The sequence below is a fragment of the Liolophura sinensis genome, chromosome 9 (assembly GCF_032854445.1).
Source record: "Liolophura sinensis isolate JHLJ2023 chromosome 9, CUHK_Ljap_v2, whole genome shotgun sequence".
Lineage (NCBI taxonomy): Eukaryota > Metazoa > Mollusca > Polyplacophora > Chitonida > Chitonidae > Liolophura > Liolophura sinensis.
The window spans coordinates 32,453,192-32,525,280 of NC_088303.1; the positions used below are offsets into that span (position 1 = coordinate 32,453,192).

General features: G+C 38.8%; 2 protein-coding genes across 2 annotated transcripts; both read left to right on the forward strand.

Annotated features, from left to right (window-relative positions):
- The first annotated feature begins 4,544 nt into the window (after nucleotides 1–4,544).
- LOC135475852 (L-methionine gamma-lyase-like) lies at nucleotides 4,545–18,393 on the forward strand. The gene is made up of 10 exons (XM_064755796.1): nucleotides 4,545–4,660; nucleotides 9,362–9,572; nucleotides 10,114–10,272; nucleotides 11,168–11,305; nucleotides 12,022–12,191; nucleotides 12,491–12,602; nucleotides 12,966–13,079; nucleotides 14,378–14,515; nucleotides 17,496–17,641; nucleotides 18,009–18,393. Exons 1-10 carry the CDS (start codon nucleotides 4,656–4,658, stop codon nucleotides 18,076–18,078), a joined length of 1,263 nt encoding a protein of 420 aa, XP_064611866.1. The 5' UTR covers nucleotides 4,545–4,655; the 3' UTR covers nucleotides 18,079–18,393.
- Nucleotides 18,394–30,830: 12,437 nt separating this feature from the next.
- On the forward strand, nucleotides 30,831–37,947 carry LOC135475792 (L-methionine gamma-lyase-like). The gene is made up of 9 exons (XM_064755732.1): nucleotides 30,831–31,061; nucleotides 31,672–31,830; nucleotides 32,583–32,720; nucleotides 33,113–33,282; nucleotides 33,842–33,953; nucleotides 34,502–34,615; nucleotides 35,359–35,496; nucleotides 36,338–36,483; nucleotides 37,878–37,947. Exons 1-9 carry the CDS (start codon nucleotides 30,831–30,833, stop codon nucleotides 37,945–37,947), a joined length of 1,278 nt encoding a protein of 425 aa, XP_064611802.1.
- Nucleotides 37,948–72,089: the final 34,142 nt, after the last annotated feature.

The window sequence follows — 72,089 nt, forward strand, 5'->3', positions numbered from 1 at the left end:
TATATCTCGAACAATAAACTTTACCAAAATCTTGCTTACACGATACGTATGAAAACGTTATCAGTTTGTAACAGAAATCTTCCAGACTTTTCAACGCCGAATAAGGTTTCAATTGTTCAAACCTTATAAAAAATCGGCTTGGGAAGTTTTTTGTGTGTGTTTGCATATTGACGGCGAAAACGTATTAGTTATTTCCAGCATGAAACAACCGACGCTATATTCTTGGACATTCGCTCGTATTATAAATATAATCTTTTCCGGCTGCACTATGAGCAAGAAATCCCAGTCTGGTCGATTATTACTGCGCAGTACATGACTAATCTGCTGGATAATTACAATCAATTCTCGAGGGATCTGGCACATGGCCAAGCAGACGTAAGTATAGGCTGAGTTCAGTTGCACTATTACCAGGCGGAATGCTTGGGGCGCAGACCCACCCATGTATTTACGATTATATATGTCCTATCATACTTGATACAGATCACGGACGTGATGAACAGCAGCTGTGTTACTGATATGTAACTCTCCTTCAGTCTTTTATACCATAACTATCAATCACCTATTCAAACAAACATTTGCGATTAACTTTCGATGTGGAATTAACGTGTGCGTAGTAATGGATACCAATGAATTCTTGCTTTACTCTTCACGTTTAAATCTTCTAGATGATTCTTAAATTCCAAGATGGTAGAATCAGTTCAAATGATGAAAAGTTTTCCGATTGTTGCTGTACTAAACTTTAAAAGATTTTAACTTAACAGATCAAAGATCTTACCCTCTAAATATGGAATTTGTCTTCACCAACGCGGTGTTAAACAAGCAGACGACAAATCCTTATGACCTCAGGTTCCCACAATTCCTTCCAATCGTCTATGGGACACCGGCCCAATAAGGGAAGATCCGGAATAGGTTTGTTTCCAACAAGTCCTTGCGATCGTTAATATGTACCATCAATGGCACGATGATGGGCCAACAAATACAAGTCAGAACCGGCTCATCAGCATAAGCCAGTACGGGACCAACTTTGGCCCAGTGCTAAGGTGCCCTTTCTGATTTTCAAATGCCGGGCCAGCATCAAAACTATACTGGTAAAGTTGTAGAAGCGCGTACTGTATTCCTGTCAGCATTGCCGTCATTGGCCATAAGAAGGCCACTGTCGGCCCAGTTCACCATTGATTGGTGAGTAGAAAGTGTTTCAAACCGCCTTAAAACAGTAATAAGAGTAATTGTTTAAGGTCACAGTAAACAAAACAAATGTTGGTACAGGTAGATTTCCAGGAGAAGGTGCGTGCGTAGTTCGAGTTGGGAAGTGGTGTTGTGTGCTTCGAAAAGGGACAAGTTGCCTTTTCCACTATTAGCCTGAAATACATCAAATGTGGTGTGCAAATGTGTCATTTGAATGCAATTACCCACCATTTGGAAGTAAAATACTTCATCTTTTTCAACAGTTAACGATTACAAAAGTTCTCTCAAATGTATGGACCATAATCTGTGCTTAGGCGATCTACTATCTTCATCTCGAATTAGGGCATTACAGTTTGTGTGTAAAGTTTGTTGTTCAGGATTTGTTGAGAGAGTAATTGGTGGACCTCGCCGCTACAAAGAGACATCGTGTGTGAGTGAGTTCTGTAGAGCAGGTGTGACGAAAATACAGGCCCATGTTATCTTTAGTTAAATTGGCAGAACAAAGATTTACATAATCTATATAGGTTCCTCTGGCTGATAACAGCTGGCGGTATAGAAGGCACGTGTCTTTTTTGTCTTTAAGCAAATATTACATAGCTGTAGATAATAGTGCTACGTAATATAAAAAAACATTCCTTTGATCGAATTTTTGTCGCAAAAGGAACAAACCGATTGAAGCTATGCTCTATCTGTTTTTTTATGATTTATCATTAATTCTATGAATACAACTATATTGATACAATCTAAACCCGTGAACTAAATCCATCTGTGTTATCTGAGCAAGTTTTATTTCAAATATCCTGGCAAATGGATCGTATAATGGTAAGTGATATTTATTGATTTGATTGTTGTTTAAAAACCATACTCAACATTTTTTCATTGATACGAAGGAGATCAAGTAGATTAATCTTTCCCAATTTTCTCAACTTATCGACGAGGTCACAGAGTGGTATTTTTGTGTTAGTGGCAGGAACTATAAAAATGTATCATTTTTGTACGAGATCAATGTATTACGTTTCTTTGCTGTCGAATTTTAATATGTATAGCCACGATATGGCTGCAAAGTCGCCGATATGGCGTTAAGCCATTTATTCTCAAATGGTAACTGAAGATCACGATGGATAAAAACAAATAAGGAGTAGATAAGAGGAACTTCAATATGCTAGATAAGTTAATGTTATTTTGTAGATGAGAAATTTTTAATGAAATCCATTGAGACATGTGGGCGGACCACACAGTGTGCCTTTTAAGAAGAAATTCAAAATTAACGGTTTACTATCGATCAGTTATGTCATTCTGGAGACCGTCAGTAAACACAGCAAAGAAGTCATATTGTTTCTGTGCAGTTTCGGAAGATGTAAGTAGATAGGGAAAGATAATGGAACTTGATGTTTTATATGAAGGACGATTTAAAAATTGCATATCAAGCTGCAGTTTAAAACTTGCAATTGTCTAATAGTCAATATTCACTGTTAAAGTGCCTCACAGAGCGCTTCTGCGTTTTCAATGATCATCACATGGTATTCTTCCAAACCTATTATGTAACGACAACCGGTTCAGGCAAAGTAACGACTTGATCACGATTCAGTAGCCAACGGTCTTGTGTATTTATTCTAACACGGTTACCTCCCTCTTCTGCTATCTGTTTTCTGCTTGTCTGCAAAGTAAACAATGGAGGGGAAATTCACATGCAGACGTCTCCAAACAATACGAGCCGATGTCGATAACAAATGTAAGACGCGCAAACTTTCTTTTTATTTCCCATTACTTTACTCAGTGTGTCATAGTGCAGGGCGTGGGGTGAGACATCAGGCATTGCCAGCTCTCGACAACAACGCATATCTTTGAGATCACAATTTCTCTTATTTTATCCCATACACGACATGTCCTGTCTGTTGACGGTGACATAAGCCTGTTATTTCTCTGTGCCTGTTTTGACTCGATATTTTATGCACTTGGTACATATATATAAATCATTGCAGTAAGTGGCTAACTGAGTCTTACATGTTTTAGGAGATTTACTTCTATTATCCATAACAAACTGATGAAGTGGACTCCTTGTATCCTACCAGATACTCGCAATTGTCCTTGTTTTCAGTAGCCTCCATCTTTGGGGGTGTGATCTGAGTTAATAGAGATGGTCGTCAACGGGGAACATTGAACAAACGCACCTACATGTACATTCGTGACATTATTGATACGGAATATCAGGCAGTGGTGCTACATACCATATTCATGAACAAATGTATGATTTCAATAAATCACTCAAATATGACAGTAGTCACATAGGAATCGAATCTTACAAGTGATTCCTCTCGGACCGTACGTGGAAAGGTCTGTCGGCAACCTGCGGATGGTCGTGGGTTTCCCCCAGGCTCTACCTGGGGGAATGAAATATATGAAATATACTTAAGTAAGGCCTAAAACACCAATCAATTAAATAAATACATAAATCTTTCAAGTCATAGCTCTGCTGCCATATTAGTTCGTTTATTTTATTTATTTGATTGGTGTTTTACGCCGTACTCAAGAATATTTCACTTATACGACGGCGGCCAGCATTATGGTGGGCGGAAACCGGGCACAGCCCGGGGGAAACCCACGACCATCCGCAGGTTGCTGGCAGACCTTCCCACATACGCCCGGAGAGGAAGCTAGCATGAGCTGGACTTGAACTCACAGCGACATATTAGTTCATAATTTCATTTAAGGTTATCGATCTCTCATTTTGGGTTCTGCCAATCATTATCAAAGATTACCACACTTAATGAAGCGCACGTGAACTTCATTTAAACCCTAGTATTGTTTTGTTTTTCAAGTATAACATAGTGTAATAGTGTAATTTAACCGGACCGAATTATAAACTTATGTAGCTTAATTAACAATAGTGCTATGTAGTCCAGACAAAATGACATGCGCCGTGATATATCATGCTGATAATCTCTCACACGGTTGAACAAACGCTGTCTTATCATGGCGCAACTATTACATAAACGGGGACAAACCTATGTGGTATTTATCTTTAGATACCCTTGGATAGATATAATCTGTAAGCGGTAAATTACTTTTTCAGAGGGACTGTTTACTAAACCCCATATCCTGGTAGTTCACATAAATGGTAACCTTTGATGGAATTGTCTTTGTCTATTTTTTAGCATCTCTTCTGCAGTGGTGTTCTTACATATGTGTTAGCAACGTTGAAGTTAACCTATACGTGTGCTACTTAGCTGTAATACTTAGCACACATGCAGGGCCAATGAATATTCCGTGACACAGAAACAAAGCAACATCTAGGTTACTGTCACCTCCGCGCTGAACTCCTATGCCAGCAGTAGATTCTTATCACTAGCCTTCGCTATCACACTACATGTGGTGTCATATGGTGACCTATACTCACTTACTTATCTATCTCAAGCTGATCCTAGACATCCCCGTTTAGATCCAGCTATACAGTAAATCTGCTTTCAACCATGGGGTAAGTAGCTTGGATTTCCCAAGATATGATTCTGTATTTATTTGTATAATTACTTACACGATTGTGGTAAGGATTATTGGTGGAAAAGCTGGAATGGTTAAGATAAACCATAGTTATCCGCAAGAAGCCTGACAAACCTCATGGCAAAATACACAGCCTTTATATTTTATAGTGTAAACGTCAACCATCCAAAAGGAGTGTCATATGAGGCCTATACCATTCCCACCCTACACTGTAAAGTACCGTAGACATCAAGTAGTATAGACCTCTACACGAAAAAGTAGCGTAAAGCTAGTGTAGACTGAAAAGTAGTGCAGGCCTTTATTCTGTAAAGTGATGTAGACCTTTCCACTGAACAGTAGTGTAGACCTTTCCTATGAACAGTAGTGTAGATTTCTACAGGAAAAAGTAGTGTAGATCTCTACACTAAACAGTTGAGTATACCTTTATAATGAAAAGTAGTGTAAAGCCAGTGTAGACTGAAAAGTAGTGTGGACTTTTATACTGAAAAGTAGTGCAGACCTTCACACTGAGCAGTAATGTAGACCTTTACATTGAACAATAGTGTAGACCTTTACACTCAACTGTAGTGTAGATCTCCACACTGAACAGTAGTGTAGACCACTACATGGGAAAGCAGTATTTACCTCTATACCATTAAGTAGTGTAGACATTTACACTGAACAGTAGCCTAGACCTTTATACTAAAAACTAGTGTAGACATTTATTCTGAGCAGCAGTGTAGACCTTTACCTTGAACAGTAGTATAGATTTCTACACAAAAAGTAGTGTAGATCTCTACACTAAACAGTTGACTAGACCTTTACACCGAACAGTAGTGTAGACCTCTATACTGAAAAGTAGTGTAGACCTCGACACGGAAAAGCAGTGCATAACTCTACTCCGTTAAGTAGTGCAGACATGTACACTGAACAGTAGTGTAGACCTTTATATTGAAAAGTAGTGTAGGCATTTATATTGAAAAGTAGTGAAGACCTTTATACTGAACAGTAGTGTAGGCCTTTATACTGAACAGTAGTGTAGGCCTTTATACTGAACAGTAGTGTAGGCCTTTATACTGGACAGTAGTGTAGACCTTTACACTGAACATTAGTGTAGACCTTTACACTGAACAGTAGTGTAGACCTTTACACTGAACATTAGTGTAGACCTTTACACTGAACAGTAGTGTAGACCTTTACACTGAAAATTAGTGTAGCCCTTTACACTGAACAGTAGTGTAGGCCTTTATACTGAACAGTAGTGTAGACCTTTATACTGAAAAGTAGTGTAGACCTCGACACGGAAAAGCAGTGCATAACTCTACTCCGTTAAGTAGTGCAGACATGTACACTGAACAGTAGTGTAGACCTTTATACTGAAAAGTAGTGTAGGCATTTATATTGAAAAGTAGTGAAGACCTTTATACTGAACAGTAGTGTAGGCCTTTATACTGAACAGTAGTGTAGGCCTTTATACTGAACAGTAGTGTAGGCCTTTATACTGAACAGTAGTGTAGGCCTTTACACTGAACATTAGTGTAGACCTTTACACTGAACAGTAGTGTAGACCTTTACACTGAACAGTAGTGTAGACCTCTATACTGAAAAGTAGTGTAGACCTCGACACGGAAAAGCAGTGCATAACTCTACTCCGTTAAGTAGTGCAGACATGTACACTGAACAGTAGTGTAGACCTTTATACTGAAAAGTAGTGTAGGCATTTATATAGAAAAGTAGTGAAGACCTTTATACTGATAGGTAGTGTAGGCCTTTATACTGAACAGTAGTGTAGGCCTTTATACTGAACAGTAGTTTAGATCTTTACACTGAACATTAGTGTAGCCCTTTACACTGAACAGTAGTGTGGACCTTTACACTGAACATTAGTGTAGACCTCTACACTCATTAGTAGTATAGACCTTTATACCGAAAAGTAGTGTAGGCATTTATATTGAAAAGTAGTGTAGGCCTTTATACTGAAAAGTAGTGTAGGCCTTTACACTGAACAGTAGTGTAGACATTTACACTGAACAGTAGTGTAGACCTTTACACTGAACATTAGTGCAGACATGTACACTGAACAGTAGTGTAGACCTTTACACTGAACAATAGTGTGGACCTTTACACTGAACATTAGTGTATAGACCTTTATACTGAAAAGTAGTGCAGGCTTAAACAGAAACATAGCCCATGAATGTATCTAAAAGCAGTACGCAGGAAACAGAGGATACAGAGCTGAACTGATGTTACACGAAAAAGATTCACCCGATAAAGCACACTTAAAGAAATCTATACCAACAAGTGGTGCTACCTAAGGGCCTTCACTGATTTCTTCCATGGTCCAGTGGTGAAGTTCACATGAAATCTTCGATGATATTCTATAAATACAAAAAAATGTTAATAGAGAGGACATAACATAACACGTTTGTACTTGCAAATAACATCCCATATGTTTGTCCTCTACAGTAGACATCTACATATTGACATGCTATCGTGTATGGTGGCCAATCTAAAGTCACAGGCATTCTATCTACTCTGTTATCGCTGTGGCCTTTAATCCCATCGCTCTACAGCCAAGGAATTTTTTCTACATAAGCTAGGGCAGTAGACCAAAGGTCAGGAATTAATGTCAATTCTGTGCGAGCATCATGTGTTTCAGTCACGTTTATTTAGCGCTCTAGTTATGCATTGACACACATGAGCTGAACAAATCATACGCATCATTAATGCTTGTTCTACAACATTACAGGCTTCGGCGACAGCCCAGGACTGCACTATAAGCTTTCGACTTTACACTATGATCGAGTTTATGTGAAGTCTCAGATGCCACAAAGAATAGTAGAACAATGTGTGTGAGTGTAGAGATTAAACAATGCTTTAGCATGCCCACGTTGATTTGTTTGTGCAGCACCGAAGAAATGTTGGTCATGCGCAGTCGAGACAGTAATATTGGTTATTGGAGCATTTCACGAAGTTCGGTTATAGGTTACACGAGCGCATTGATTTTCCCTGCTATTTATGAAGTAAATTAGTTCAACCTCAAAAATATATTTGCCCTAACTTTCTCGAGGTACAATGCCATACCACCACGTGCAGTCTACACTTTTCTCTACAAGATATCAAAAAATCAACCTAGCATGACCATCATTTTTTGAGTTGTGGTTGTTGGAAGTGAAGCACTACCTTGGTAACCTCCAGGGGAGTAGAAAGTAACACTGACGAAAAAGCTTTCAGTTCTATCAAAAACAGATATAGGATATTCTGACTTATTTTAACTAAATTGTGCAAACTAACAGTGCAGACATTTATAGTGCATCAACACCCTGAAATGTCTGTATGGCAGTAATACCTGTGTAATGTGTAACCTTTAGCTGCCACGAACATCTCGGTGAGGACATCTCAGTGCTGGCAGACCTTCTCACGTACGGCCGCCAGCATGAGCTGGACTTGAACTCACAGCGACCGCATTGGTGAGAGACTCCTGGGTCATTACGCTGCGCTAGCGCTTTAACCGACTGAGCCACGGAGGTCCTTGACTTTTTGGAACACAGGTGGTTACTGCAGTTTCTTTTGAATGAGTGAGTGAGTGAGTGCTTAGGGTTTACTGTCGTGTTCAGCAATTTTTCAGTGATATGACGAAGAAGGAATCCTTAGGGTGTATGTAATGTACCTCCGTGTTGCAGGACGGACTTCCACCGCTCTTTTATCTAGTGCTGCTTCACTGAGACGACTTACTAAAGGCAAGTAAGGCACCCCGCCCGAGCCATTATACTGATACGGGTCAACCAGTCGTTGCACTATCCCCTTCATGCTGAACAGTTTCTTTTGAATTCGGGCACATGATAAAAGTCTTCAAATGAAACCAAATGCATCTAGTATGACAAATAGGCCGAGACCACATCCATGTTTTCTTGATGTAATAACCACGGTGCATATGTACCAAAATACCATGGATGCATAGTTAAAATATGCAAGTCGGCTTAGCGAAACAAAATTTTTCATTTTTCTGGAAGACACGTTCAGCTGTGGCTATTTAGACTTTGTAAGATTAAAATTTCATTCACATGGCAAAACGAAAAGTGTTTTTGTCTTCGTACGGCACAAGCCACCTTTGAATGCAATGAATGAACTTCCTTAACATCTTCGCTTGTGCTTGTTTGTTGTTCTAGGTGGACGCAATGAAGCATCAGTAATAGTGATGTTGGTGTTTTTACCGTCTTACCGTCTAAGTTGTAACAGCGGATTTATTAGGGCTATGAATGCATTTCAAAACGCTGTAAAATCTCGAATACATATTCGCTAATGAACTGTAGGTTATGCGTGCACCCCAGCTTTCGTGCACCCTTAACTGTATTCTTTATTCCTTCACATTTATACAACCGTATTTGTAATAAATATCAAGAACCGAATATCCACTTCTGTTTTGAACATTGTTTAATAAGGTGACACTATTAATGTGTATTAATGTCATTAATGTGCAATATATATGTTTGTATAATAGACCAAGGTCGAAGATATTTCACTTACAGCAATTTAGTACTTGTATATTCTTCAAACTATTCAAATCGTCACTTTCAGAAATGGAATTCTCAGGAAAAACAGGAAAATGTATTGAAGGCATTGGTTGTGTTTTACGTACTAGCCAATCAGTTCATTATCAATTGCCTATAAATACCGGTATAGTGATTCTGGTTTTCAGCGACTACTGGCACCCATCCAAGTCTGTGTTAGAGTCAGGAGTCTTGGATCTGAGCCTGGACGATGTGGCTCTGGAGACACGCCCCATTCTGGCCCGCTCTGACAAGCCCGTCGCAGGGGTGATGAAAACCCAGCCCTTGGTCCCGCCCATTTACCACGCTTCCACTTACGTTCTCAAAAGCGTCGAAGAGTACTGTGATGTCGTCACTCAGGTAGACAAACATCTTGTATGCTTGCTTGATCATATAGGTAAGATGGATGGGTCAGAGATTAAAGTAATATAATGAATTTAACATGTGAAAAACAAATCCGCAACCGGTATTAAAGTTCGAGACTTTAAAATTGAAGTATACATATATTATAACGTACATAATGCTACATGCAACAAGATACTGGTTCTGTGGCAACAGCGATGCTCGAATAACAATCTAGAAGGCATTTCTCGCGTGTTCGTGTAAATAAACCTTCGTGATTCCAACATACTTTATTTCAAAGCAAAGTGTCTCGTAAATTAATAGTAGATGAGAAGCTTTTACCTGAAAACATCTATCTCCGCGCAAACCCTCTTCGTAAACGTGGGAAAGGTCATCATAAACCGATGACGTCACAGCATAATCGCATGACGTTTCAAGTAGACATTCACGTATGGCTGTTAGCCGTAGCACTCCATTGTTAATACATACATGTAATACACTTCGACATTCGACAACAATTTGTTTCAATCAAAATGTCTTTTTTGGGGGGGATTTTTAGGGAGGCCACATCTATTCTCGTTTGGGTAACTTTACAACGGACTCTGCAGAATGTGCCATTAACGCCGTGGAGGGTGGAGCAGGCTCCTTGTTGTTTTCCAGTGGGATGGCGGCGGTGTCCACTGCAATCATGGGGTGTGTCAGTGCTGGTGACCACGTGGTAAGATTTCATTAAGACAAAACATTTACTGCACTAGTTATGTAAGACCCAAGTAATGATGTCAGCTTTTCAGATGTTTATCTCTCCCCAAGCAAATATTGGCTGTAAGACTGGCTAAATATACGTATAGAAGAAATTATTGAATATGGTCCACCTGGATCATAGATACCACGACCTTCGCCCACAATTGAACAAGGTTTCAGGTTCGCCGCTGCAGGAGAATATAGTTTCTTGTTTAAAGAGTGAAATTCTACGTTTTGCAAGAAAACATTCTGTTGAAGAACAATTAGAGTATAACATTACCATTTTCTATATAGGTGGTGATAAATTTCTGCTGCTATCATTGCCATAGTAAATAATCGAATCTAAACTGGTCCTTTCCTCACCCAACTGATCTTACTGTTGGTATAGTGTAAAGCTGCTGTCGGTACTATCACAAATATTTCAGCCCACAAAACAGTTTTCTTAATAAAATCATCTTACACGTTCCTCTGGTGCCTCTGGTATGAGTGGTATATATCCTCAAATATCATGCTCGTTACTACCATTAATTTCTTTTTGTTCAATGGTCCACATATTAATGTATACCTTATCATAGATCTTCTGCTTCGGCCAGTGAACAGATTCATCCTGTCCGTATTTGCATTAACAAAACCACGTCGTCACTGAAGCAGTAGAGTAAAAAAAAAAAAACAAGGTATTTTACGACATTCAGGAGGTGGATCGAAATTCGGTACTTCGGAAAACGGAACGGTCCTTCATTACAATATATTACTGGTTTATTATCATAGTTGAGAGATTAATTATTCTTTTTCCAATTATCCAGTTAATTCCAGTTATCTTTGTTTTTATGTAGCAGTTGAAACGAGTCAGCGATGCGTCTTCGTGTTTATAGGTCGCACCAACGCCGTTGTACAGCGGGACATTTGAGCTGTTTAAGAGTATCCTGCCCAGATTCAACATTGAGATTAGCTACGTGGAGTCTGGATCCAGTGTGGAAGAGTACAAAAAACTGGTCAAGTCAAACACCAAGGTTAGTGTTTGCATACCACATGGACTGATATTAAAACTGGAAAATGACAATGATAATATGCGAGTTTCAGGAATCCTGTGCTGCCGGACAAACAATTCACATGTGTGTGCTACAGCAAAGGTACCCTGGGCAGCCACAAATCAGATCTCTGTTGCTTTGGACATAACATTGTTGTGTCCGATCAGCGATTGTCGAAAGGATCGTTTACCTTAGCTAGTACATGTGTATATGAACTGTACCTTAGGGTATCTTGCTTGAGTTCATGCCATAACTGACTTGTTGTCGAAAACATGAAAATCTCTACTCAACATCTCTTTTATTTATTTGTTTTATTATTTTTTTGAAATAGGTTGTTTAAGGCCATACTAAAGAATTTTTCAGTTGAACGATGGCGGTCAGTATTTTGGGGCCAGGTGGTGGAAACCCAGGTAAACGACCGACAAGTTTCTGACCGACTTACCCACATGCTATACGCGCTGATACATGTATCCACACTATATCGGTGGAAAAGAAGTGGTCTTCATTAAACGTGTATTGCGCAAATGTCCAAATGAAAGTCGTCGATCGCTTATTGTCACCAAGGCACAACAAACTGTGAGAATCCAAAAATTCCACGTTCAAGGCCGGGTTTGAACCTGCGCCCCATGTGTCCTATGGATTAGCCCATTTTAGAAATGACACCTGTCAATTGCTGACGACATTTGTTTGTTTTCCAGTTGCTGTACACAGAGACTCCATGTAATCCAGACATGAGCTTAACAGACATAAAGGCGTTCGCGGAGCTCGGAAAGTCCTTGGGAATTACCACGATTGTTGATGGTACATTTGCTTCGCCGTACATTCAGCGATCATTGCAGTTAGGGGTTGATATATCCATGCACAGTTGGTAAGTTTGCTTTCGAATAGTCGCTTCAGTTTTCAGTGCATTACATGTTTTACCACGATGGAATGAGGCTTTCTAAATCGATATCAACTCAAACATTCCAGAGTTAGTATTATAATTCTTGCTTGATAAATAGGCTAGACTGTGTATAATTTTGTCAATTTCAAGGTTATCTACTTCGAGAAAATTAACGACTCTATAGACTACAGGTAGTTACAAGTTCAACGTCATAATTCTAGCAACACGACTTAAACCGCGCCTTTATTCTAAGCGGACACACTGGTCATTACATGTGGATCCAGCACAAAGTACGTGGGCGGTCATTCGGATTTGATTGCGGGCTGTCTGACCATGAGGACGCCGGAACTTTGGAAGAAATTACGCCACTTCCAAATGTTGATGGGGTGTATATTGGTATGTATGGGACGAGTACTGGGATTCAACGTGACTTGATAGGAATAGTTTGTTATGTTTTGTCTAAGACACAGATAAAAAGTAACTCCACACAGAGTGCCTATGTCAATTTTAATTGTCTATTTTTCTTTTTATTGGATACCGGCAAATTCTTCTAGGACATGTAGAGTGTACCTTACGATTGAATGCAGATTTGTCAGTAATTCACGAAATTGGAAGATTACTGGGGATCTTTTCTCAATGCATTCCGTTTTATCGGTGATTTCTATGTATTTATAATGCTTCAGTTGACATTAGAAGATTTCTGAGAGCTGTTTTCTGGGTTCATTTCTTTTTTCAGTGTGTTCTGTTTTTCTTTAACAGAGTCCACATGATGCGAGTCTGTTATTGAGAGGAGTAAGGACTCTGGGAATAAGAATGGAAAAACACAGTGCCAACGCCATGAAAATTGCAGAGTTTTTGGAAAAACATCCAAAGGTATTGAGGACGACAAAAAATATTTATTTATTCATTTGATTCGTGTTTTACACCATAATCAAAAATTTTTCACTTATACGACGGCGGACAGCATTATGGTGGGAGGAAACCGGGAAGAGCCTGGGGAAAACCCACGACCATCCGCAGGTTGCTGGAAGACCTTCCACGTACAACCAAGGAGGAAGCCAACATGAGCTGGACTTGAACTCACAGCGACCGCATTGATGAGAGGCTCCTGGGTGAGAACCAAATAAAGCTAAATAAATCTTCCCGTTAGTGAACGATGGGCATGTAATTACAACCCCGTCGCTGAAATATTCGCTCCTATACCATAAAATGTGCATTTTGTGATGATCTTTTATGCCGAACCCGGTGAGTTGGTAAGTGTTGATTGACAGAAGATTTACATGTGAGCTGGTCCTTCGGAATATGAGGTGTACACCCGAATGTAGTGACAAAGCATCATTAAACGTAATTTAAATATGATGACAACACAGCATTTTGAGTAATTCTTAACTGAATTTGTTTTACTTCATTCTGCGTGATTAAGCTATTGTGCTAGGAAGCCTGCAATTTGCAACTGTTTAAAACCCTAACTGAGGTAAATTGACAAGACGCCTTATTTCGTCGGTTGCGTGTGGCCGTTTGTCCATCATCACACTGTGGTCGATGCTTTGGTTTGTCTTCATGTTATAAGCCTTTTTGTATATTAAACGATATGCTATTTCTTTTTACATTTTACAGCCGATATGGAGTAGATGTGCACTGTACGGTGATATACGTCAGCCCGCTAAAATTACTTTTATAACTTAATCATTTTCCAGCTTTCAAAGTTTAACCAGCCCTGTTGTCATTAAAGTAAAGTTCCGGAATATAATTTTACACATATGATTTCTTTACAGACGCCTTTATGTGCAAAGCCCTATCGTGTCAGAAGAAAACATACTGAAATCCGTCCCGCGAGTCTGTATAGGCTGCCAATGTAGCCAAAATGATGCCGCCATTACATGAATTTTATTTTCATATCCTGTCGAAAAATCCACAATTTCTTTTTCGTTATGTGTAAAATACCTTTAAATTACGCTTTTCAATCGTGTTGTCTGGAACCCTATTTTAAGGTAGTAGTTATCACCGGATAAAAACGGCATATGTATGAACTATGCTCATCTTGCTGTAGCTTAACGTTGTGTTTTCCGTGAATGGAACGAATTAAACATCTGAAAATGCTCAGGAAATCCTCCATGTTTTTCTTCTGGTAATCATCTATTATTTAAATTGTCTGTTTTTGTTTTTCGAAGATAGAACGTGTGATGTATCCTGGTCTGCCTTCCCATCCTCAACACGAACTGGCCAAGTCACAGATGAAGGGCGGATTCGGCGGAATGATGTCATTTGACGTGAAGGGAGGGAAAAATGCCGGCATCACACTCGTTGAGGTGACATCTTTTGATCTTTTTTAGTTCATTATAAAAATTTTATATGCATTACTTTTAATAAACCATACGATCTCACAATATCTGGTCTTGTAAAACGCTAGTCGGCGTAATAGTTTAAGCCGTTGCACTCCCTGAATGCTCCGGCGTGTGTTCAAATCAAACACCTGATACGCCTTTGTAAGTCTACAATTGCCTTCTGCCCATTCTCTTCAAACCGAATCGACACGAAATATTGTCGATGTGGCGATAAGCCATAAACATTTATTCACTCATTCAAGCTGAAACGTTGTTGATATCTTTCATAATGTTAAATCTAAGATTTTGGCAGAGTTGGAGGAGGGAAACCATTTTTGCAGAAGTTTTAGAATTTTGACATTTTTACGAAATGCTAGCAAACGTTGTAGTTGTTAAAAGTGATGAATTCTAAAATCATTTTACAATTTGCAAACCATGTTCACGCGGCTTGACATTTTAATTAAAAATATTTTTCACACAATTTACAGCAGTTAACATGTACCATTTTAACATTTGGAAAATGTTGATAGTATAACACTTCAACGTATATTACTTCAACGGGCATAGAATAGACACTGACGTTAAATGTCAAGCAAACAAACAAAAAGAAGGGAAAAGAAACAGAATAGATGCTGTTAATACCCTGTAAAAATTACTTTTCCTTTTGCAAACATCTTTCTGTTACAATAGCGTGTCCCGGTGGGTTATCATAAAAAGCTATGTTTAGTAACTACATTTTTTATTACCATGTATTTTTTATACTAAACATGTGAAATGTTTAAATAGTAATGTTGTGCATATTTTCATGTAATACAAGTAGTCCGCTAAGCATGACATGAGTTAATATTTAGTGTAAAATGAGATAAAAGAGTAATAGTGTTTACCTTTGTAAACATGTTTAGTTTAGTTTATTTATTCATTCTCACACAGACAGCAAGGTCCAATTACAGAGATGATAACAAAATGAATGGTAACAGATATGAATGACTAGAAAAGAAGTAAAAAATATATGCAGTATGTAGACGCATAACAGAACAGGTAATGAAACTGTGCAGATTTATAACCAAACATGTGAGCGCCAAAAGACATAAAAACTCAATAAAGACATGTTAATAGGGCAAGTCTCTGCATTTGGTTTTAAAATGTTGCTAATCGGTAAAAGTATCGATGTCCGATCTAAAGGATAATTTGTCTACAAGATCGTGGGATCCTATTAAAACATGGTTCTTCCGCAACAAGAAACGACGAGATGGAGAGTGAAACACAGATTTTGAGCCAGATGTCTGGACAGGTGTTCTGTAAAATATTTTGCTAGTAAAATAGATGCAATTAAAAGAATTGTTTACACATCTATGTAAAAACACAAGGTCAAAATATTTGCTTCTGGTCTCGAGTCTCGAAATATTAAACCGTTTGCATAATTGTGTACACTCTGATCTGTGATATTCTATTGATGACTTTTAACACAAATACTTAACAAATTTCTTTTGTACTTTTTCTATTTCCCCTGGTGAGGAGAATTTACATAGAAAAATATAATAAAACATCTTCTCAACTTTCCACATTCTGTTATGTTCCAACTGCAGTTTCAAACTTCATGTTGTTTCCAAGGAATATGAATATGAAGGTCTACAGAGGTCTTTATATAGGATATGTGTTACCAGTAACTAAGGAACACGTTACGTACATGTCAAATCGGGCAGTGGTTTAGTTACATGATATATGGATAAATTGTTGCTGGGAACAAGGTCGTGCATGTATAAAGCTATTAAGTAGCGAACAATAAATTAATCAGTACCTGAGAGTCCCTATCCGCAGGGCGACTAGTGACGATGCGTCTTTATTAGCATCGAACGGATGACCCTGGGGATAATCTGTGACATAATATTTGTACATATACATTTAGTAATGTATACACTGAGTAATAAAAATGATCTTGTTTGACAAAATTAATCAACATAAATTATACAAGCACGTGGTACATCACCATACATGTATTATGAGATACGATATTATGGCCAATGACTAACATTGAGACATGGATTGTATTTATTTATGAAGAAAGTTTATTTTACATCTAAGGTGGCTTGACTTCCATCTAATACTTTATAAAATGGAAAGACTTTAAACGAGGGAGTCAGTGACAATGCGCAAGAGCATATGTGCTTGCTGACAAGAGCAGAGATCTGAGGTCTGGACAATATACTGTTTGCCACACCCCATGCATACAACATTTTTTACAGTGCAACACATGTCAAATTTATTTGTAAAATCCGAGGAATCTGAAAGTTGTTTTTAACATGTCTCGAGAAGTTTAGTTTGTCAGTCAGATAAACACCAAAATCTTTGACTTCATATAATGTGTTCAGTGTGCTTGATCCTAGACTATATTGAAACAGCTGGACCTTCTTTTTAAGCGTGAAGTTAAAAAACATTTACAAGCATTAAGTTTTAATTCCCAATCTTGGCACCAGTTAAAAAAGTTGTTCAAATTAGAAACAGCTTTGAACATTTTGACGTCATCAGCAAAAGTAGACATTTAGAATGAGATAGCAGCAGCGGCACGTCATTTACATAAAGTAAAAAACGGCATTGTCCTAAAATGGAGACCTGCGGGACATTTTACATATTCAGTATAAAAAATACATCTCTGTAGTTACCACACGTAATAGGACAATATACCAGGACACATTTTAAACCCTAACAGAAAGGTGTTTATAAACGGAACACTAATTTTTATTATGGTAAGTATATATCTAAAGCGTATATTATATACCAGGTGAGTCTTTCGTCAGGTAGCCTACTTGGAGACGATAAGTAGTTTCAGCTAGGCTCTACGATGTGTCTTCCATCCCAGACACTGGCCGTCTTTGTACCGATGAGATATTCTAAGATTTGTGTACATGACACTGATCAAATAACACCACAATAACCAAGACAACAAGAGTATTATTTTTTTTTCAAGAATGTCCGGGTAATCAACCTGGCCGTATCCCTGGGAGGTGTCCAGTCTCTGATAGAGCACACGGCTTCCATGACGCACGGGCCGTTATTTGTCTCTGACGAGGATCGCCGTGCCCAGAGGATTGGCGATGGACATATTCGGTTTAGGTATGCTTTACTTCGATGAGAATACGTCCTTCCAATTCAACCAGAAATTAATCCATCAGAAGTTCAAAACTAATGTTTATTCAAAGCTGACATTTAAAATACATCTCTTATTGTTAGCTTTTTCTTGGAGAAAAAGCTATTTCTTAAATAACCTTGTGGAATGTCTGAGCTTCCGGGCTACGTTAATCATGTCCAGTATCATTTTTGTTTTCCTGGCTTGTCAATGTATATATTTTGACATGGATGCTTTTATTCCACGTATATGAGTAAAAAAACCTTTCAGACGAAACTAGATTACTCCACCGTGTGGCATTGGCGAGATAATGTGCCTTTGATAATATGACTGGTACCTTTCTTTGTTTTCCAGCGTTGGTATCGAGAATGCAGATGACCTGATCCGAGATTTAAGCCAGGCTCTTGAAAAAATTTCCATCTAAACAGTCAAGTTGGACTTGTACTCCCAATCCCTCACCTAAAATAGCACATGTTGGACATGATCGCTTACTTTTTTTTCTGAAAATGTTTGTTCTCAAAAATTCCTGTGAAAATGGGCTCTAAATGACTTGATAAAAATCTGAAATGCGCTGTTTCAGAACTTCGTGGTAGTTTGGGTTGAATACTTCTATCTGCTGTTTAAATATTCTGCTTCGTTTAGTTAACTTCCCAGATAGGCTTACATGGATATACATATAAATATTGGTGAGTGGCCGGTACTTATATGCTGTTCATTTTGGAAAATCATCTCAATAAAGAATGAGATACCAATATGGAATACATTCCAGTATTTTTACAAACTGACTCAGTCGCTCTAATGTGTTGTGTACCGACGGATGGCGAGGATAAAATCGTGTTGCCATCTCTGGTGCATATCCTTATTTAATTGGTGTTTTACGCCGTACTCAGGGATATTTCACTTATACGACGGCGGTCAGCATTATGGTGTGAGGAAACCGGGCAGAGCCAGGGGGAGGGAAACCCACGACCATACGCAGGTTGCTGCCAGACTTCCCCAGGTACGACTGTTGAGTTTTATAGACATATGAATTTTTGCAGAGTGAAATGTAAGCCAGAAAAGCTAGTAAGGGCTACACCACACTTGATTGCGCAGAACTTCAGACAAACAAAAGAGTAGTCTCACTACAAGCTTGTGTAAACATGTCTGTCAAGTCTTGGCTGACGTAAAATCTGCACAAAAGAAATCGTTGGACTGTTTTTGTTCAAGCTTTCCACTTGTATACTGAAGTCAGTTAACTTTATCGCCAGATATTTTAAATAAAACTGTGAGAACATGCTGCCGTGGAGCAGAGAAGCCCCGCTTCACAAGTCATGATCCCGTTTTCCAGTTCAAGAAATTGGCACTTAAAAAAGACAAAAACTGCCTATAGAACCGAGAGAACGATATTAGCTCTATTGATCTCGTTCGTACGTATCGCCGTTGCATGTGGTGCAAACATCGCCCCTGTTGCCCTAGGAAAGAAGGTCAATGATCTGTTACACTACAGAAAGGAAAGTCGTTAGTCCTTTGCATCCATTTATAGCTGGCACATATACATCCATCATGTAGCAATCTGTTTAGGTTGTCATAAAAAACACATTCCAATGGGAGACTGAAGGACGAGCTACCCAGACGGTCCGAATGACAGTAGAACGCAATGTTTGTCTCGGTGGCATTGCAGTGCGTGTGTACTACATGTATGTTTTATGAGCTCCCATACACCGATAATTGTGACGTAATAAAGGAAAGAACAAATGAGTGCACAGCTTTGGGCCGTCTTGATACAGGCGGTATGAGTTTTACAAGTTCCCCATTAATCTCAATAATGTATAAGGGAGGTCTCCATTAATCTCAATAATGTACAGGGGAGGTCTCCGATTCAGCCTTATTAATCTAATTACAACCAGTTGGGTGGTTGTTCCATTTTCAGCCAGTGCGGAAATGCTGTTTAGTTCTGATACAACTTACTGTCTGTAGAGTCTCCTTGCACTCAAATTGACGAACGTATTCCACGTGCTCATGAATGACTTTCTATTCAACCTGTAAAATGCGTTACTTTAAATGTAAAGCATATTTTCTATATATAAAATCACTGACATTGCGGTAAATAGGCAGGTAAAGAAGGTAGATAAATGTACATGCAGCAAAAAGACATAAAATTTTCAAGAATGTGCAATCAGTCAACCATAGAAGACTTGTTCATTAGCATACTTATAACAGTGTTTGCTGTGACGCGAATGGAAAAAATATCAAATATCACTTTACAAGGCCAGACTGCGCCCGCAGCTTGTGTGTTTTGTTGTTAATTGGAGTCACAGGTGTGACCACATGAGCCACGCCCTGCTTCCAAAGTATTCCTGTTTACAATGCTCTATAGATGGCATATTTTTTCCTGATACCCAACCTGACGTAGGAACCACAGTGAGCAGGTAGTTAGCAAGTGTAGTTACTTACAAAACTACTAATAGGATTTCAATCTCCCATACCAAATCAGCTGTGCGTCACGTAATTAAATGAGTCGCCATTTTTCCTGGGGTACTGCAGACTTACTCTCGAGCTAACCTCGAAGTAATCGTCTGGCCTGTAGACCGCACTCTGCAAATTTAGCACATGCCTAACTTTTTCGGCGTTTTTAGCCAGACGTGGGTTTCCGCCGGGGTCTGCTCGGTTTCCTCCCACCATAATGTTGGTCAATGTGGTATAAGTGGTCAATGGGGCATTTTGTAGAGGCGATTGACAGGGGGGGGGGGGAAACTATGATGTAACTCCTCACCAAAATGATTTGAAACACGTATATGCAGGTAGAGCCAGTGTTGTTCTCTATGGAATCCGGTTGTGGCCATGCTGTTTTCGACAGTTTTGCCAAAGAGCGGATATTTGAACATGACGAGATTCAATAACAAAGCGAATTTCTAATGAAAATACAACGGAATTACGAAGTTCTCCATCCTGTTCTCGACTACTTATTCAGGGAATCTCAACCGAAACTCGTACTTACATTGATTGTCTACTTGGTCACGATATTGCATACATGTATTAATTTACTTACATTGATGTAAATCAAGATTTTTTCATTTATATATCAGGTTTATGGGTAGAGGGAACCATGGTTCCTGGATTAACCACCGACCTTAGTCCAGAACCTGACAAACATCTTGACTTAGAACCACTGTCGAAACAACTGGATTGTAACAAGCAACGTTCTTGGCCAAGGGCCCGACATGCAGTTGCACCCAGGCAGCGCTTTTAATTATCTGAGCCAGTGTACGTGTACATAAGTATGTCTGTGTATATTTATATGTTCTTTTTTCTATTTAGTGTAGCTACCTTTTATGATTAAGTTGTGTTAAAACAAATAACAACCACCTGGCTCAAATCTTTCAATAGAATGGATCCGCCGCTAGACGGAGATCATCATCCTCGCTTCAAGGATGTCTCTTGCGCTCAATGTATTCTGTTGAAATACAATTGTATTAGACTCATGGAATGCGCTTCTTCAGTTGTGAGAAATCTGACAATTATTGTGGCAAGTGGTGAGCGCGCTTTCCGCAAACTGCCGACTGTATTGATTACCTCAGTTCTTCAGGATTCTGTTTTGGTCCTGCTCAAGCCGTGTACGTAAAAATCGTTGATACATGCGCACTGCTTCGCTTCTTGCTGTTGAGCCCCTGCACACTAAAGCTTCTTGTTGCTGATCCTCCGTACAGTCATATTTTTTTTCTCTGGTAATTGGAACCTTTTGAAGGTACCTTACCTGCTGTTCAAGATTTACGATTGCTGGAACTGTAAAGCTATATTGAATGTTTGTGACTTATAGTGGCAAGAAAAACAGATAGATTTATTGAAAAAGGTATAATTTTACGCCACCTTCTGGAAGATACGGCCGTACGTGAGAAAGGTCTACCAGCAATCTGCGGATGGTCGTGGGTTTCCCTCGGATTCTGCCCGGTTTTCTCCCACCATAATGATGGCCGCTGTCGTATAAGTGAAACATTCTTCAGTAAGTCGTAAAACACCAATCAAATAAAAAATAAATAAATATTCCGGTATGTTTAAGCCATATAAAGAAAAGAAATTGAGTTGTGAAATTATTATCAATTTTATGCCACCATAATGCTGGCCGCCGTCGTATAAGCGAAATATTCTTGAGTACGGCGTAAAACCCCAACCAAATAAATAAGTAAATCAATCAAGTTTATGTCCAGCCAAGTAGTTTGTCCGAACATTCCAAATTCTCTGTTGTTGCTCGGAGGGCTAAACTACATTTAAAAAAAACAATTGACTGGAAGTGGGTAACGCTGTAACGTTATCTCTTGTAAGTGATACAATCGAAACCCTGAATATTCTCTGACAGAACACATCAAGCACGACCCCAAAAACAAAAAGCAGTGGTTTACTCATCACCTTCATTCTCGGAACGAGTACAACTGAAAGCTTTCGAACTGCTCTTGTAAAGATAAATCCCTCGATATTTCGCAGTGATTACAAATCGTGTTAACTCTTCAGACCCACAGACAAAAAGATTTGTTAAAGTCATATACCCGCCACGTAACAATCCACCAGTGAACCACAAGCAGCCAACTGCGGCCATCACCCCATTGTTCAGTGTACATATATATACTTGCAGAGCGGAAAACGCTCCATTTCACTACTTCATCAATAAATGACACCCAGTCCATGCAGCACTTCTTCTCTAACTCCAACCCACCCTCAAAACTGGAACTATATTAATGGAAATACTTGTGCCGTTAGCCATTGTTGTGTTGAAGGTGAAGATAAGCCTTTGAATTCTCAAATTTTGTCCAAATGAAGAAAAACAACTTGAAATACATTTCCTAGCACCATACCCAAGATACCCATATGCACAGCTTATTGCATAGCTTATATTAGATTTTAGAGGTAAATAATGAGAAATGGCAATGGAATGCGAGTTTATATACGTGGTTTTAGATTATACAATATATTCTTGCCAACGAGAAATGTAGCTAGCGTCATCTGATGATGGAAGGCGTCATTTGTGAGGCGCATACCACCGTATTACACCTGTGCCATATCTTTTACAGGTTTGCTCTAAGAGGCTATTTCTGTCGAGTTCCGACAAGGCAATGGGTCCTAATTTTTTCGCTCCCCTTTAAACGCCTACAAGAACCTAAGACAGCTTAAAATATGGTCATAAATTTCAATGATCACATGCCTATTTGGCGCAGTGTAAGCAAATGTTATCTAAAAAGCGAATGTTTTTCTATTGGAGAACAACGTTTGGAGTGGAACGCTCTGGAGGTAGTTGATATATCCCTGGAAAATTTACAAGTCATAGTTACAGGTTAATTACAAACACCTTTGAATAATACAGTGAAGTCTTTGTCATGGTAAAAATACTACTGAACTAGCAGTCATGTTATATTTTTAAAATTTGTCATATTAGTGCCTTCATCAATGAATAATATATCCATTAAGAAATAATTTGCTTTAGGGTCTATTCAGTTATTGCATTTATGGCTCCATACAAGTATGTCTGTGCATTTTAATGAAGTAGTTTAGCAGACTGCATGCTTTTATCAGGTGACAAAAAAACCTTATGTGACGTAACTGTTCACAATATGGTCAGAAAAGGCCACTCAAGTATCCAGTGTGTTTTACCAGGTTGTAAAAATTGAAAATAAAAGATAGTATTTCGTATGACATACACATCATAACTGTTTTTTGTGTGTGTTTGTATTTTTTTGTGTTTTTTTTTTTTTTGTTTTTTGTTTTTTGTCTAACTTCAAAGTAGACATTTACACTCTGAAAGAGTATTTAGGAATAATCTTAGTGTTTTCCGGAACTGTCAGTCACCAGTATTCTTGAAATAAATCAAATCAAATGTTTGCTCTGACATTGTAGTTTTCAGACCTGTAAATTACAGGTAGGGAAATGACACAGGTGTCTACTTACCTGAGGTAATCTAGCTTAACTCACCGTAATAATGGTTGTAAATAACACAACTACACATCTGGGCATATAAACTGTTGATAAACTGTTATCAAACCAGCTGAAAGCCTTACAAATTTAACATGTACATGTAAATGAACAGGTCAACTGAACATTCAGCTAATAGCGTACATGAAATATAGACAAAATGTGGACTGCTAAATTTTTAGCTCCATAAACAATTCAAACCATCCTTTTAAATCGGTGTTATTATATTATTAACTAAGAGTTCACGATATATTGGTCTTTTTCTTGTTTTTTTTTTCTTTTTTTTTTTCTTTTTTTTTTGTAATTTGCGAAACGCCTTATAAGGTGAATAAAGCTACCACTCCATGTGCGTCCCATGGACTATTATCACATGACTACATCTCTACTACATAACCATAAATAATACATCAATCATGTGCGCATGTCCATGATCTTGACAGCACAAGCCCGGTGATTAAATTCTGGTGGAAAGCCTACGGCAGTCACTCTGACAGGACAGGAAATGTGCGGACGTTGTTTGTCTATAATGACCTTCACAATATGCACCCAACGAACTTTCTACCGGGAAACAACGTGAATGGCACACGCAGTAGGATGGACAATTTCTATCTGCAAGTTTACCACCTCTGTTGTTCTTTTATGGAGAAGTGTTACTTCAATAATGAATAATTTAAATAAGCCCTGCCTGTCATTATTAAGAATCGAGTGCCTGAATACTGGCAGATAAACTATAGTTACTCATCTTGGTTTCGGAGACAAAGTCGCCACGCAATCATGGGAGATTGGGGTTTCCATGAGCATTAAGTGAGTGGGCTGACCACAATTCTGTCATCAACTTCCATGAGCATTAAGTGAGTGGGCTGACCACAATTCTGTCATCAACTTCCATGAGCATTAAGTGAGTGGGCTGACCACAATTCTGTCATCAACTTCCATGAGCATTAAGTGAGTGGGCTGACCACAATTCTGTCATCAACTTCCATGAGCATTAAGTGAGTGGGCTGACCACAATTCTGTCATCAACTTCCATGAGCATTAAGTGAGTGGGCTGACCACAATTCTGTCATCAACTTCCATGAGCATTAAGTGAGTGGGCTGACCACTATTCTGTCATCAATTTGTCAGCTTTCAAAGGCTCTCGATGGACTAAAAAAGAGATCGTCCGATGTAAAAGACCTCTAAAAATCCGAGACAGCCTCGATTAGATCATATTGTTTAGAGAGATATTATTTTTTTAGAAACTTGAAATCTTCCAAGCATTTCATGTACTTGGTTTATTTACGACACATTTTTCTCAGTATTAGCATTTATTCTTGCTTTGTGGTCTAAATATGGACAGGATGAGTCGAAGAAAATGTTAATGATAAAAAAAAATAAATAACGCTGGTTTAAAAGTTGCAAACTTTGCAAAACATACATTCTTATTCTGGAAAACATACAAAAATGTCACACTGCATCACTCGAGGGCATCGCTTAGATTATGACAAAAATTATATAAAACTCTAGACTAAGTTATTTATTTTTGTTTTTCACCTAGGCGTTCCGTTCCTCTGCATACATAGCTCATTTTCATCTATTTAATGGAGACTACTATGTTAAGCTATGTGTACACAAGCTGCTTATATTGGCGGGAATTTCCTCATCTGTCTTGTGCATTTGATCTAAAGGCTATGACCTACTTGTGCACATCTAGTTTAACGTGGAATTCTTCGGTGACTTACGGTCTGTTCAGCTGAGTCTCACATTTATCATCAGTCTTACTCACTGACCATTTTGCGTAAAAGTTGATATGTCAATTTCCTAAGGTATACATTGTTTGTTGAAAACACATGTCTTCAGCCCCATGTCCAAATAATGAGCCACGCCCATAAGCTTTTCGGGAATATGCCTTTCCTAGACACAGTTCAAAAATTTACATCTAGGTGTAATCATCGGTTTATAGTTTTAAGCCACATTGATGGTTAGTGTTTAGTCCCTTATGGCTCGCTGACCGGCAAACTAAGCAGTGTGGTTTTACTAGTGATAATTTAGGTCAGCTTAATGGCGTCAATTTGATTTTTCTGGCCAGTTACAGATTGGAATTAAAGCTGTTACATTCCTTACAGCAATAACGGTGGCCAAGCATCAAGGCCCAACTGAATGTCAAATAAGAAAAACACTATGAAAGTAATTCACTGAACTGATTTGGCATGATCGGAAAAATTAAGATTTGGAAAACATATGTTTACCAAGGGATGCTAACACACATAACGACGAAAAGCTTTATTCAACTGCCGAAGTGCGTAGACAATGGAAAATTCAACACATGTACAAACTGTAACAGTATTTGCCAAAACAGGCAATATGGAGAAAGAGCATGACAAAAAATGAATAATAAATACAGCTGCCAAAGCAGCGATATCGGGGATTAAGCCGGTATTTTCGACCTAAGCGGTGTCACTTCCGATTGCTTGAATGGTGTCAATGCATTGATATAAAACCAACTTTATTAGAAAGCCTACATTCTTCATCGCCATTAGTGCAGTGTAAGTACACTATATATTACATGTATATATAAATGTGACAAATGTAGTAAATCGACCTGTGGACAATATTTAAAGGCGTGCATGTCGTCTGTTTTTGCACACAGTTCAACTATTTTCGGCTTACATATATTACATACATACCCCTTATTACACAGCGATTTTCATCTTTACAACTATAAAAATTTTCTGTCATGTGATCTCCAAATATGGTGGAAATTCCGCTTTTTCGCACTTTGACCGCAATTTGCGGCAAAACATTACATTGCAGGAAAGTAAGACCAGATTCTTGATCAGAACGTCAAACTACGTCGGGTAGCATGCCTACCGTAGCATGCATTCGTAGGTTCATCCTAGACATAATTGCATTTAAAATGTATTATATAACATGGGTGCGTCAAAGTGTCAAATATAGTAAATCGGACTTGGGGTAAATTTTCAAGCACTGCAACTCCCACATTTATTGAGACACTTCAACCATTTTCCACACTCATACAGTACACATATAGCTCTTTGCACTCAGCTGTTTTCAGCTTTTGTGTCACGTGACCTCCATATATGAAAGAAAATCGCAATTTTTCGGACTTCAATGGCAATTCGAGGAAAAACTGTGCATCAGAGAAAAGAAAGGGGACCAGATTCGAGTTCATAGTATCAAATTACGCGAACTAGCGTACTTAAAATGTTTAAATTCAGAAAATTTTAATCACATTTAATCACATAAACTGGTATCGAACTCTGACATGACTGACTGGCGTGAGCGATACAATCCCGACGCGATCTGCCTAATGTCAATTTCCCAACGTCAGTCATCTTCGCCGTTCAACTGCCACATCAGCATTATACCACACAGCCGGGAGACGGTTACCGCTTAAATCCTTCTGTAATTAGGTCAAGTCAAGGAAAATTTCCATACACAGTTTCTTTACACTTATATCTTTCTTACGGAAGCATAAGTTACTTGTCGAAAATCAATACATAATTAGAGACCGTTGCTGGCAGGCCTTCCAACGTACGGCAGTAGAGGAAGCCAGCATAAATTGAACTTGAACTCACAGCGACCGCATTGGTGAGAGGTTCCTGGGTCATTGCGCCGTGCTGGCGCACTTACTCTCCTCTTACTTACTAGTTTTTATATGTAAAGGGAGAATAATAGAGCGTGTTTGGCAAAATGTGTAAAACAAGAATGTGCAATTCCAATGGCGATAGACCCTTATTACAAATGCCCCTACCCCAGCCCAACCCATTTCAAAAAAAAAAAAAAAAAAGAACACAGGAAAATGAAGTAGGGCGAAAATCGGCGCTATTGGGTTGGATTTGTCGTCGCGGTAAATATACATAATGTATAACTACCAGCTGTGCATGACAGTTGCGTCGCTTTGCTACTTGACGTAAAGGCGTGCGAAATATCATCGTTTTGCACTGTTACCCCAGTGGCAGTGCCAGTCGAAACTAGACAACGTTCAGGATTAAGCATACGGAATTTTCTTGTCACACCATTGTTACATAAACGACGACAAATGTACTTCATTTAATTCGTGATAACCCAGAATACAGGCGGGCTCAAAGATTGTCTTTAGATTGCTAGTCCATTGTAAGGTTTAGCCTTTATATACATCTCTCTAGGTCCACATGCACTACACACTGGTTTGCACACACCCCTCCCCTGTACACGGCTCTATTGAGGACAGATTCAACCAAATTTGCATTTGTTTGTCCCTGCATCTACATTATCAGAAAATCCCTGTGTAATGTGTTCGATTTATAAACTTAAGCCTTGATATCTGCTCCCCTCTCCCCCTCTCCCCCTCTCCCCCACTCCCCCCTCTCCTCACCAACCCTGGTCAGCAAGTAAGGTGTATCCACATTAGACCACCCTCTCTCCAGCTGGCGACATCATTTTCATTAGCTCCTGTCGAGAAATCTTATTTTACTTAAAATGAGGTAAGACGTCTACATTTTTCACAGTTGTGGATATATATATGTATATATGTACATATGTATCACGAATGTCAGAAAACAATCGCCAAAGAAGTTAAACCAAAGACTTTTGGCAAACAATCCTTATTCGCTGAAACAAGTCAAATTTTCTTTATTTACAATGTGTCAAGAATAGCTCAAATGATTGCCTTTCAACAAATATGACACTCCTACTTTTACTTTTTGTATTGTTAAAATGATTATAAAGTTTGAAGAAGTTATAAAGCGATCCGCTTTATATATTTTCGGAACTTTATTACGATTTTGAATGGTAACACTAGTACAGACGAGGCGGATATTTTGTGAAACGTAATTATTTAGTCGATTAAAAAAATAGTAAAAATGCGATTGGATTTGCGCTGATCGATGTTATGCCAAGAGTCTGTTGTAAAGTCTATGGGATGAATTACACTTGATGATTGTACAACTTAAATCCCCTAATCCCGACCGAAAAACGTCATACCACAATCGTTAATGGGTGGATTCGACTTCGATACATGTAGAACAGATATTGCCATCCCCCACAGCAACAAAAACTGGCACAATTCCGTAGATCCTTGGTAATTTCACTTGCATTAGTTGGTATGTGCACAACTTTTATAACTAACAGTTATTTATTATCGGATTGGATTGGTGTTTTTCGCTGTACTCAAGAATATTTTACTTATACGATGGCAGCCAGCATTATAGAGTGAGAAAACACGGCAGAGCCAAGGAGAAACTCACAACCATCCGCAGGTTACAAAATCGGAGAGGGAGCCAGCATGAGGTGGACTTGAACTCACAATTTTCCCATTGGTGAGGGGTTCCTGAGCCATTGCGCAGCGCTGACACGCTAACCACCTCGGTCAGCCTTCCCCAAATACTGTGTATGATATCAGTCTCTTGTTGATCATTTCCTCTGTGCACGGACAGCTTTATAAGTACCTTTGCAATCAGTCTACACACGCCACTTGATGGTCTGAAAGATTAGCAAATACGTTCATGGAAAAGACACCCCAAGCATTTATTAAAAATATAACGAATTCTTTGTTTTTCGTTGATATGACCAGCTCTAATGAGAAAATTCGTTGTTTTTTTTTTTTGTTAAATACACCAGAACGTAGACGAAAGATTTTTTTTAAGTATTTTGGGCTCAAATCATTTAATTTACTTGGAACATTAGAGAGCTTCGAGCCATGGGCGATAACTTTCTAACACTATAGCTCCTCCCACAACATTCGGACACACAGGTGTATATTATTTATCTCGCTTGTGATAATGTAAACATTGTCCTTGTTTAGTGCTCCTTGTTTAGTGCACCTACACTTTCGATTTAGGTAGACTTGTTGGTGTTTTTTCTTTACCTTTAATACAGATGAAATAAGGGCGTGAAGCGCTCGTGGAGGGCACATGTAGTTCTGACCTCTTGACCTCTGATACTAACCTACTGTCCTCTATCATCACCAATGTATTGGCATGCTCTCGTATACACAGGCCAATCTGACGTCACGGGTGTTTTACTCGAGTTCTAGTGTCGGTATTCTCATTCAACCTATTACTTGTCTCTTGCAATCTAGAGTTTTGCCTACAAATGTAGAATTTACGACCTGAACCTTGCCCACACAACAATCACACGGTATGCTAATTAAATTAGCTACCATGGAAACATGTCTCGTATTGTTTTGCCATGGTAGCTTCAATCAACCTAGACTACAATTACTTTGTTCAACATAGTTATGTCGAGTATAAAGTGTGTATGAGGTAGTGTTGGGGTGGGGTAGGGGGCTGATTGGAGTGGGGAGGTGGTTGCCATGCGATGCGCATGATCCATTAAATTAAAAGAAAAAGGGCAGCTTATTGTACGTGTACCTTATGGGGGTCTTCGTACATCTCCTTTTTCTCCTTTTTCTAAAAGAGAATTAATGTGCTAGCTATAAGAAGCTATTGGTTGAATGCACGAAGCTTCTCGTGAGTGGTAGGCGTTTTAGGCCTTTGGCCATTTGCCAACTATTGCACTCTCGCCGCTGCTCTCGCTTTACTCTTTATGCTGTAGATCTTTTATTACATTTTATACTCTGCTTTTTGAGTGAAGCAAAAGTTCTATAATGTTGAACCTTAAAGTGTAATCAATAACTACCTGTAACGCATGTTATTGTCGTCACTTTCAAAGTTCCTGTTCTGACGGCGTAGTCCGGTTTTAAGTAAGAACATTTAAGCAGACACGATCTACGCTGTGCATCGTATCCGAGTACAGGCGTAATAATATATAAATTCAGATAACATGTAGCTTTGACTGTGGAGCTTAGCTTGGCTGTGGCAAGTAGGATTTTCCTTTAACTTACAGTGTTGATCAGGAGATCAAATTTGTGTGACCTTCACAGAAAATCATCGCTAATGGCATGAACCAGGTTTATGGATACCCTGGTTCATGCCATCCCGCTCCACCTCTGCTCTGATAATGACGTTTGCACCCAAGGAATCTATATAGGGCGTACGCCAAACTTGATTACCGTGATACAACTTTTCAGCGAAGTAAAGATTTGGGTTCAACGCTAACCAGGAACATTCGGCTTAGTTCATTACAAACGCATTCCGAACAAAATAAACTTCATATCAAAACCTGGATGCTGTCTGTCGTGTGTTCTAAGTTGAAATGAAATGTTTTGAGAGGTTGGTCGAGTAGGGGTGATTTTTTTAGCAATTTATACACCAGTTCTCCATTTTGATTAGTGGCAATAATTGCATCACTGGTATGGTGATTCTGGTTTTCAGCGACTACTGGCATCCATCCAAATCTGTGTTAGAGTCAGGTGTATTGGGGCTGAGCCTCGACGATGTGGCTCTGGAGACACGCCCCATCCTGGCCCGCTCTGACAAGCCTGTCACCGGGGTGATGAAAACCCAGCCTCTGGTCCCGCCCATTTACCACGCTTCCACTTACGTCCTCAGAAACGTGGAAGACTACTGTGACGTCATCACACAGGTAGACGAACCTTCTTTGTTCCTGTGCATTTCTGTAGTCACATGAAGGAAGTGTTTAAAATTAAAATATGTTGTTATGAACAAGGTCATTTAAAACAATATTGATTCAAATAGCTATTGCCCCTTTGGACCTTATGACAACAAACCAGTTTATTAATTTGCTTTTTAGCAGGTGTTTAATAAAGCTCTCAATTTGATCTCAATCAAATCACGAAGATGTCTCTCCCAATGCCCACTTATTACTGAAACTTTACCACTGGCAACGATCGACTCCGATTCAGACAGTGTATGTCTCATGCTCTTACCAAGCGAATAACTTTCAACTTTGCTAATTTATGACTTTCGGCTTGACTCCATCAGGGACTGCATCAGTGTAAAGAAGCACGAGGCCAGTTCAACAACATCTCAAACATCGCGATATCATCCAGTAATTTAAAGGACGTTATAATAAATAAAATACATGCATCGAATTAGCCAAGAAAACAGAAAATTGTATGTTAAAATTCTCTTTCCTGACAGAGTATTGCTGATATTGCGATGGTGGCATGGTTTGACAGAGGAAACATTGTTTATTGTATCAATAATAACGTGGGATGCTTTTTTATATCTAGGGCGGTCATTTATACTCACGCATGGGTAATTTCACATCAGACTCAGCGGAATGTGCCATTAACGCCGTGGAGGGTGGAGCAGGTTCTTTATTGTTTTCCAGTGGGATGGCTGCTGTGTCCACTGCTGTCTTAGGGTGTGTCAATGCCGGAGACCACGTGGTAAGGTTAATTTTGCTCCATTGCGTTAGTAAAAGAGAGTGTATGACATGAGTTGATCACATACCATTGTCTGTTTCCCTTAACATGTCGCTTGTATTCATCTCTCTTGAAAATCAGTCATACTCTATCAATTGCCTTTTGCCAGTGACACGTAACCCGACAAGCTCCCCTCATTAATATGTTGGATGGTCATACTCTATCAATTGCCTTTTGCCAGTGACACGTAACCCGACAAGCTCCGCCCATCGATATGTTGGATGTTCATACTGTTAGAAAGAAACTGCAGTTTGAATGTTTTTGTTTTTCAAATTATTCTAGTGTCATTAATAAAACAATTGTCCAAAAGATTAGTTTGCTTGTAAGCAGCTTACAGAAGTACTTTGGCGAAATTACTGATACTTTTAGTATGGACGTATACAGCAGGTATGAAAGTTAATGTTTGCCTGTGTCTCAAGAATACATTACCTTTATTAAAAGTAACGGTAATCAGAATGATTTGGAACAAAGCTTATAGGTAGAGTATAGATCCTTTCGCCTTACGTCACATTTTGTCTGTTGTAATTAATCAACGAAAGTTTATTCGAAAGATAAAATTCAGAAAACATTAATATGAAAACATTTTAAGAAATATAAAAATGCATTCTTATTAAATTGTTATTGTCTTTGAATGGTTTACTTTGGTTGTTTGTGGGCCCATTTTGCGCGATTCTGATTTCACTGCAGTGTTTAATTATGATTTTTCATGTATGTAGATTGCACCGACGCCGCTGTACAGCGGGACATTTGAGCTGTTTAAGAGTATCCTGCCCAGATTCAACATTGAGATTAGCCACGTGGAGTCTGGATCGAGCGTTGAAGAATACAAGAAGCTGGTCAAGTCAAACACCAAGGTGAGTGTTCCAGAACTACTGTTACACAAGCATCGTGAGGTAACTTAGAATATCAGAGAAAAGGTCATGCTATTACACGTGACGTAACATTCTCCAGTGGATGGTTTAACCTGGAAAATTTGTACAAATTCTTTCTCAAAGTGAATCACCGTCCACTCTATTATCACTTTTATGTCCCCTAAACGCGTTATAGCTGACTAACCGCTTCATAATTGCGACTGCTGACGGGACGGCCTTGAACTCTACCTTTGGTGAAGAAATTGCAAGCATTGTCCAGCCAATTAGTCCTGACCACTAACCCCGTAGAATGGCACATAATGTGATTATTTAAACAAGGGCAAGAGTTTATAATACATTTGGACAACTGATCAAGACATCCGTTTGTGTTCCAGTTGCTGTACACAGAGACTCCATGTAACCCAGACATGAGCTTAACAGACATAAAGGCGTTCGCGGAGCTCGGCAATTCCTTAGGAATTACCACGTTTGTTGATGGTACATTCGCTTCGCCGTATATTCAGAGGTCGTTGCAGTTCGGGGTTGACATTTCTATGCACAGTTGGTGAGATTTTCGCGATACATGCTCTTAATTACCACTGTAAATTTGAAGACAGTTTGATCTTCTTTTTGAGACATACATTGTAACAAACTATGCAAATACTACTCCTGTGCGCGTTCATTTCTATGAAGAAAATAACATCTTAAATTTGAACTGTAACTAGTTAACGGCATTGTAAACTGAAACTTAATCCAATTTTCAGCTCAAATAGGTGTTCGTTAGAGGTAAAGCTTTGTAGTAAAATGCTCCAATGACGAGCTTGGACTCGAATCGCCATTGCACTGAGAAAGGTTCCACCCTAGTATCTGGTTCTACTTATTAAAAAAAAGGACACCGGTAAACTATCTTACTACGCTGTTCTTTTTTTAATTCAGTGATTTGTTCTAACTGCTCATGTTGCCACTGTAGCATTTTGTACCACTCTTAACACCACAAATTAAAGTGTTCAAAAAGTGTTCATTGTCTTTAAAATTTGTCAAATTATGGGGCTCCTCCCGACACCACATGACAAAGTGCTACACGACTACTCCTTCCAACTTTGACACACTTCCTTTGCCTCCAGCACAAAGTACGTGGGCGGTCACTCAGATTTGTTGGCTGGCTGTCTGACCGTGAAGACGCCGGAAATGTGGCAGAAGCTGCGTCATATGCAAATGATGATAGGCTGTGTCTTGGTATGTATGAGACTTGCGTTCATTCTTTATTAGAATAGGTCAGAACATTGTTTGTGATCCAGACCTGTGGTGCTGTCAAATTGAACCTGTCCGTGTCACCAGTGAAGTTGTTCGCATGAATTTGTCACCAACAAACCTATGTGTTTGAATTTGTCACCCCTGATATGTGTTTGGCACTACTGCCCATCGATGCTGTTTCTCAAAGCATTCCGTCGATTGCAATGCCTTAAGCTAAATTTCAAGATTACTAAATGTGGTTTCTCGATGTATCAACAAAACTGGGATGGCCACTGAGAATTGTGTACAATGATAATGCTCAAAGAGAAATTTTTAGAATAGCGGAGACTTCTACATGTATTCTGCTTTTCGGTGTGTTTAAAATAATGGGGTGATGCATCAGCAGAAATTGGAAGATTACGGGGCATAGCTACTCAGTGTAATCTGTCAAATGATAATACGCCAGCAAACAACTTTTTGGAGATGGTGTCTGAATGCAATGCGTCAGCTAAAGCTTGAAGATTCCTGTTTCTCAATGTTTTCTGTAACAGAGTCCCCATGATTCAAGCCTTCTGTTAAGAGGAATTAGGACCCTCGGAATAAGAATGGAAAAACACTGCGCCAACGCCATGAAGATAGCCGAATTCTTGGAAAAACATCCAAAGGTATTGCTAACCAAGCGAAGCTATAGAAAACGTACATATCCTATTGCAGACTCAAAACATGGTTCCGGGGGCCTCCGTGGCTCAGTCGGTTAGCGCGCTAGCGCAGCGTAATGACACAGGAGCCTCTCACCAATGCGGTCGCTGTGAGTTCAAGTCCAGCTCATGCTGGCTTCCTCTCCGGCCGTAAGTGGGAAGGTTGCAGCAACCTGCGGATGGTCGTGGGTTTCCCCCGAGCTCTGCCCGGTTTCAACCCGCCATAATGCTGGCCGCCGTCGTATAAGTGAAATATTCTTGAGTACGGCGTAAAACACCAATCAAATAAATAAATAAATAAACAAAACATGGTTCCAGAATGTCAAAAATGGGCTTCATTCTCTATCGAACGGGTTGTAAAGTATTTTTAACAAAATGTTGCTAAAAATGAAGAAAGAAGTCACACAATGTTAGACTAAATTCGTCACCTGAGTTACTATGTTTTTTATCCATGTAATCCACATCTCTGTCTTAATTTTAAATCAGACACAGAGCAAGATATGTGTTCAGATCTACGCCAGTTTTTACAAGTTGAACAAGTAGTTGGCGCTGAAAACAAATCACAACAGCCAAAACCTTTATTGCTGTATGTCACTGGCCAGGGTGACCATTCCCTCACACAGAGGTCAATCTTTGCTTCTCTAAAGCTCATGATCTTCAAATATTCAAACTTATTACCAGCTTATGATTTACTTTATTATTGCTGCCAGATAGAACGCGTGATGTACCCAGGCCTGCCTTCTCATCCTCAACACGAGCTGGCCAAGTCACAGATGCTGGGCGGATTCGGCGGAATGATGTCATTTGATGTGAAGGGAGGCAAGCGTGCTGGAATTACTTTAGTTGAGGTGATATATATATGATTATCTCAGTGGTAGCGAAAACAAAATGCTTGTAACATAAAAGCATGAATAAATGGTGTAACGAAACTTTTTCTCCTGTAACCATGAATGCCCCAAATAATGAAACAAATGCTCCGTCGACGGAGAATTTACTTATGTCTTGTTTAATGTACTCAAAAATATTTCAGTTATACGATGTTAGGCAGTTTTGGACTAATTTCCCCATAATCACTGAGGTGAAGGAGGGGGGGGGGATGTGATATCCACAAACTCCCTTTCCAAGCTCTGTTTTGAAGTCGCTCGTGTGCCCGTATTCATAAAGATTCTTCAGAATTTTTTTTAACGCTATGGGATACTTAGTTACTACCTTTCATTCTGAAGAAGTAATTCTCCAAAAAAATACTTAAGTACTACTCATAGTACTTTCATTAAACGTTGAAAGAATTTTATCAAACGAGATTAATAAACTCGATATCATGGGTCATATTGCATATCCTATTTATCCCATAATTTATTTTGAACGCATTTAGGTGGTTAGTAGTGAAGAGAACATCTGTTTGTTTTGACAGTTATGTAAATGAAATGCGTCCCGATATCGATATATGTGAGTTCAAGACCAGGTCATGCTGACTTCCTCGTATAAGTGTAATATTCTTGAGTACGGCGTAAAACACCAATCAAAAAAGAAAGAAATAAATACATATGAATATTTTTTCAGGAATTCACCAGCCTTCTTCACGCAGAGTACTTAACGTTTTCGTTGCGAAAGAAATATCATGGGGTGTGTCGTGAAAGACACACATATATATATTACTTAAATGCTTAGATATCATCATAAATTTTGCAGAATGTCCGAATAATCAACCTGGCCGTATCTCTGGGAGGTGTCCAGTCGCTGATAGAGCACACGGCATCGATGACGCACGGACCACTGATTGTGTCTGACGAGGATCGTCGTGCTCAGAGGATTGGGGATGGACACATTCGGTTAAGGTATTCCCACCTCTAGTTTTCTATTTGTAAAGAATATCTTTCAGTGTATAGTCCTATTTGAAAGTTAATTTTAATTTAACACTTACTCCAACGGGGGGCGATGGGCTTCTGGATTGTCTAGATTGTCATGAAAATAACAAGAAGCCTGATTTCATCGGTAATATATTGGAACATTTGACAACTATCAAACTGTCACTGTTCTAATATTACATTCCATGCTGTAGTCCTTTCTTTATATGTGTGAAGATCTTTCCTGCAAAATTGTTGTACATGTAGACCAAAATTAAGTGTAGGCCTGCAGATATACTAAACGACAGGAATGGGCTCGTATATTTGTTGCGTTGAATTAGGCCGCCACATCGAACATATGAACAGTTGCAATCAAAGCGCAACTGAGATAGATTTTTTATCTGCATCTTCAATACTAGTGTGGTACACGATTTGGATAGTGACTTCACTCATGTGACTTGAACACATTTGTGCCTTTCCAAAATCATCGAAAACTACTTACTGCATGATTCCGTCCCAATATTGTGCTCTATATACTTTATTAGTTCTTTGGTGGTTTGCATTAAATGTCGTTTTGAGGAATTGGCGCTGCGATTGTTGACCCGGAACGTCCATATTGGCTGTTGGCTGGTACACCAATGTCCGTTTCGCCACATATACTCAAAACTAGGTTAACCATTGTCAGTTGTTGACAATCTTCAACTGTGTTCAACAGAGAACTATCCAGCTTAAGTTTTCATCAAATTATCTCTATCTTATTCACTAAAGAGCTTCAGAACGTTGACGATTACGTAGATTAGGATTGAACATTTAAGACGTTTCTCTCCTGGCTGACGACAGAGCAAATAAGGTAGTGTGTTCCAGTATTGATATAGCTGGTTCAGCCGTGATTTTATGTCCAGTTGCCAAAGGACGGTGTTTTTCTACAGACACTGTCTCATTTATCTTCCCTTAAATCCAGGTGCCGTCGTATATTTATTTGATTTATTTGATAACGGTTTAACGCCATACCCAAAAAATTTTCATCTATACGTTGGAACCATCGTCCTTTGGCAAGTTTATACTAAGCAATATCCCCACGCGCGATTTACAGATATGTACACTATACTTATTGAGGGCACGTGATTTTCAAGGAACGTTAGATTGTGCAAGCCATATTGCGAACATTGTCAACTGCTTATTCTCAGCATGGCCTCACCGACAGTGAATAGGGCGAATCTACAAATCCCCTGTCCATAGCCGGATCTGAACCCTCAACCCGTATGTTGTATAAGTAAACTATCTTTTATCTTTTGCGACAATGTAAAACACAAATAAGATAAACTAAGCAATAACGACATGTGTATGTAAAGTAATATTAGTGGTGGTTGTGCTTTATTTTCTAGTGTGGGCATTGAGAATGCAGATGACCTGATCCGAGACTTAAGCCAGGCATTGGATAAGGTGTCTCTCTGAGTAAACACCGTGGGATTCCAGTCCTCTTCTAAGAGAATTACAACGATGGCGCAGAACGGCTGGCTTTGTTTTCCTCCAACACACTGTCTAGAAGAAAGCTTGCGGTTAATGGATACAAACACAATCCTGACAAACTGCAATTCTCTGAACTCTCATGTCAGCTGGGGATTCACGACTAAGGTGCAGTGTTGTTGAACGGGTCTCGTAAACTATGGACCCACCAACAAAAACAGTTGCATTGGCGGCTGTCCCAGTACTTTCACTCATTAAAAGTCGCAAATATCAAATTTGTCACGATTGTCATACGTAGTCTATTTCTGCCTCCCAGAAAGCATTAGGCCTTTGTTCCAATTAATTTTGTTTGAACATAAAGACCACAGTCAATAAAAATGGTTATTCATCTTGGTGTAAAAAGTGATCTCAATAAAAATCGTATCAAAGTGGGATACCAATAACCATCTTAATGTCGGGGTTTATTGCTCGTTGTTGTTTAAACGTCAGACTCTAAGAGTTTTGGATTTATGCAATTACAGCGTTTTTTTTTTTTTTTTTTTTTGTTTTTTTTTGTTTTTTTTGTTTGTTTGTTTCAGGAAGGGGAGAGGGCAGAAATGCATATTTGTTAAGGAATTCGGACAAAAACGGGAGTCTATTTACATGTGTGAATATAACAGATCTTAGGTAAATTTTTCATGCCTTGGAGACAACTATATAGTAAACATGGAGACTGACTAGTCATAGGGACGAAATAATAACACCATTCAGGTGACACTAAAAAGACAAAGCCTTCAGAGATTACCGCCAAATGCCGATTTACTGCGCACAGTTATTTGTGTCGCATTTCAGAGAGTGAGCGTTGATATTACGGGGTCGATGGCCGTACATGTTACATGGCTGACACGAATATTTAGTTTACCTTTCAATCATTGTCTAAAAGGGTTTTGCTCATGGCGCCTGTCGCGGATAGTTTCGTCTGTATAATCTGTTCTGAGGTACTTCAGTGTACATCATACGTTTGAAAAGTTCATCAATATCTTATGAAACTGTGGTGGTATATATACCCCGGGCAACCCGGTGTTCTTCAGCCATAAAACTGACCGCCTTTGTAAACAATTGAACATTTTGGGATATGGTGTTAGCCAAATAAATAAATACATGTAAACAAAGAAGGGGATAAATATATATTCCAAAAGATTCAAATTATGTGTAATAAATACCCATTCATATAAACTACACAATTTTGAACATAGAGAGTTTGTGTCGTTGTACGTTTGACTAGCTTGGTATAGGTTTTATGTGATCAAGGTATGTGTTGTTGTCTCAACACAGCACTAAGGGCGTATCAAAATATCTGCACATTGCTGATGTATCCAGTGATCATTTGACCACGGTATGTAACAATTTGGTAAAAAAAAAACACAACAAAAGATATGGAGCCCTCTTAGTTCTGGCAGATTTAACAATTGATAGTAAGTCAAGCCCCATTCTTGTAAAAAAAAAAAGCGAACACTTCCTAGATCTGTGCCTCTTCTGGCACCTATGTGTGTCCGTTTTTCTTTGCATATTCTGCGTCTATTTCCATTCTCCGCAATTGATATTTTTGTGCTAGCACCACATGAAAGTTTCCCGCTCTTAGGTCATGGTCTGTGGGCAAAGATGTTTTTATGACATGAAAAGATGAATGCGAACTGCGTAATATATACCAACAATTTATATACGTTTTGATGTGTTTTGACATTCGTCGATATATACGCAAAGCCATGTTGAATTTACAATCAGCCCTTTACTGCATGACAACCTATAATCCCTGCCACATACTTTTGGTTCCTTTCTGTCCAAACTGCATGCAGACATTGCAAGTGCTTTTTACTCGTGACAGTACTCCCCAGGTTTGTCGTTGTTAAGCCTTACACCACAAAGAGGCCATCATCTGCTTATTTTATTATGTCATTTGCTTTTACGTGGTGTATTTACATTGCATATTGAGACTGAGGCAAGCGACGACCATAGCCTCCTATTAATTCGTGAATTCCGCGATGTTAGCGTTATAACGTTTTGCACAATAGTAAAAGTTACAGTGTAATCAACTGAAACTAAAAACAAAGGGCTGATTTACTATTTGTATTGATCTATTGACACACATAGTCATTTTTGTTGTAAAACGTTTGTAATTTTGTCTGGAACGAGATGACCCAATATATTGATTGCAGTAGCGAACAAAGCCATGAGCCGAGAAGAATCACAGTTAGTACACATCCGGCCATCAGTCATATTACAATGTCATGTAATACACAAACTAGCCATTACTGATTGAAGATAATCAATTCTTATTAAACAATATTTGATTGTGTTTTTTTTTTCATCACAGTGACAGGAGGTTTTAGAAATATCAACTCTGCCCTCTTTGAAGTATCGCCCAAGAAAATAAATGCATCAGATTTGTATTGTACCTAAATCGTTCCTGGACGTAAAATCTGAGCAAGTAATAATTAATTTGTCCTTAATTATAGCAACTAATTATTGTCAATAAAGAGACAGATATTACAGATGTAAACTTATTTCAGAAATTAAGCGGTAAGATGCGGCCTTATTTTGTTCTTGGGGCATGGGTAACAAAGACCAATCAATGGCTTTCATGTGGGCTTTTGTGCAGTCTAATAACATTGGTTGAAGACCACCTGTCTTGAGAATTATGGCGTGCAATTATGTACGTGCAAGGTTTTCCCCGGGCTGTGTTATTTCCCCAATTAATAGAACTAACTGCCATTGTATATAAGCTAGGAGACAGTAAGTACCCATCATAATTTTAATTACTTGATACCAACACTTATCACTTCCATTGCGTGTGCAAATGGCCATTATTGGTTTCCACTGGACAATCCACAGCTGCATGATATTGTGCAAAACACGATGTACACCGATAACCCACAAAGAGCAACGTCCCGATAACAAGACGATATCCCACCTTCACCAGGCAGTTACCTACCAAAGTTACCTACTCCCTCAGTTAACCCATTTTACTATATTCACGGTTATTATTATATCTGGGAAATAGGGTATAAGCAAACAGACTCTTGGTCCCAACAAGCACGCATATGGGTTTTATGCTCGGACTAATACCTCATTCATAGTCAGTTAAGTTGCCAAACTATAACCACATACATTCACTAACAATGATGAGACAGGAATGTAATGCATATATAGGCATATCTTCTCAATTGGACGAAGTGTGTGTGAGTGAGAGGTGTTGGGCATGGGGTATTTTCGTACCAGATGTTCATTTGTAGTTAAGTTACAAAACCAACTCAACCATTTAATTACACTAAATTATCAATTCACAAGTACCTGACACTTCCCGCAAATCAGTAGATGTGGACTTCCTGATAATATTGCTACCCACAGTAATTATGCAGTCTGAGGAGCAGTAAATGCCAATTTAGTCCGGATCCAATGGCACTGGATTGAGTGCACTGGCAAATGCACGACTGAAGTACGTTAAACGTTGACAATTCTCTGCACACAGAGCTTCCTGAAGCCTAAAACGTATGATTACTTAGATGAGAACAGAGGTCCCTAAAGTGACCCTCAACAATTTCTACTACGGTACATTTTTATAAATCGAATATGTATGAAATGCCCTTGGCATGTTGGATTTGTAATATATGAAACGGGTTAATTACATATATCTGTGGATCGTTACACATGCGTAATTCAGGCAATTGCGTCCAAGATTTGTCTCCGAACTGAATTTGCGAAAGAGCACTAACTGGGTAATACTGACACACAGACATTATAGCTTGTTGAGGCGCTATAAACTTACTATAAAAATACTATTTCGGATCTAGTTACAATACATCAGAATTTTTCTTGTTTTGGATACAAATAAAAACTGTTTTGCCAGTGCTACTTCCCACTCTGGAGCTTACCAAGGTAACAAATTGATAGGACAGCACTTCCAGCAATCAGAGCTGAAAAATAGTGGTCATGTTAGGTTGAGTTTTTGATATGTTGTAGAGAAAAGCGCAAGCTGCATGAGGTTTTGTGGCATTGTACCACGCCAAAGTTAAGGAAAAAATATCACTGAGGTAGACGTTAACAAATTTACAAAATAGATAGTACGAAAAATAAATGCATTCGTGTAACCTTAACACAAGAAACAATTCATGTTTCACCGATGGCAAATACTTTCACTTTCTCTCAGACGACAGTTAATAAATTTGTCAATCAGCAACATCGAACCTATGTCCGGAACACATAAAATCACTCATTAGTAATTGCATGTTTCGTGCTCATCGTAAAACCGGAACTTGTTTGTACGCTGAAATAAAGCTCTATCGAATAGGGTCTGGCTGTTTATGTCAGATGGTGTAAGTAATATTGATTTATATATAATTCATATATGCTGTGATCAACAAATTTTGTCTGAAGTAACAGCAGTAAAACATCAGCCTTTGGCAATGTTCCTGTCTGGCGTACACATATGCAAGAAATATTGGTAGAAATGTTCAACTAATCTAGTGTTGCTGAAACGTGCAGGCAAACGTAATCCACAAAACCCCACGAACAGTGAAAAGCAGGGAAAATTTACGATAATAGTAAATGAATCTTTTTTATCAGTTAACTTCGTATCCATATTATCTATCACAGATTCTTTGTCCGAGGATCGGTATGTTGTCCAAACGGTGAATGTCCTAACCTCAAAAACTAATCTTTCGTTACCTCATAGCCATTGGTAACACGAGAATACAATAGCAGGCATGTTCTATGAGCTATTTCTAAGAACAATTGTCCGAATCCTCTTGGACATAAAAAGTCCTATCCATAAAGCAAACTTTCACCAATGCCCGTCAGTCCCCTAGGCAAAATACATGTTCCTTTCAGAAAGTTAATTAAAGTTAAGGGAGTTAATAGAAAACAGAACGAAAAAACACACAAAGCTTTTTTATTCACCTGCGAGAGCAAAGTAAGTATGCCTTTCACGATTGGCATGCTTAGAGGAATATTTCCCTCAACTGAGGCAGTTAACAGGTTGTCTGGATACGAATGCCATGGGAAAGCTTGGCACACAATGTGACAGCTGTTATCACGCCATCATTTTCTTACATACCAAAAGAATTTTGTCGCTAACGTATAGTTACGTGGTTCCTGCTCTTCCTAAGCCATTATTCATCTTCTTTCATCACTATTCTATAGTTTGATCACGGGATAAATCGGGAGATTTTTCATATTCCTACTCGGCCTCGTACCCACACCCTCACCTCCCATTCAGCATCTTACCACCTTCCATTTGCCCTCTTACCACCTTCCATTTGCCCTCTTACCACTTCCCATTCAACATCTCGTGTCACGTACCTCCCGTTACCCCTCTTCTTACCTCGTATTTAGCCTCTTTTCACTCCCCTTTCAGCCTTTCGATGGGATCTGGTAACCTGCCGTGATATAGACTTTCAGGAAATAAGATAACCATCGATAAGCATTGTGTGACAAATGTTTCACTGGTATCTATCAGTACAAACCTTGTTACTTGCCTTCACATTCACATCCAGTGAGCGGGTTTACCGAGGAAACTAGATGATTTGGGCCATATTTAGCGTCTACACAAAGATGAACACAGACGAAAAAGACAAAAGGTTCATTTGATATTTGAACGCGGAAGTAAGAAAAGTTCGATTTGGGCCCAAACATCGAAGAAGACCTTCGAGTTTAGCTACTCGGCAACTTTCTCGGTCATCTTGAAAGATCGGTTTCGACTCCTAAAAACACGTTTTTCTTTCGGAGACAGAGCTCATCTATCACCCCACCTCTATTATCCAATCGCCGGGTGATAGTTGAACGTGTTTACTGGCTTGTCTTATTGCTTTTCAATCACCTTCTTTTGATGATTGTGTGTCCTTCGGGACAGAGTAATAGCTAATTGACTAGTTTTTATACCGAGCCCAGCGTTGCTAGGAGGTTGTCAGCACAGTGACATGTCTTTTCGACACATTCAGTGAATGGCAGAAAATTAGCGTTGACCCCATTCCCTGTCCTGGTAATTGTTATAATTGCTAGCGTTGTGCTTCCAAGGGGAAATAGTCATTCATCAGTTCCACTATGCTAGAGCGGAAGCCAGTATATAGAGATAAGGAAATACGTTCGCACCTAGCCTATATCATTCAGTACATGCGATGAGACATCTCTAGAACTCCTTCAGGGATTGGGTGTAAAACTGGACACAGGTGTTTCCTTTCTATTAGACTGACCAATAGTTGATATCCGTACAGAGACAAGAGTAACCACATAAAAGCTAATAATGTTTGCTACCGAATACACGGAATACAGGTTTAACAGCTGAGAACATCAGCTTGGTCGAGATCACACACGACTTTGGATACAATGGGCTACTTTTTACCAAGCGATGGTAACTCAGACTCAAGCAGCATTTCCCACTGGTTTCTTGAAATATACATGTATGAGTACTGTGGCCAGTTTCAAGAAGCTCACTTAGCTAAGTAAGCCCTTTACTACTATGGTAACGTATGTTGTAAATATAAAGTCCACTTAGCAAAGTGGACTCGTCGTTTAAATCTGGGATTTAGAGACGGGGGGATATGAAGCTCAATTGTTCTCGCTCATTCAGGCCTGAGAATGATGCCCTCCCTTCGCTTGATCACGCAGTGGTTCGAAACTTCATGAGTTTAACTCACCAGCCATAGAACTTTAAAGAAGACATCGCTTAACCTTTGCCGTAGAACGGTAAAAGTACGCCTAAGGTCAAGAACCAGGTAAATACATATTTCCATTACGTAAATTTGTTGCATTTTTTCTGTTGTTGAAAACGTCTAAAACATAGCATTTTCAAATTTTCCTTCGTGTTTTTAGTTTTTACCCAAGGACAAAGTTTGAAAGACAACTGCGAGTTTGTTTTGTTTAGGCACTGAACTCTTGTAGGACTTTCATTACGATGTTGTGCGTGTAAAGTTAAAATTTGCTAGTGCTACCTTCGACACAAGAGAAAAACCGCTAAGGAAATCACATTTAAAAATTGCAATGTTGTCGGATCTGTTCTTCCGATCAACTGATCAAGACGACTCGTCCGAAATTCAGTCACCATACCAAGTGACTAAACTTTCTTAGGTTTTGGAGTGTAGTTGCGATGTAAATAGTTTTCACTCTATGAGTCGAACTCTTTACCCTCAACTGCATAAAAAACCTCAAAAAACATGTTTATTTACATTGAATGGTCATTCTGGTAAAATATGAACAGCTGTAAAAAGTCGGCTGTTGTCATTCTAATTCCAGAGTGCATTCCTGCGCAGGCAGATGTTAAGTAACAGAACCTATTTAAATTTTAAATATCTATTTCAGCAACAAGATTCATTAAATATTATTAAGAGTGTCTTCAATTATTTTAGTGTTTATTACATTTATTTACAACACTATGACTCCGTCTGTATGTAGGCAGGTCTGCCGGCAACCTGCGGAAGGGTTTCCCCTGCTCTGTGTCCGGTTTCGTCCCAACATATCGCTGACCGCCATCGTATAAATGAAATGTTCTTGAGTACGGCGTAAAACACCAATCAAATAAATAAATAAATACAACACTATGGCATATTTGCGAAACCTACCGGTAAAGTTAAATTAAATTGCGTAATATTATCGATTTGATAACGCAGAAGAATGATTAACTGGTGGGGGTTTGTTCCATTCGATGTTGATGGTGCATGTGGATTTAACAGGCTATACTTTCGTCTATATTTCAGGGACGAGAATGAAAATGTGTGCATTCAGGTCCGATGGCAGTACTGTTGATTTTCATGAGATCTAAGCTTAAATGCTGATTTAACTGTTATTGTCTTTACAAAACATTTGTTTTCTTTTGTAGTGTTGATTAGCAACTCGTACCTTGACCATGTCGATCTCAGCTCAGATGTCATCCTGTGTGGGGCTTCAAGAGAATGTCTTCTTGTTAAAAGAAGGGTCGAAGCCATTCTCTAATGTGGTCAAATGACCTTAACTCCTCAGACATCTCAGTGGAATAAGGCACCCATTCAGGATGACATGGACTTTTTAATGTGCTGCTTTCTTTCTATATTATCAAAACTGCTTCACCTGACGTTCATATTTGAAAATAGTGAAATAAATCGTCATAAGTAAAAAATACTTTATTCAGGGAAATATATGCATCGAATTATTATGAAAATGATGATAAAAATGATTTGTTTGTGTCAGTGAAGTTGTAAGTTTTATTAAGGTCCGCAAATTATTTCCCTACATCCCACGGGTCTCTCAGAATATTTCAAAATATTGAGCGCAGTGGTGGTTGAAGAATCAGGGTAAGGCTTACATGTTTATCATTTGTAAGATAAATTATGTTTACATAATTTTTGTAGTTAAACGCTTTTTGCGTGGTAAATATGCCTGCTTTGTTTACCGTTTATCTGCTAACAGCCATTAGAAGGAGGATGGATTTGATCATTAGTATAGGCGTTCTCAACAACATCATTTATAATCTCTGTTCCATTAATGTGCAATTGACTCGGTTCAAATTCGACCCGTCGACACGACAAAATGTGTGTGTGGGCGCAGCTTAAAGTTGAGAAGCTATAAGGCAATGGAGATATTTTTTCCTTCGTGTAGTTGTTGCAGGTTCTTATATATATACAAAAGTACTACACACAAGCACATCGCAAATCGAGGCCTTTGCCAGGATGATCATAAGGGTGCATCATAAGGGTGCATGTTAACCGTGAATGTGTTTCGTGTAGCAGTTTTTCTGTGGCAAGTGCAAGAAGTCTGCATGCTTTTTAATATCACGTTTTTAAAACTTGACGTGTTGTGTCTCGAAAGGATTTCCTAAATGTTTGTTAAAATGTCTTAGAGCTTGTCTTATTGATTACTTTTTACCTTGAACACAGTTTACCATACAATATGGCTATGCCACCGACAAAATATAGCAACGATTGGATTTTTTTATTCTCGCATCTTTTTGAATTTTTGTACAGAACACTTGAGTTATTTGACTTGATTAAACAAAGTGAGTATTTACGAATTGATCTCTTTGTTACGTGATTCATATTACACACTGTCCCTATTGTTTTCTAAGAATCTAACTGCTATAAATATCTAATAATAAATTATTTATTTATTTATTTATTTATTTATTGAATTGGTGTTTTACCCCGTACTCAGGAATATTTCACTTATACGACCGTGGCCAGCATTATGGTGAAAGGGAACCCGACGGAGCCGGATGTATGGATGTATGTATGTATGTATGTATGGATGGATGGATGGATGGATGGATGGATGGATGGATGGATGTTTGTATGTATGTATGTATGTATGTATGTATGTATGTATGTATGTATGTATGTATGTATGTATGTATGTATGTATGTATGTATGTATGTATGTATGTATGTATGTATGTACTGATGTATTGATTGAACTGATCTCTTTGTTACATGAATGCATGTATGTATGTATGTATGTATTGATGTATTGATTGAATTGATCTCTTTGTTATATGAATGCATGTATGTATGTATGTATGTATGTATGTATGTATGTATGTATGTATGTATGTATGTATGTATGTATGTATGTATGTATGTATGTATGTATGTATGTATGTATGTATGAATGTATGTATGTATGTATTGATATATTGATGTATTGATTGAATTGATCTCTTTGTTACATGATTCATATTACACACTGTCACTGTTACAAAGTGTGCATCAGCCATGGCCCGGTACATTTGTTGCCGAATTCCGCAGTTTGATGAGCGCATGTCATAAAATAATGACTAAATGAGGCTCTGTCTATGTAAATCAATCATTGCTCAGAACAGGTTTTTTGAAATAAATACAACAGCAAATGATTTATCCCAGCTGGAACCGGATAGAGTGGGACTGTTTTTCTGTAATAAGTTGAATGTTCTTGATGTCAAATGAGACCCATCCATTATTTTGTCATGTCAGTTTTCCTATAATGGGAAACCACGCATCCTGTTCAGGAGACACGTATCGTTGATTTCAAGATGCCTAAACATATTCAAGTGGACATGAGGGAAAGACAAATTCCGATATTTGTAAAATACCAGTGTTATGTATAGCAGACCAGATGTTTCTGTATATCCGGAATTCTTGCTTGCCTTGAGGCGAATTGAGTGAAACAAATGACAAGGCTTTCATTACACGGTAGTGACAAGCGTTTCAACCAAGACGTCTGACATTATACTACTTATGTCTTGTTGTCCAGGGAATTGGACAATTCGCGGGGTAAATCTCGTTCAAAGAACCTGTACCTGTAATGCTACTTATACAGCTCAACGAAACACCACTCGTACTTTTATTCGCTTTCACTCAGCCTTCAGTTCAAAAGTGCAATGAGTACGAGCTCACCATTACTATTGATTCGGTATCAGATAGCCTGCTGGTACGGAACTATGACGCTGGCTAGCCGAGTGATATGGTCTCAAGGAGACAGACGCCCACAATCCTTTGAGCAGTGAGGTCACAGGTTCAAATCCATCTCCCGCTAGTTCAGTATCGTAGTATACTCTAGTTTTCGTAGTACATATATATGGATTTTCTTTCACCAGTTTTATTTACAGTTATTAATCACCGTAGAGAGCGGGCCGTGGTTCAGTGGTTAAAGGCACTTGTCTTGCAATCCATAAAACACATTTAAAAAATACAAATTCAAATCCAGCTTCTGGCATGGACTCCCTCTCAGACTCTATCTGCTTGTGAAGCCTTGGCGACAATGGGTGGATCGCTTGGTCGTTTGAACAATCTCAAGTCGTCGATGACCAATTCTCTAAGCGTATCTGTATTTCACATTTGGCCATGTTCGGGGCACTCGGGTTTCTTCCAGCTATCAAACTAACTTCATCGTATTCATGGAAAATTCTATGGCGTGAAAGAACAATCAAGTATATTAAAATACATTTAATAAAAAATTGAATGGTTGTGTGTTGCAATGGTAATACATTACTTGCTCGGTGGCTATGGAAATACTGTCTAGAAGTCTAAGCGACATGACACTTTTCTGGACTAAGGACAGCCATATTGATTTCTGAGCTAATTATAAACCTATCTGACACACATATCACTATTTTTATACACGACAACTAAGCGGCAGAATTTATTTCCAAAAGCGTTCCATTACAGAGCAACAAAGACAACACATTCCAAGATTAGTGCTGGCCTAGTGTCTCTCTTTATTGATTGTAAAATTGTCCCCATATGTGTCTTTTCCCCTGTACGTTAATTTAATCTTTATTAATTTGACATATTTACCTCTGGAACAGGGCTCTGCAGTTACATATGATGTTTAGAAGCTAGTAGAACCAGTACAAATGATGGCCTGAATACCAGTGTAACACGGCACAAAAGCGGTGTGACATACGTGTATACACGATTCACAAACTGCTCGAAATCGTTTACATTGAAAATGTTGTTTTCACCAGAATATAATATATTTATCGCCTTTTTTACACAGAGAGATGCTTTGGCTTCTTTGCTTAAAGCCCCAGGATTAAACGTATTCCTTAGTCGAGGCTATTTCTTGTATCTTTCCGTCTTCCTTAAAAGCTGTAGATTATTTCTGGTGATATGACTGCGACCCAGTTTTTGACTATATATAGATTTCGTATGTGCCAGGTTTGTGCTGAACGTTGTGTTGGAAAGTCGGAAACTGGAAATTCCATTATACTGACGGCTGGTATAAAAATGTCTGCTAAGCACTTAATGATACCTTCCCAACACCCAAAATAAACCCGTAGTTTGTCTCCTCTCTTGACACATAGATTATTGAAATTGTCTGCCTGCGTGAAATTAAACGTGGGCGTTTTAAATAAAGAACAAAGAAATTTGTCCCGCACTGTCTGACTCAAGCAAAAATAGAACCCTACACTGAAAAAATGGCTCTCAAGCTGTGGTGTAATTGGATGCTGCGTTTGACGTAAACTCTCTGATGTGTGCGGTGCTCTGATGTCCAATGTGTGCTGAAAATCAAGAAGTGATCCTAACTGCATTAAACAAAAAAGAGCACATTAAAACGAGAAAGGACATTAAATTTCTCTCTAAAACTATGTTTACCTATTAGATATTTTTGGACTTAATTAAAAGTAGAAAAATGTTCGCATTGTAAGGTTGGCTTTGTGAACAACACGCCAGGGCAATGTACTCTGACGTCACATCAACTTTTTTTGTTAATATATGAATTCGAAAACAATGTTTAAGGAATTTTCGCTCGTCGGTAAGTAAAACTGCTTTAACATTAAAGTTTGTGAAGAAAACTTTCTTTGATGTCAGTATACCTAACCAACGGGGTTTCATAAAAGCCCACCACAGAATCCTAGCATTTGAATGTGATTAACTATTTACACAACGTAAGATGAACACTGTTCTCCCGAAACAAACCAAGTCGGAAGAGGCTCTCAGCGTGACGGACGTAAGATGAACACAGCTTAATAGCATGCCGTCCACCATTACACAAATGATCCGATGATTACAGGAATGATGTCTACTTTTCTCAGTGTTTGTCGTTAAGTCAGATTAACATTATGCCATCATACGATGATTGGACACAATGACGACTTCTGGAGGTCCAGAGTTGTCAAGATAATCATATGACTGTGACGTTATCTTGTGTTTTACGGGTGCGCCTGATTATCGCCTTCTGAACTGATCCCTATTAATATTTTTAAATTATAACGGGACTCCAGCCTGTGTTTTTAGGATAAATCCTTCAGTCATGCTTACCTCAGTGGAGTCATTAATGGTAAACATATCATTTTGACGATGTTCAAGGTTACCTTTGATATATTCATATTCGTGCTATTTCCAAGTCTAAATCGTGTGTGGTTCTGATCAATGCCTTGGTCATGCTTGTTGTGTTCTGTCAGAATACGGGAAAGGGCTAGTCCTATCAACTAGTCACGTGATTTACTTGAGCTACTGTTGCATCGTTTGTTGTTGGTTTTTTAAAGGTATATTTTATGCAACAATAACGGTAATATAAAATATTGAAACTCGTTATTTTGGGGAATTAAGATCATGTAAAAAAAATGCAACTCTGTCTAGCTATTTATCGCTCAGTGTGTCATCATCAGATTGACAATGACTTGCCTAAACGTGAAACAGCTGAGTCACTTGATTTACTTGAGATAACATTACAGCGTTTGCCACTACCACTCGATTATGTTTTCAACAAATTCGGCTTACTACAACAACAACACTAATATAATATCAGCAGTGAAATTGTAAAAGGCGACGAGGAAAATGGGGGTAAAATTCCTTAAGCCATCGGTTTAAGAAAATGACATTATATAAAAGAAATTCTGCTGTGTTTAAGTTTGTATCAATGAGATTGCAATCCTCTAATTGTTAATAGTTTTTGAGAAACGATAATTATAACGCGATGTCAGTACATGTCCCATTGCTATCCGGCCCTCCATCAATCACTATGTGTTATAAAAACCAATCAATCTTCCTTTGTTAGTAGGGGATTACAAAACGCGAGTGAACATTATCGTTCCTTCAAACGGCATGGTATAAAAAGAAATTTAATAGAAAAACAATCAAGTAATAAATCATGTTTTAAGAAAAAATGTTTTATTTCAATATTTCACAGCGTGATATCTCCAACCCTTCAATCCGCCGTTGGGTGTAAAGAATATATCAAGTTACCAATATATGTGTCGCCTATTTGTTTGTAGTACGTAGGTCTGTAATCAAAATTGTCCACATTAAAATTACCACATTAGAAGCGTCTTTCTCGGGAAAGTTAAACTAATGTATCCCGGGCGATGAATGAAAGAGGCACAGCGTAAGAAACAACGGCATCTCCGCCACGGGTGGCTTAAAACTTTCTGACTTGAAGGTACAATAGAAATAGAGACAGTTGGATTTGAACAAGGAACCCCATCTGGAAAGGATAAGAAGTCTCAGTTGAAAAGCTCTACCTCTTGACCAAACAGGGCTCAGATGGCGACTTAATGTTTCAGACTCGGATTTGAATTCTGTGCAAATACCATTACTATTTGTTAATAAATGTCTTATATTCTTTTACATTTTCTTCACACAAAGAGACTATTATGTTTCTCCTTTCACGGCTTTTTCACTGGACACATAACTCACTAAACTGTCCACCAAAATTGAATTATCCGACTCCGTTTTACTTCAGGGGTTTTAAATGACAAATACTCTTTGACGCATAAGGTTTGTGTTGAACATTGCTGTGCAAATTGGTCTTGCTATCCTTCACTCCCCTGGAACCTCCATTATGGATGACGATTGGTATACAAATATCCGCTAAGATTTAATGATGCTGTTTACACGAGAAAATGGATATGTAGCAGGCTTAACAAAATCAGCTTCAAAAGCTCAGAACTCTGATGTTTTGTCCAAACTGAGATTGTTCGATGCTCGGATGAAGGATTGTTGCCGTCAAACAGTCGCAGTCGGGCACGCATACTAATATAATTATCTGCCGAAAGATACAGAATAATATATTTACCTTATTGCTGCATTTACGTATTTCTCACAAATATTTCACTTATCTTTTTCTCATTAAATGTTGATCTCAATGGAAACAGCCAAAAGAAACCACGATGCCTCCACAAATTCCTGGCAACCTTTCTGATTAAGGTGACAGTGGCCATACGGAGGGTTGCATTTGAATATGGAAATTGGAAGAAGAATTCTCAAAGGGAATGCTCTTGATGCCTGCTCCAAACAGGCCTCAGAGTGGAAGATTGCGGTTGGCGACATATTGGCTCAGACTTTGACAGGAAATACATTTTATGCACTCTGTGGTGGCATTATTTATAATGAATTGTACAACAATCGAAATTCTTGACCTTTTCTCTTAGATCAGCACCCCCCTCCTCCCTTACTTTCCCCAATCCCCAAAATAAAGCTTTGTTTTGTCTCGTCACTGGACACATTTTATTATTGAAGTGTCTACTTAATGGGATTATACGAGCCTTTTACGTGAGCGTTTAAAAAAAAAAAAGAAATAAATTTATGTATCACACTGTCTGACTGACGCAAAAATAGAACCTTACACTAAAAAAGCTGGAGGAAATGGCGTAGGCGTTCAGATCATGGTGTGGCTGGATGCTGTGTTTGACGTAGACTCTCTGATGTATACGGTGCTTTGAACTCCAAAAATTGCTGAAAACTGAGCCTTTTGTTAGCCTGTCTGTTATTATCCTAACCTAATTTGTTTACCTGAGAATTAAAGTCGCTACCAAGGCTAAAATTGTGTTTAGACACACAGCCACACGTTCGTCTTAATATAGGCCTATTGCTCCCTTGGTCGCACGCTATGCCGAAGACAATGGGCCGACTATAGCATTTGGCTTACATATAAATTACATAAAAATTAAATTGTCGTGAAATAAACAAATCTGATACGTGGTGGTCCACTGAAAACATTTATGATGACAATACAGCATTTCAGTAATTCTAGAACAGTGTGTTCTAATAAAGTGTCATTAACATCACTGCATCATTTTTTTCTTTGGGGGCGTACGATTTCTACTATTTAAACATTTAAATGAACAATGATTTAAATTCACAGGAGGCTGTATTTTACCAGCTACTTGTGAACATTTTCCAATTATTACACTCTCGTAGCTACGTTGGTCTTACTCTCTTTGCTGTAGGTCATTTATTAATAATATACCAAAGGGTTCTGTATACTGCGTATGCATATATCGCCTTGTAGCATTTGTCAGATCAAACGCCTTCACTCCAAGTTTCTTAAGTTTTACAAAGAGGATAATTCTTTTGTAAGCAAGTACGGATATAGCGTCTTAAACCTGTTCCGCACTGCTTAACGATTGTGTCTAATGCCGCTTGTTATCGACAACTGATATTCTAGTATGATACATGACATGAATAGTGATTTCACTCAGTTGCCTAGAACATAGCTTGCGTCTTTCCTATATCATTAAAAACTGCTGACTTCTTCTCTTTGTATGATTTCGTCCTATTTATGTGCTTTAAATTGTTTCTTAGCCCTTAGGTGGTTTGTGTTATACATCGCTTAGGGGAAATGGCCTTGAGATTATTGACCTGGAACGTCCTTATTGGTTGACGGTTGGTATAAGAATGTCTGTTTCGAAGCATAGATTATAATAATGCTTGGTGAATGAAACTGTCGATATGATGCTCCGTTAAACGAAGTCATTTTAGCAACGATCTGCTCTTCCGAAATAAATCACTTTGGAAGAGGCTGTCAGCGTGACACAACGTGAAACGAATTCAGTCTGACAGTGTGCTGTCTATAAGAAAAGAATTTTATAACAAATATTTTGAAATATAACGGAGTTGCATTAGATCCCTGAAAAGCCTGTACAGCACGGCGATTGGGCGACACTATAACCACCAAGGTGTGAACTGAGCTGGAGGGTCTGCCTGCAGCCTCGTGGCCGTTGCAGGACAAAGACTAGCGTTTCTCGGCTACAGTTGGTGTCACAATCTGCTGTTTCAAACAAGCAAGTAACATAACAACTTCTACATTCTGGGAGTGAAATCTTTTCTTCTCGTTTGGGATGTAAGCCTCGTCATTCGGCATTTTCTTGTAATAGGCCTGGTTGAATTAGCAAGTCTCATTCAACTACGATCGAGTCATCCGCAATCTCGTCCATATTTTGTCAAAATATCTCGTCCATATTTTGTCAATCTATGGCTTTTTAAGCAATATAAGAAACTACAGTATCCTTCGATGTGTTACTTCAGTTGCAAGTCACACATGGACATAGAATAATCTCGAAATCAATTGTAAAAATATGGCGATAGTATCCCTGTGGTCTGTGTTGTTCCCATAGAGAAGCACCAAATGTCTGCCGAAAATGTACCGCTGTGACGTCACAAGTTCAACGGTGGCTCGATCGTAGTGGAGTAGATTTTCTGATGTCTCGTCCCCAAGTTCCGTTTTCTTCCGTTTTCGGCGTTTTAAATGCTCGGAATTGATTTGGAGGACATCGAAACAGGGGACATCAATTCGTATATGTGTAGTTTGGCAGGCCCTTGCAGGGGAACTACTTTAATAGTTACATTTTAGTTTGCTATCAGATTTATGTCAGCATGTGAAAGTAAGCAAATCGACCTGTAAACTAAGACTACAGAGGATTAGATTCACTTCACCATATACAATTTATAATTGGGCCCTCTTCATTCCTTCACATCTGCAGTCATTGTCCCGAATATGGCCTTCTATTAGTTCTGTGTTTTGGGGTTGTCAATAAACACATCAAATGTATTTTTTTTTTCATTTTTTCCTCGCTGTTCAAAAGATCGATAAACACCTCTCACACCTCGAGGGTTACAATTATCGACGATGGTCTATACATAACTGGAAATATCAAATATGTTTAGTCTATAACGGGATTATAACGTGTGAAGTTGTGATTAATCATTCTGTCATGCTTACGTTACGGGAGTCACACTGACGAGTATTTTGACGATGTTTAAGGTTACTTTAGATATCAATGATCAATGCCTGAGTCATGGTTGATGTGTTCTGTCAGAGCGGAGGAAAGCGCTTTTATCGTATCATCTGGTCACGCAACTCAGTGGAGATAACATTACAGCGTTCGCCACTTCCATTCGATTGTGCTTTCAACATATTCTTCTTTCAACGACAACACTAATTTGATTTCAGCAGCGAAATTGTCATAAACTATGCCACCATCATGTGAGTGAAAACAATGTCAGTATGGACACCCCGTAAAACGCCAAGGAAAGAAATCGGATCAAATATAAGAGTTTAATGTAGAATTCTTTGTATTTGGTAGTTCAAATCAGTCCTCTGTCTCTTTTGACACGGTTTTCTACTTCTCTTCACTTTGACCCCACAGTATCTGACTCCACACTATTTGAATACACGAATCAGAAAACCTTCGGTAACTTAATTTTCTACAGTCAACCTAGTTCTACACATTTCAGTGTAAAAATGTTTCGATCATTGTCGTAACATTTGCCCGTTTCCATTTGGTATGTAATCAGAGTCGTCGTATTTTCCTTTTTTTTGTAATACAATTTTAGAAATAATATAAATATTTACACTAGAATTCACAACCAAAACATATCTCACTTAATATATTTTATACTTTCCGGTGCAGCATTTTCACCAAAACTTACACGTAGCGGCGTGGTGTTATTGAGACACACAACAAAGCACAGAGTGAGTATAGCGTGAAACACCCAGTAAATACATTAATAAATAATGATGCGTTGCAATTTCCAAAGGTTCTATAGACATGAAAGTAGCGAATGATCTTACTTGACTAGCTCTTCAAACGTGCATTTCCCACATCATCAGCTGTAATGTAATTCAGACTAAATTGGCATACAGCAATCTAAAGGCTACAATATTACCTTGAGGACACGTTCTCATTATTACCAGGAAACTGGCAACTCACTTTCTGGGAGGCGCAGCTGGTTGGGAATTGATAAGTTGGTGTATTTAAATGCTACGGCTAGTTTTGTAGGTAAGGACAACATCTGAATAACACTCCTTGCAGAGAACGTACTCTCAGTACAATCTACGGTAGTCTCACCTTCGGTATAACGGGATACAGTGGTATACGAGTAGGATTCTCTTTGGCCAGTTTAATAGATACTAAAAACACTGAATGTCTGTGTGTTGGAATTTTAATGTTAGGGTGGCTAGTTATATGAAGTTACTGTCCAGATTTCCAAGCTGTCCTAACCATTTTTATACCTTGTAACGACAGAATCCGTTTGCAAAAACACAGACAAAAAAGTTCCATTATAACGCAGCTGCAACAACAATGCATTCTAAAGTTAGTGCCAGCCTCCGGACAATATATAACTGAATAAATTCATCCAGCGGTGTGGTTACATGTACCTTTAAAGTGTAAACTTCCGCAGATGTTGTTAATGTTCTTTTCACTTCAGAGTGTGATTTAGCATATAACTGGTATGAATTACTGTATGTAAAATTTATTTATTTATTTGATTGGTGTTTTATGCCGTACTCAAGAATATTTCATTTGTACGACGGCGGCCGGCATTATGGTGGAGGAAACCCACGACCATCCGCAGGTTGCTGGGAGACCTTTCCACTTACGGCCATTTGAGGAATCCAGCATGAGCTGGACTTGAACTCACAGCGACCGTATTGGTGAGAGGCTCCTGGGTGATCACGTTGCATTAAGCGCTAACCAACTGAGCCACGGAGGCCCTTTGTATGTACAATTTAAAATTGGCCTGAATCATTCATATTGGTGAAGTTGTTTACCCAAAAATGTGGTATATTTGTGATGCTGTTTACTTTGTAAGATATTATTGCACTTTTTTTGACGTAAACGTGTTCAAGATTCAACTTGAGTTATAGTTCAGATTTTTTATATGAATGTATATATGTCACCCTTTTACGCGACAAGGATTTTCTTTCCGGCATCCTTGAAACCCATGGACTGCCTTTCCTTACATGACTCCATCCCATTTTCCTGTTTTGCATATTTCTTTGATCCTTCGGTTTTGTTTATGTGGAACTTTGGTTAACGAATTGACCTTGCGACCATTGACCTGGAACCTCTATTAGGGCTTACGATTTTTATACGAATGTCTTCTCAGACGAGCTGATGTAATGACACTGTTTACATGTAGACAACAAAATGGATCTGTAGTTGGCTTATCCAATGAGAATTCCGGAATTGTAAATGATGTCTCGAAATTGAACTGCTTCGAAACTTGAATGGAAGAGCATTATTGCAGACAGATAACAATTGGGTGCTTTCTCTTGTTTTACGCTAAGCTTGGTTATTTTAGGACAAGCTTAGCCTCCCCAATGGTTCATATTAAATGTTTGCCTTATTCCTATTCATGAGTGTTAGAGACATATATTCCCAGGGATTTTTATGAGTTGAAGACAACGGAGACTGTATACGGAAACAACCGCAACTTCACAGGTCTTCCTGACTTGAGGCGACACTATAACCATAGAAAGAGCTGGATTTTAACAGGGAACCTCTTCTGGAAAGGGTAAAACGACTCAGTTGGGAAGGTATCGATTTGTCAACTAACCAGTTACACTTGGATTAAAATAACATAATGAGTTTATTCTGCTTTTTTCCGCTGATGCATTATTATTATGTGTGCTTTAATCCCTTGGCCTCTTCTGTTACATCTATTTTCATAGAAAAAGTAAAGCAAAAAAAAACTGTGGTTTTCTCTCGTCACTTTTCTTTCTCTCGTGGGCGGTTTAAAAGAAAAAAGAAAGAAAAAATAGGGTTAAGTTGTGTGATGGACACAAAAATAGAACCTTACGCAGAAAAGCTAGAGGAAATGGCGTAGGCGACCAGCTTGTCTCACTGTAGGAGACTGTGTTTGACATAAACTCTCATAATTACAGTGGTCTCAACTGCAGTAATTAATGAAAATCAGCAGATGATCTAAATCGTAATAATTGTTAAAAATACACAAATAACTCGTAAATCATAACGTTACCTTTGGGAAATACTCTTATATGCCATACTTGGTACCTGAGCCTTTGACATTCTATATTCTGATTATTTCTGCTGTAAAATCATAAAAAAAAACATTCATTCATTCATTCATTCATTTATTCATTCATATTCCCGTACTGACCAATCACTGGGCAAACGACAATAGGCTGTTACGATTTCACACACGGCATTTGTATAACGATGTATTGGGTTCCTGTACATTCTTGTTTGAGGCGTGGTTGCAGTATAGTATTGGAATTGTGGACACTTTGTCAGATTTTATTTATCACATAGCCATGATGATGGTTTGACGTGAGAATTAGCACTACTAGCCATCATTGTCTTTGGCCACATTTCACCTTTCATAAATACTGCTATCTTACTGACATAACATGTCCAAGGCACGTGGTAGACCACGGACCGATTCCACAAAGGCATTTCTGACTTCAGTAAAACTTTGAAAAACGATTTTAAAGTTTATTTTGGGTCTCAAGGGAATGAAATTTCGAACATCTCAGTAAATTTTCTGAACACAAATGTATCAAAATGTCAACCTGTACCAAATCTAACCACTGTGACAAGATTTTAACTTTTGACATACATCAGAAATGTTTTTGTGGAATCGGCCCCAGAACACGACCTAAATGCAAGTTAGTTACGAAGTCATAAAATGATGGCACAGTTTGATGGTGTGCTCTCTAAGATTGGATTTAATGTGCAAACGCGGATGAGTCCTGGAATAATGTTTTGTGTTCTATGCGTTTGTCGTTAATAGGGATCGACAGTCAGCTGTCAGACATTTCTTGAACAAAACGAACGTGTATCTCGTCTTTATACAGTTTTGGCTTTCTTTTTGTGGTGTAAAACATTGGATATAAACATTACAATCGATTGGGGCAGCTTAAAAAACATCTAAAACATTTATCTGAAGACCGTCTCCAATCACCGAACAGCCCTTTGTAGCGCTCAATACTATAATGAGATTAAATCTGTTGGCGACTGGGAAGATAGATGTCAAAAGACTGTAGTGTAGGATGACTGCTGTGTGTGGATCTGGGTATCCCTAGAGCTTAGCACACTGCGGACCGACAGTAGAGTTGAAATAATAATTAAAATCCTGGGTCCAGTACCACGTTAAAAAGGGTTTTAGACACCATAGAATTTTCTTGCCTTGTCTTTTTGAACGATTTCACAGCTTGTAATACTACAGGAATGTTTACTTTGACATTGCACCGGACCGTGTGTTATTAGTTCATAATTGTGCTTGTTGCGTGGCTAAGGTCTGTGTAATTCGGATCAATACCTGGGCCATGGCTGATGTGTTCTGTCTGAACAGAGGAGAAGACTTTGATCATATCAGCTAGTCACGTGACATACTTGAGATAAGATTGCAGCGTTTGCCACTTCCATTCGATTGTTTATTTTTTTTCTTTTTTAGCATTCCCTTCACTCAACACCAACGCTAATATAAAATGGACCCCTCGGAGGGAAAATTTTAAAATTGTTATTTTCGGAAAACAAGATTATGTAAACGAAATGAAACTGTGCTCAAGTATTAATGGCCCAGTTTGTCATCCTCAGATCCGCTAATAACTTTGCCAAATGTGAAATTAATAACACCATGTTTCGTTGCTATCCTGTCCATGACCAGGTACTATGTGTCATAAATGCCTTAAATATTACTTTATATCTTTAGTGCTATTAAAAGATTTTAATGAAGTCTGGCATTCCCGCAATTTGCAACGTCTGAGAAAATGTAACGGAAAAAATTATCAAACTAATAAAACATGCTTTAAAGAAGAGTCTTGAATAGTGTGTAATATCCTTGACTGTTCAATCCGCCTCCTTGTGTAAACGATAGTTCTCACTACCAAGATAGTTAAATGTCGACCAACTGTTTTTCACAGACATTTATTCACATCATCCCCTTCATGTTGTGGTATTATCACCTATGTGCTCTGTAATCATTATCGCTTTTCCGGAATGTAATTCTGTGTATTTTAAGACATAAAGTGTTTTCGGCTGCTAGAGAGCGATTTTTGAAGTACAGGTGCATGTTTGAGTGAAATAATGTTGTTTTAACAATGGGCAGATATGAATTTTCTTGATGAAAGATTAAAATTGGATGGTAAAGAGTTTGGCAGTCAGCCTTGGTCAAGAATGCCTTTTCATATATTGGACATGGTATGTACCAATGCTTATTAACCATGGAACGTTTGTGGTTGAGTTAAGGCACTTTAAGATCCTCGCTTTTGGAAAACTAATAGCCTGTGGCTCAGTCTTCAATGTGTGACGAAATAGGAGTCAGTCAGGCCGTCGATGATCGCAAAAGTACTTCCGACAGATGCCCATGCCACCAGTTTCTGGCCAGTGAGTTGCCAGGAATGAAAACGACCTCAGAAGGGTTATCAGATTTTTTACGACGTGGTATAGTTTCCCGCATTGAATGGAAGAGTCAGTCGTATATATAGCCTCCTATTTTATAAGTTATTGCACTGTATTTTACTCTTCGGCTGTTACGGAAGAAGATACATATACCATTTCCGGTGCAACAACCATTTGTGTCCAGGCTGAACTGAGCATTGTTTTTCTAAAATGCTTGAGTAATCCGTGTACTACCTTGACAAAGAAAAAAAAACTTAACTAAGGGCGGGAAATGGTCAAAACTGAAAGTTTTAGGTAACTTTGTTTTTATATACTCATACCAGGTTAGGGCCTCCGTGGCTCAGTTGGTTAGAGCGCTAGCGCAGCGTAATGATCCAGGAGTCTCTCACCAATGCGTTCGCGGTGAGTTCAAGTCCAGCTCATGTTGGCTTCCTCTCCAGACGTGGGAAGGTATCAAGTTAATTTGATAACGATGTTAGTAGCTGCATCGAAACGTTTTGATAAGAAACCAAGAAGTGTTACATCCATAAGGAACATCTCGCTGGAGCTGCACTTGGATTCGAACTATACCCATGGATTAGACAATGTTTCGCTAGGATTATGCGAAATAATTACGAGGGGTGGCCAGCAACCTGTGCAAATTCATAGGTTTATCCTAGCCCGCTTCCTTCCACTATAATTCTGACCAACCTCGTATAAGTCAAATGTTCTTAAGCACGGCGTAAAACACATATCAAATAAATAAAGAAATAAAAATATAAGGCGTCATCCGAGATACGGTATCGCGTAATCCGGGCTGAACATCGCCTAACTGAATAATTAGCACATACATTCAGTTGGAAACACCTAACTCAAATGAAATATACATACTACCCGATACAGAATATCCATAGTATGCATCAGTTCGGGGCCTCAGTGGCCTGATGATATGCGTGCTACAGCAGCACACTGACACAGAAGCCGCTCATCAATACCATCACTGTAAGTTAAAGATCAGCTCATGCTTGCATGCTGTCTTGTCGTAGTTGTAAAAAATGGCCATGGAACAATGTATACTGTCTATTTATTTATTTATTTATTTATTTATTTACTTCACTGGTGTCTTACTCAGCAATATTTCTCGCTATACTAGTAGATGTTTACTCTCAAGGCTACAGCGACCATCCGGAATCAATAAACCTAATTTAGATGATGTGCAGCATTAAACACTGGCGGCGTGTAACGTCCAATTTTACCGGTTTAGAAACTAATCACCTTCATACTTTCATTCAAGGAGAACCCGAATGCCTTTATTTTCATACAAAATATTCCCTAGACACAATAAGTTTGCTATGTTAGTATGTAAACTGCATTTAAAGAAAATTTTATTGTAACTAGTTCCACTTAAAAAAAGGGGGGAGGCGGGAGCCATCGGCGTTTTATTTTAGTATTGATGGCTGATTCCTCCATAATGTTTGTTTGTTTGTTTTTTTTGGGGGGGGGGTTTGTTCGTTTTTTTATGAAAAGTACATGTACAATTACTAAATCCCTATATGGATGGTTGCCGAGCCTGGTAGAAATATCACCACTAAATCCAACGTATCTTATTTTTAAAAATATGGCCTGTTTCTACGAAACGTAATGCTTACATCCAAAAAATAGTGACGGGCAGTTTCGGCCGGGGGCGCCACAGCTACATCAAGGAGAATCAGAGACCAAATTGTTGAACAAAGGTTGTTTTTGGTGAGGTTTGGTCCATATTTTCTCAGTCTATGGCATTTTTATGCCATATATGTAGCTTTACAGTACGCTGCGTTGTGTTACCGCAATCGCAAAACCACACTTTGGCAAGGAATAAGCTTGAAATTAATTGTTATAGTATAACGATTGTCTCCTGTGGTCAGGCCTCACATGCCTACAGTGAATGTATCGCCGCAAGGTTAACGATGGCTCGATCGAAGTGGAGTAGATTTGCTGATGTTTAAACGTCAAATTCTAACGTTTATCTTCCGTTTAAATGCTCGGAATCTATTTAGAGGACATCAAATCAAATATCTGTAGTTTGGAAGGTCCAACGCTGGGGTTCTACTTTAAAGGAGAAGAAAATTAAAAAATGGCACTATAGGCTCAAATGAGCACATTTTTTTTCTCTTTCTCGTGGTGCCTGCTGCATAATTTTGCGATTTTTCCTCGCCATACACGTAAAGCCTGAAAACGGCAAACCTGGCATTAATCGCCCAGTCCATCGCGTCCTCCATCTTTAACACCCTGTAATTTATGCTGGGGTTGTGTTGCCTCTCAGCCAAAGAATTTCGTTAAAATTGCCGGATTGTTCGTGTAAACTCGGAACCTGCGTCCAACATTCCGGTTTCCCGATCGTCAAGCGGAAAACGAACTATACTGTTCGCTACCTTCTGGGAAAAAGAGTTCTACCGGAAATGTGCGAGCTGCACTTCGGCGGTTTCCGACGGCAATTCTCCTCCTAACACAGAAGATTTCAGGATTAGTTCTTAGGGAAAATGGAGACGCCCACAGCGGATTTTGGCGCTGAATTTATTTATAATTTATCAACTTGAGGTACATGTGAGAATTTTGTATGGCATGCACATTTGAGGAAATGCACACTCGTTTCAATGGTATTTGATCAATATTTAAATTTTCTTCTCCTTTAAGCAACAACGTTTCCAAGACATACCTCAGTATGGCGTCTAAAACCAAACATTCCTTCTTAAAAACCGCTAAGCTTTTCACATAATTACGTAATAGTAATCTGTAGATTGCAGACAAGGATTAAACAGTAGATTCCAGGCTAGGGCTAGATCATAGATTTCAGGCTAGGGCCAGATCATAGATTTCAGGCTAGGGCTAGACCATAGATTCCAGACTAGGCTTGGTCTGTAGATTCCAGGCTAGAGCTAGACCATAGATTCGAGGCTAGGGCTAGACCATAGATTCGAGGCTAGGGCTAGACCATAGATTCCAGGCTAGGCTTGGTCTGTGGATTCCAGGATAAGGCTAGACCATAGATTCCAGGCTAGGGCTAGACCATAGATTCCAGACTAGGCTTGGTCTGTAGATTCCAGGATAGGGCTAGACCATAGATTCCAGGCTAGGGCTAGACCATAGATTCCAGGCTAGGCTTGGTCTGTGGATTCCAGGATAGGGCTAGACCATAGATTTCAGGCTAGGGCTAGACCATAGATTCTAGGCTAGGCTTGGTCTGTGGATTCCAGAATACAGCTAGACCATAGATTCCAGGCTAGGGCTAGACCATAGATTCCAGGCTAGGCTTGATATGTAGATTCCAGGCTAGGGCTAGACCATAGATGTCAGGCTAGGATTGGTCTGTGGATTCCAGGCTATAGCTAAAACATAGATTTAAGGCTAGACTTGATATGTAGATTCCAGGCTAGGGCTAAACCATAGATTCCAGGCTAGGCTTGGTCTGCAGATTCCAGGCTATGGCTAAAACATAGATTTCAGACTAGGATTGATCTGTAGATTCCAGGCTAGGGCTAAACCATAGATGTCAGGCTAGGCTTGATATGTAGATTCCAGGCTAGGGCTAAAACATAGATTTCAGGCTAAGATTGGTCTGTAGATTCCAGGCTAGGGCTAAAACATAGATTTCAGGCTAGGATTGATCTGTAGATTCCAGGCTAGGGCTAGACCATAGATTTCAGGCTAGGATTGGTCTGTAGATTCCAGGCTATGGCTAAAACATAGATTTCAGGCTAGGATTGATCTGTAGATTCCAGGCTAGGGCTAGACCATATATGTCAGGCTAGGCTTGGCCTGTAGATTCCAGGCTAAAGCTAGACCATAGATGTCAGGCTATGACTGATCTGTAGATTCCAGGCTAGGGCTAGACCATAGATGTCAGGCTAGGCTTGGTCTGCAGATTCCAGGCTAGGGCTAGACCATATATGTCAGGCTAGGCTTGGCCTGTAGATTCCAGGCTAGAGCTAGACCATAGATGTCAGGCTAGGACTGATCTGTAGATTCCAGGCTAGGGCTAGATTATAGATGTCAGGCTAGGCTTGGTCTGTAGATTCCAGGCTAGGGCTAGACCATAGATGTCAGGCTAGGCTTGGTCTGTAGATTCCAGGCTAGGGCTAGACCATAGATGTCAGGCTAGGCTTGGTCTGTAGATTTCAGGCTTGGATTAACCTGTATATTCCAGGCTAGGATTAACATGTATATTCAGGCTAGATGATTACATTGTCGAATCCAACCATGTGAACCTAGATGGTGTTTTACTCACCGGAACAAGGCCAGATCTCACACTTATCGTGTGTCGGACTTGACGCTTATATTTAGCATCATTTCATCAGGCACAACAAGGAGTGCTGGAAGATTTATACAGGTTCTGACAATGCACATATGTACACTTGTTTCGTTGATGCTGACCACAATATGTACTAATATTCGAAAGCCTATGTTGTTTTATGGACGGAGAATGTGTTTACCTTCATGGCCAATGTAGTTAATATTTGTTTTTATCGCATTGAGTCACATCTGGTTTGTAAGCAAAACTGTGTGGTTATTTTCTTTCCTCACATTAATGCGATTTTCATTTTGGCGCAAAATGGCGATTTTTCGTCGTACAAAGCTGTTCAGTGTCGACGAGAGAACCAGCTGTCGGTCTTAGCCAATGATTAATTGATTCAGTCGGACCCACGAAGGGTTTAAGAGGTGAGTATTACATAAAAGTGTCCTGGAACAAGACGCCTTTGTGTTCCCTCTGAGATTCTTAGATTACATCGTTTTACCGAGGCGCACATGACGTATTAATGTATTGGTGGCAATTACACGTAAATCCTTCTCGTCCCAGACAGTGCGGTGACAGTGGTATTTTTGACTGGCCATCCTGATATAAATTATTTTAAAAAGTACAATGTTTTATGAATATAATAATAATCACTATGCCCTTCCACAGCCTCTCGCCATTTTCTGAATCCACTGTAGCTGTGAGAACAAAATAGGAAGTCCTTTTTGGAAATGATGCGTGTCATTTTCCATTTACCACCATCTACCTCATTTTATGTTAATTGCGTCTTTGTGACATTTACCCTTGTGAGGTTTTGTCATTTTGACATTTTTATATCTTACATTAGTAGGGTTTGAAAGAGGAAATTAGCGTCAATCGTTAGCATGCAAATATTTCATTTGGCAAAACGTGGTGGCAAGAGAGTGCCCCGTTTCATAAAGGGTTGAGCATCCTTTATTACGAAAACGAAGTGTGTATCTCATGAAAAAGAGGTGTGTACAAACATTTACGAACAGTGGCATGCGGATGTCTCATATGACGATAAATTCTTCATCACAGCGGCGATTTGGGGGGAAAATATGATTTGTAGGGAACAGGTTTCTAAACCTTTCCTACTTCACGCGGCACGCAGTTGTAACAAACCGGAACTAAACTGAAAGATGCGAGGTCGATCTTCAAGCTATGAACCGCGTAGCGTTTGTAACGATGCTACATACAAGTTAGTTCATTAACCTTCGGAGCAATTGCTGCTGGAATTAGATGGGTATATGAAGATTAAGACACAGTGGTATATGCGGGGCTACTACGGGTATCTGATATGACGTAGAAGAGGTGTGTACGAACATTAAGACAGTTGCATGTGGGTATGTCGTATAAAAACAGAAGCAGACAAAAATTACCTTTTCCCGTAGGGCTGTGGCAAGCTGAAACATGTTACATATATATGTTTGACAAAGATTACAGAGTAACTGTACTCTAACTTCAACAGAGTGGTAACTGCACGCGATGGTATTGACATATCATATATGTATGACATGCCTGCAGCATATATATGACAAACTCAACTTGTTGATTTAGCTTACTAGTTTCACCGTCTCTTGACGGTTCTTCAGAGCTTATTTTTATTTCAACATATCTTGCGAAAGCTATATATACATGCAGGCAGATTAAGCCATGGTGATCAGTCCTAGTTACAAATTACATATACACTATAATAAAGTTAGAACTTGCCCAGGGGATTATCCATTCGGGGAGATTATCTCTCGATGTTTTCTCTGTTAAGTTCAGATTTAAATTTATGAATGAACTGTTCTTTGATTCCTCTGATTTGAGCTTTATTCACCGATAATTTAAAGAAGAGCATTATGTGGAACTTGGGCCCACTGTGTAGATTACATGATGCGATATGTTTGGTTACAGGTAAAATCTGTAAACTTGGCGTGTTAATTTGTTGCCTACATCGATTGCTTAATGAATCACCGGTTTCGCCTATGTAGAATTTGTTACAATTAGAGCAGGTTAAGACATACAGTAGATTTTGGGAATCACAGTTCATATTAGCCTTAATACGGAAGTTAAAATTGGTAACATGAAACAAAAATTGACTGCTTGTTTTTAAATGTTCACAGCATTTGCATCGTGGGTCTCCACACTTAGAAGTTGTATAACTGGTTTCTATTAAGTTGATAGTAAACCGAGCATTTGTTAGAAGTTTCTTAAGACATATACATATACATATATATATACCCACTCCATTGATAAGTAGGAAACAAAACAAAGTAAAACAATGACAGCAATACTGGATTTAGGGATGCTAAGCCCAGGGTGAAACTTATGCAGTATTTATAAGCACATGCTATGTACAGTGTGAGCTTGAAAAAGGAATCTGGTTTTCAGTCACGAAGAATGTTTAACATGTGTGCACAAGAAATCATATGAATTGAGACTAGTAATTTTGAGAGACTGTTGTCTTCGGATGTAATCTGGTTCAGTGAGTGCAGAGATCTTTCCCTAAGCTCAACAAACACGTACACCCACATATTAACACGTGGAATATGATTGCTGGATTATACGAACACAAGAAGTATGGAGTCCGACCTCGAGGAATTCATGGAAATGAAAAGCCAGATATTATCTCCGCTAGGCCTAAATCTTAGTTATTGGTTATTTTTGCGCTAGTGCAAGGTCATGCGTGGTTTAATACGAACTTTCACAAAACAAGGCCACAACGTACATACCCAGTCATAAAACTAATTAGGGTATGCTAGTGAAGAAAGCGGACTGGTTGATAAGCTTAACTAAGTACATGTGTCCGTAAGGTTACCTGTGCGGCGTCATCGATCGGGCAAGATGGACTATCATGTTTCAAGAATACCTGTACCACGATTCGTTCATTCCTTTGATTCTTTCACCGGACGTGGCATTATACTCCGGTTAATTACGAATGCCATGTGACAAAACCATTACATGGGTACATGTAACAGGGTGTACAATTCTGTACCACATAGCGTGGTTTACGTAAACGAGGATCTAACGCCTTCTAGAATGGTTTTGTAAATAAGTAAACAAGACTATTAACTTCGTATATTATTGTTACTTATTGTGTTCATATTGCCGTAGAACGCTGTGCTGACTTTTGCCATCAGTAGGCCTACATGGTTTATACGAAAAAATACTCAAATTGCCATTTCAATGTACAGGTGGAGAGATGAGTCCGGGTGTGAGGGAAACCATTGACAAACAATATTCCGGGTATTTCCCGACCTGCGTAAGTAGGTACGTGCCTAAATTTAATCATCAAGTGTCACTTGTCACTACCAAGCCCGGATAATGTCCATATGTACGGATGACTGGGATGGTGGCTATATCAAGGTTAATGGCACGAATTAATCCAGCGCTGAGCTATATTAAATAGTCTCAGACTAAATCTACACTAATGAAATCTGAAATCTCTTTAGTTTAGGATTTGTTGCTAATAGTTAGAAGAATATAAACATTCAACTAGTTTCCGGCGCTTTTTTCTCAGGAAGAAGAAATCTCCAAGGTCAAAACAACAGCATGAACGTCGTTGTTCACAGAACTTCTTCTTGTACTAAAGTAGGTGTGTGTTGGAACGTTCAGTTGAAGCACTGCACCCATTTCGTGAACAAAAGGTCTCCTCAAGCTTCATCTTTGAAGGTCCAGAAGAATGTAAACCTTCTCCTAGTTTTTGGCGATGCCTTTCTTTCGTTCTTGTGGCTATACTAAGATACGACATGACCTTGCTGTCCAAACCGGCACTTCGGTTTCCTGTCAACAAAAACCTGACACTCGTCATATAAGTAAAACATTCTTAAGTAGATCGAGTATGACCTTAAATACTAACCAAACAAAACAAAATTAACTAAGAAATAATGCGTTCGTACGGGTAAAAAGAAAACAGGTATCTAACCCAATAAGCTAATACATGCACCTGCAATGCGTTGGAAACCCACTGGCGGTAAGAGAACATATCCCTTTGATTCCTAAATTACGACAGAGTACGTTTAATGTCGTAGTAAACTGTAGTGAATAAAGTGAAATGACCATGTGATTCAAGTTACAGGATGTTTATTTCCTTGTTCAGTTAATGAATGCAATAAGAGCTCATAGCACCGGCCTGCCTGACATCTGAAATGCACAAGAATTCCGTTGAGAGTTCTTAATGAATCTTATGCAGCGTGCCTTGAGCATGGGGGCAATTGCTATGCATTGATTTTTTTCGTTTCCTATTTTAATACAATGTTCTCCAATGTTTATTAACTAGTTATTTATTTCATTAGTATTTTATGCGTACACAAGAATTTACGACTTTTTACGACGGCCGCCAGCATTATGGTTGGAGGAAACCAGGCAGAGCCCGGGGGAGAGCCACGACCATCCGCAGGTTGTTTATTAATTAATGGAGAATTCAGTTGGCAGATATCTGTTCATGTGTTAACCACATTGGTTTACCTTCGTAACGATTTTAAAGGGATACAGAATCGATGCAGTGGACATACGGTTTCCTTGGTTAAATCTTGCAGCCTTGGTCACGCATGAATAAATGTACCATACCTAAAACTCAGCTTAGGTAGAGCATGGCTTGGACTCACCTGTCTCACCAGCCAGTCAGAATCGACCCTGTATCCCTGTAAGCAATTTTTCAAGATAGTTGTATTACATCCATTTATTTATTTATGATCTATTTATTTAATTATTTAGTTAGTTAATTGGTGTTTAACGCCGTGAATTTTTCACACATATCGTGACGGCGAGCGTGTTTATCCTGAGGAAATCGGGAGTTACGCGCAGTGGGCCTAAACGTTTTGCTACAAGAACAGAGAATGACCTAAAGTTTCATCCACAAAAGTACATTTTTAAAAGCAAATTTTTAAAAACGAAATATTTTCTGTTTTTATTGAAAGTTAAAATTTTCCTGCAGCATATCTTCATCCTACCTTCCAAGTAAACCTCAAGAAAGATCAAAAGAACTTTAAAAATCAGACAAAATGTGCCAATTAATCATGGGTAATGTTTTAGATCATTTATCTATGCAAATGACTTGGCTTTTTCTTCCACGTCAATCAGTGTATCCATATTTATGTGTTTGCTTTACAGACGTATATATACACTTTCTCTTACATTAGTGCTGGTGCAGCATGACGATGTCAAAATACGCCTACTTCTGCATGCATACTCTTCTTATAAGTTGCAACACATTACATATATTGCATATGAGACTTTTACCGGCAAATTAAAATGGTATACACAATTTTCTAAATGTTAATATTTTTAATTATTTTTAATTCTTAAAGCTTTTTGTGGACATATCGTTTAGCTGCGGGTTGAGGTGAGAGTTCCCTCCATTAATAGAAGAACAGTTCGTACTTTGTTCACAAGATGACGTCAGAGTAAATTGTACTCTGCCTATTTTCAGTTTTTGAGACATTCAACTAACAGGTCAAGCAGTGACTATTTACGTGTATACAGTACATATTAGTACCCCAAATAAAACCCATCTTAGAGAGCTTTCAATTGTCATACAATGCTGAGTATTAGATGACGGTCATTCATCCGCCTGTTTTGGAATGAATGAAAGCTTTTCTATCAATGTGATAGCCCAAAACCATCAGAATGTACTTTTAACATAAGAACATGTTTACCACATGTAAGATTAATGAAGGGTATGTACCTTCAACCAAAGATAGAGGAGCGAGTACATTTTGCAAACATCTTGAAGAAAAACGCATCTGTTAGTTGTAACTATTCTATATAACAATTCTTTCAGTTTATTGCCACACGATGGTGATCTGGAAGGATTATCGCTTGACATTTTCACCATTACTCTTAGATATTACCAATAATAAATGAGGCAGCACGGAACGTCACATAATATAGACGCATCTCCTGCCATATCATCTACCATCCATGCTGGCCATAAGGGACAGAATAATGGCCAATGTACAGTTTTAGCAAGCTAATTCACTGGTATCCTAATACGACGTACCGATGCCATTAGTCATCACGTTGGTATTTAGTAATAGAACTAGTTAATGTTTGCAAAAGAAGATTGGCGTCTGGTAGATTAAAGGGATCAAGTGTATTGTTCGGTAGGCCGAATCTTTCAAGGTGGATCGATCTTTTCAAGATGGATACCAATGCCATGATTAAGGATATCACATGCCATGATTACCTAATTCTCTTCGCTGTGTTACAGGACGCTGCCTTAGTCTTGATCATTGTTAAGGAGATACACAAAGTTTCGTGCCTCAACTACCGCTTCTGCTAACTGGCATGGTGAAACAAAGCGGCCAAGGCTTCTTACAATGGAAGGCCGTCTTTATTACTCTTTTATTCAACAGAAGAAGAATATGTATTTGATAAAGCAGGTAATGTAACATGAACTCTGGGCGCTCTGACTTATACGAAAGTCGAACTCTCCATTCATATGCGGTATAGTGTTTATAGACGGTATTGTCTCGTTTCCATGAGCTCCATGTACACGCATCATACGTTCAGAAAAGAATACCACCGGTTGCTTAATTGATTACTGATTTATAGAGCCTGGCCGAGGGTCTACTTAATGCTGAATGACAATGTTTCTATGGCATTTCCCTCGATCGGCTTATTCATAAAAGTCCATGGACAAATTACATGTAGAGTGTGCTAAAACAACCGTGTATTCTTAATTAGATTGCTTGAGACTGATCAATACGAGTATACTATCAACAGTTAAACCAGAACTGAACGTGACTAACAACGACAGCACTGTCATTCGCTTCAGAAAATCACTCGGTTTCTTAACACAACATTTTGTGATTAACTCTGTAAGTCGTATACCATTCGTGGTTCTAAGACACTGGACATTTTTCGTGCTATGGACCGACAGAGCATTATACTGTTGCCTCCAAATATCCTGTGTGGAGATTTTATAAACACTCTATGTACATTTCCGGAAATCACAGTTAAATGCCTGCTTAGTTCTTTTAGGCAAGAAAAAGGAAAGTTGAAATCTCTTCGATACGTATCTCT

Coding starts and splice junctions, on each gene's coding strand:
- LOC135475852 (XM_064755796.1), top strand. Junction 12,603..12,965: donor TGTTGATGGGGTGTATATTG/GTATGTATGGGA, acceptor TTTCTTTAACAG/AGTCCACATGATGCGAGTCT. Junction 17,642..18,008: donor GATGGACATATTCGGTTTAG/GTATGCTTTACT, acceptor TTTGTTTTCCAG/CGTTGGTATCGAGAATGCAG.
- LOC135475792 (XM_064755732.1), top strand. CDS start 30,831: ATGGTGATTCTGGTTTTCAGCGACTACTGGCATCCATCCAAATCTGTG. Junction 34,616..35,358: donor TCTTGGAAAAACATCCAAAG/GTATTGCTAACC, acceptor TATTGCTGCCAG/ATAGAACGCGTGATGTACCC. Junction 36,484..37,877: donor GATGGACACATTCGGTTAAG/GTATTCCCACCT, acceptor TTTATTTTCTAG/TGTGGGCATTGAGAATGCAG.